The 72,073-nt window shown below is 40.2% G+C and overlaps 2 protein-coding genes across 5 annotated transcripts; both read left to right on the top strand.

Moving 5' to 3' along the window:
- Positions 1 to 22,213: 22,213 nt before the first annotated feature.
- Positions 22,214 to 48,391, top strand: fam49al (family with sequence similarity 49 member A, like). 4 transcript variants are annotated; one of them, XM_084424374.1, is made up of 12 exons: positions 22,214 to 22,530; positions 30,453 to 30,545; positions 35,335 to 35,415; positions 38,902 to 39,023; positions 40,969 to 41,074; positions 43,386 to 43,522; positions 44,891 to 44,968; positions 45,564 to 45,680; positions 46,327 to 46,406; positions 46,531 to 46,657; positions 48,028 to 48,098; positions 48,177 to 48,391. In XM_084424374.1, the coding sequence occupies exons 3-12, from the start codon at positions 35,346 to 35,348 to the stop codon at positions 48,238 to 48,240; spliced, it is 972 nt and encodes a 323-aa protein (XP_084280500.1). In that variant the 5' UTR covers positions 22,214 to 22,530; positions 30,453 to 30,545; positions 35,335 to 35,345; the 3' UTR covers positions 48,241 to 48,391. The 4 variants fall into 4 exon arrangements, with proteins under 4 accessions (XP_084280500.1, XP_084280499.1, XP_084280497.1 ...); XM_084424371.1 differs by lacking the exons at positions 22,214 to 22,530; positions 30,453 to 30,545 and adding exons at positions 31,452 to 31,669; positions 35,847 to 35,926; XM_084424373.1 differs by lacking the exons at positions 22,214 to 22,530; positions 30,453 to 30,545 and adding an exon at positions 31,426 to 31,669.
- A 16,844-nt stretch (positions 48,392 to 65,235) lies between these two features.
- Positions 65,236 to 67,363, top strand: LOC311299675 (serotonin N-acetyltransferase-like). Its single transcript, XM_084423421.1, has 3 exons — positions 65,236 to 65,531; positions 65,819 to 65,973; positions 66,117 to 67,363. The coding sequence occupies exons 1-3, from the start codon at positions 65,378 to 65,380 to the stop codon at positions 66,420 to 66,422; spliced, it is 615 nt and encodes a 204-aa protein (XP_084279547.1). The 5' UTR covers positions 65,236 to 65,377; the 3' UTR covers positions 66,423 to 67,363.
- Positions 67,364 to 72,073: the final 4,710 nt, after the last annotated feature.

Below are 72,073 nucleotides of genomic sequence, written 5' to 3'. Positions count from 1 at the left end.
ATGTTGGCAGGATTGATTAGAGAGAAAATTATAACCATGCAACCATCTTCTACAGCATTGCATCAGACTGTGCATTGTAGTGTCCCTGAGGAAAAATTCCATTCATTTATTGCTATAGGAGGGGAAGAACTGTCTAATCTCATTAAATCATCTAAACAACAACATGTATGTTAGACCCTATACTGAATAAGCTACTGAAAGAGATGATTCCAGAGGTCATAGTCATCTTCTTAATATCATTAATTGTGACCCTAGACCTCAAAACCAGTCACAAGTCGCACGGGTATATTTGTGGCAATAGCCAACAACACATTGTATGGGTCAAAATTATAGATTTTTCTTTTATGCCAAAAATCATTAGGATATTAAGTAAAGGTCATGTTTCATGAAGTTATTATGTAAATTTCCTACCGTAAATAAATTAAAATTTTATTGTTGTGAGTGGATGCAGCAAAAGCGCGAACATAAATGGACAACTTTAAAGGCGAATTTCTCAATGTTTAGATTTGTTTGCACCCTCAGATTCCAGATTTTCAAATAGTTGTATCTCGGCCAAATATTGTCATCCTAACAAACCATACATCAATGGAAAGCTTATTTATTAGCCTATGTATAAATCCCAATTACAAAAAAAATGACCCTTGTGACTGTTTTTGTGGTCACAATTCATCTTTGTCATTAGGATACGTACCGAAAACTTTCAAGTTTCAGCTAGTATGACCATATTAGCCCAGTTCTGTCAACACTGCATTGGCTCCCTATTAAACATCGTATACATTTTAAAATCTTGCTAATTACTTACAAAGCATTAAATGGTTTTGCTCCCCAGTACTTAAGCGAGCTCTTAACGCATTATAGTCCTTCTATTTTGATCTCAAAATTCTGGCCAGTTGATAATACCTAGAATATCAAAATCAACTGCTGGCGGTAGATCCCTATTTAGCACCTAAACTCCTAGCATTGTTTGGGAAGCAGACACACTCACACTCTCTAAATTTAGACTAAAACACATCTCTTTCACCTGGCATACACATAACACACTATCAATTTCTATAATTCAAATCATGTGAAATGATAGGCTGCATAAATTAGGTCAGCCGGAACTGGGAACACTTCCCATAACACCAGATGTATTTGTTATATCATAAGAAGAATGGCATCTACGCTAATATTAGTCTTATCCCGAGGTTTACCATAGTCAGCCGGACCTGGGCCGTATCCAGATCAGATGAAGGACCTGCGTATAGACACAACCACAACGCAGCCCTGTAGTGTCAGTAGAGAGGCCTCATCGACACAACAAACGTTTTTTTCACAAGAAAACATTTTTTCCTCTGTACAGATGAAAACGTTATCAAAATGATTCCTGTTGACAGGGTTCCGCAGAAATGACTAAAACGCTGTAATATGCATGCCAGACAAGTAATTGGCAATGTCGCTTTGTAAAGAAAGACATACGGGCCTGGGCACATACGCATTTAATCGTGCATGGCATGCATATAGGCTAAAAACGTAATACACGTGCATGCAGTCACCGTTTTCACAGATTCACGTTTTTGAAGTTTACACAGAGATGAGAACAGTATCACTTTTAATCACTTTGTTCTCAGGCCACCAAAACGCTGTAAGGGTAAGGGAAAATTGGACAAGCTATAATAAATTATCTGTGGGGTATTTTGAGCTGAAATTTGACAGACACATTCTGGGGACACCACAGACTTATATTACATCTTGTGAAAGGGTCATTATAGGTCCCCTTTAAAGTGTTTAGCCATGTTGGGGAGTGTATATACCCTTACAAAAATAAGTTCATTTTATTAAGTATACTTAAGTAACTTTGTAGTATATGTAGTATACTTATATCAATGCACTTGCAGTGTAAAGTGTACTTTTTCAATACTACTTGGGACTAAATTGGCCCACTTTTTAGTAAATAAAAGTATACTTTAAGTGTAACCGGTTTACAACTAGTGTAACGTTTATACTTGAAATACACCTTTAACTGTACTTTAACTCTTTCCCCATCAGCGTTTTTTGTTGCTAGGCCACGCCAGCATTTTTTATAATTTGCACAAGATTTTCATGGCCCCCAGAATAGTTTGTTGTATGCATACCTGAGCCACAGTATGTCAAAAGAAAGATCAGAGCAAAATTCTAGCTTAATTTCCCTTTCCTGAGTCGCCATTTCATTCAGTAATGTTAGGCAGTTTTAATTTATATGCTGTTAATGTTTAATGATCGTGTTAGATTACATGTGCATAAGCAATCCTTCTATCTCTAGTTGCTGTTTCTTCTTCACCTGTGTCTTTTGATCTGTGTGTAGATTATGTACTCTTTCAGAAGATGCGTAATAGCGCCCCCTATCATATAACAGTGAAAACATGGATTTCCTTAAATGGGGAAGTATTGTGTCATAAATGACAGAAAATTAAGTAAATGTTGTGGAAAGAGTCAAGCACATTTTAAGTAAATTCATATGTGTGTGCACTAGCAGTGGATTTTTTTCTTTCTAAATCAATATTTTCAAACAAATCTGGGTGCTATAACATGCAAGTTCATTTAGCCAGTATGTAAAACTATATAAGTTTGTGTAATGAAAGAGTAAACACTACTACAAGCCAAGTATACTTAGAATACTTAATTATACTTTTAAGTTTCGGTATATCTCGATCAAAAGACTGAGTACATATGCTATATATTATGTTGAAGATTATGATCGTCTATTATAAAAATGAATGTCTACGTAATGCAGGCTATACCCAATTTCTGTTTGTAAAATCCATTTAAAGTTTAATGATGTTCACTGAGATCAATTTGATAACCCAAGGAACAGGTTTGGAAACACAGCTTCTAAGATACTATCTCTATTCCAATGAAAACAGGCACTATGTACCAGTGGGCTGTAATATTCCTGGGAAGTCAAAAGTCAGTGCTGCTGGAAAAAATGGCCTGCGATTAAATCTACCTGCAAAAATAAATATAAATGTGCGGGGATGTATATAAATGAAAAGGGTCACTGTAACTTTGAATATGCTGAGAGACAGACAATGTGTCCATCTCCTGTCCCACACTTGATGGTTAAATCCCAAGACTGGCACCACTCCAAATGGGTGTAAAACAAGCATGGGAGGGCGTTGAAGCGTAGAGCCACACCTGTGTGTGTCATATTTACTGTGCTTTTGTGTGTGCTTATGTGTTAGATCAGCTCCGCATGAACCGTGCAGAATAATATTCTGCCAATGATGATTACATCATCATCATTATCATGCTTGGATATGATACACTGTGTCTGTCTTCTGAGTGATGGAGTGTCTGTCTCTCCACAAAACACTTTGGCCTCAGTGACTGAAGGTTGCCATAGCAACAGGATACTAGCTATGTGGCTTCATTAAGCATGACACAGAAGCCTGTGGGAAAACATGCAATACTCACACACACATTCTTATTGAGTTTATATTAACAATATGAAATAACATTCTAGCAGACAAATACATAATCACACAAACACAGCTTTATTCTGTCTCCGCTGCATGAGAATGCACTGGAAACATTACATTTTTATGCTTAATTTTGTTTTAGGTTTCAGTCACAATTACTTCGAAATGTATTGGCAAATTAGATCATTTGAAAAGACTGCCATCCAGTGGAACAAGCCAGTATAAATCACACATCATGTACCTCCTTAATATATACACTTTAAAGAGCATCATATGAAACTACTCAACATATGCATATTTGTGTGCGTTTGGTTCCCAGATATATTGGCACAAATGTATTTGTTGGCTCAAAAACGGGACCAGAGAAAGATGTCATATTTGGCGCTGAACACTAGAGAGAGCTAAAGATCAGTTTATGAATATATAAGGTACTTAGAATTAAATCAAGCATAACTTTTCTTGATCAAATGAACAGGATGTGCAAATAGACAATCAAATACTGGGAATCAAGTAAAGTGAGTAAATACATTAGATTATAAGAATCATTGTGAAATATTATTAGACATAGGATTGCTAAGTATTATATTCAGAATTGATGCAACATGATATTTGATACAATTACATGACACTGCGAATGGAATCTGCCATCACTGACATCAACTTGTGCCTTCATGCTGCAAGATTGAATATGTGCAAACACAAATTAGATTTGAGAGCTGCAGCACAGGGCAGAATTAATAGTAAAAATATCTTACATTTCTGTCCATTTGTTACACTAATATGCTGATTTTCTGCTCAGAATGTTAATTTTGCTTCTTATCATCAATGTTGATATAATATTTAATATTTAAACTTTAAATTCTTGTGGAAACCATACTTTTTTTTTTGCAGGATTATTTAACAGCATTTTATTTTTATTAACATCATAATTTAATGCATTTACCTCAGTTGCAACAGTTTTAAATATCTTTCAGTCTCAGTCTAAGTTCATTCTACCCTGAATTGGCATCACAAGGTCACAGTGTACTGACTCTGATGGCTCGAATCTGCAGCTGTGCTGAACTATGAGTGTATTATGAGAGCTAAAACTCACATGCTGATTGATTGTGGTGAGTACGAGTGTGGGCTCAGGGCGTGGGCCGAGAACAGAACAAACCAGCTCAATGAGGCTCGTGCACTACACCACAGTTGTTGCCTTGGTGATAACTCTATGTGACGTCTGTGTGGAAGAGAAAGGAAGAATACGTTTAGAGTGAATGCGCCACGTGGAGAAGCTCAGAATGAAAGAGAGCGAGGGATGGTGTCATGACTGATACCCGGTAGGAGGACGCTGGCCGTGGCAGAGAGGGCAGCTGTCTTACAACCCTCCCTCCCTAACTGGAGACACACAGACACACAGGTGGAGCGGTGCCAGGACGGCCGCCTGCTGGGCCTGCAGAATAAGTGTATTTGAACACTATCAGTGAAAAGCAGAATGTGGATTATTTGTTGTGTGTGTGTGTGTTTGGTCTAATTCCAGCCCTTCTCCATCTCAGAACAGACCTCTTTGCCCCAAAAATAACATGCCTCGAGGAGCTGCTCGCTACGACTCTGTGTGAATCACTGAGTGTGTCACTCTCTGGTCATCTGTGTCTTTCTTTTCCCTCCTCTCCATCGGGTCTGCATATGGAGCATTGTGTGTGGGGCTCAAGCTGCACCCCTTCATTTCACACACACACACACACACACACACACACACACACACACACACACACACACACACACACACACACACACACACACACACACACACACACACGCACACACGCACACATTCAAATTCACAGCCTCAGGGGTGTCAGATCACTGTTAGGGCACCACAGCAGATTATAATAGAATAATAAGCCTCTGAAGAGGGTTAAACGCAGATGCCTTCACGAGACACTGAGACATGCTAGCAGAGCGAAAACAACGCATGACAGCAGGGACAAAGACAGGAATTGTGAACAATGATTTTATATAATATTGCAAAACAGGCTCTCGCAAATTCAAATGTTTTTTTTTTTGCTTGAGAAATGTAAATAAATGGCATTTGTTATATATTCTAAAAAACACTGAATAAAATAAAATAAAATAAAAATATATAATTAATAAAATAAAAAAATTAGTACAATGTTCACACACAATTTGAAGTTTTTGGAGATATTGTACAGTAAACGCTATTTTAAATTAAAATAAAAAATATCAAGAATAAAGTGGGAAATTATCCAAAGTTAAACTGCTCTTTTTTTTATATAAAAGAAAAGAAATGGGTTCTAGTGATTCTAAAAAAAACTTGGGATATCGTCATTTGGGATATTAATACATTTTCACCTAAGTGTCTTAAAGGGACAGTTTACACAAAAATGAAAATTCTGTCATTAATTACCCTCGTGCCGTTCCAAATCCGTAAGACTTTCGTTCATCTTCGGCACACAAATTTCATCTTTTTGCTGAAATCTGATAACTTTCTGTCCTTCCTTTGACAGCTACTACCACTTTGATGCTTCAAATATTTCATAAAGAGATCGTAAACCTAATCCATATGAATTGAGCGGTTTAGTCCAAATTTTCTAAAGAGACTCGATCGCTTTATATGATGAATGAATTTCTCACTCTCTCTTCCTTGTCCCACACCTCTTTCCAGCAAGCCAATGACAGTTGTCCTGAGAAAAGAAAGACGACGACTGAGAGATTCTTAATGGACGAACACTAACAACAACCAGAGATTAAAGTCAGAGGTGACTAAAGAGAGTGATGAAACAGATAAGATAAACAAGTGAAAAGGGAACACAAACTGGTCAAACAAGAGTAGTGAGGTAAAGAAAAAACAGTATTGATCTGAACAAGCCATAAAGAGCTGCCTCTTATCCTCCTTTATTCACTGACAGACTGCTTCAGGGTCAGGAGGGCACATTACACTTGGCTTTTAAGCACTGACCTTTAAGAATTGTATCCTCCTCTTTCAGGTCAGACAGCGGTGTGTGTACGTGCATATCAGCTCTACATCTGTTTTATGCAGTCGGGCTTAATTAACTTGATGGATATTAATGATCATATTATTAGGACCCATTTATTAGAAGCTGAATTTAGTGCTGTGTGTGATATTAGTAGAGATAATTACAGTCAAGCTGTCCATGCAGATGAGAGAAAGAGGAAAAAACACTTATACTTTAATATCTCAATTGTGTCTCATTTTGCAGTAGAAATTGACCCTAGTAATCGCACATGTTCATCTAGAGTGTCAGAAGAGATCATAGCATTTCTCTCAGATCAGTATGTAAAATATTAAAATAATGACATTCGTGATTCTCAAACTGTCCCTATTCTGTCCTCACTGATAACAGTATTGGGGAAAGTAATTCTTTGTTAAAGAAATTACAAATATGAAATTCATTTTAATATGATTTTAAAAGTGCAAACTGGGATTATCCAGATTTAAATATTTATTGTAAATCCACTATAAAAAGGAAGGTAAAAAGTAGTCAAACTGAGATATATTTTAAAGAGCGAAAATGCTTTAAAAACTAGACAATGTTTTTTTTTATTATTTAAAAACGGGAACAGAGGATAAGTTCCTCTAATTGAAGAATTCCATTTTTATTTCCCCTTAGAATGGTTAGAAGAAACATCTGAGAGAAGCTCATATTTATAGTTAAAGTATGTTTCATTTGAGTTAAGTCTCCTGAGTTGTGAGCAATACAGTTTTCCTCTGAGGACTTCACAATGGCTTTAAACTTCAGTTTGAGTGTGTTTTAGCATGTTTGTGTGTTTTCTCATTGTGGTTGAACACGCTAAATGGAGAGGGACATAGAGGACAGAGAATGTGCAATCTTCCTAATATTATTTCTCAGTTCCCTAGTTTTATCCTCTGTGCTTTAATACCTCTCTGTACCCATCATTCCATCCTCAGATCTGAGAAAGAGATGCATCTAATGCGCTTCAAAGGAGTATGTTTTTGCAAAGCAACATCAAACACAAGATTCTCAAAGCTTGCAGCTGTATAAAAGACCTCCCACAGTCATCATGACTTGAGATTTTCATAGGCCGGGGCCGATTCCAGCACGGCAGGGGAGAGCTGTTTTTCCCCAGAGGGAAGTGAATGTGAAAAAAGAGGTTGTGGGTACTAAACACACAGCGCTTCACTCACACACGAGCTGCATCACGCAATTCCAGATAAAGTTATTTTCATAATGTCATATTCATGTAGACAGGATTGTAGATCAATTTATTAGACATAATCAAACATACAGTATACACCTATAATGTAGGCTTAATGTTAAATCCATGTACACTCACATGTAACACAGGACAAAAACATAGGACTTCAGTCAACACACAGTTTAATTCCTGAATGAATCAGTGTTTTTTAACAAATATATTGAGTGAATGATTCAATTATTCACTCAAAGAAAATCACTTGATTTGTTTTTTTTTTTTTGTAAATGAATCAGTGTTTTTGAACAAATCGGTTGAGATTTTGAGTCGGAATGAGTCAATGATCCATCCATACAGAAAGTGGCAAGTAATTGCTTCACGACTGAGTAAAAACTGTTCCATATAGAATAAAAGTTTGTAGGGTGAATGTACTCTGTACATACTATGTTCGTCATGCTGTCATGTGACCTACAGTATCAGTTGCGTCACACACACAGTTGCACTCGTGAATCTCGCTGGAAGCTTATCCATGTTATCCAACTGTTTCAGACTTCGGACAAAGTAGGGAAGTAAGCATATTCAGATGCATTCCGTCACTTGATTTGATCCTGATTAAATCAGTGTTTTGAACAAATCAGTTGAATGAATGTTTCAATGGCTACTCATAGATAGTCTCTCAATGCTACATACTGGCATAACAATTTATCTTGTAAAAAGATCCCACTACTAAAACAGATTATTGTTATTATTATTAAAGTAACATCCAAAATATTTGATTAGATGAGCAGATCACTGTTGACCCAGTGCTCCAGTTAACTGCAGTGTTCAGGTCAGGCCTGTCTCTAATCACAGCAGTGATGAAGTGGAGCACAAAACTGAGTTTGTTTCAATATGGGAGCAGCTGCTTTTCCTAAACTCACCACAGGCCTTTTCCAGTCAGTTAACTAACATATATTCACACACATGGGCACACACACAAATACACTCCAACAGTTACATTAATCCATTCCATGCACATATTCACTTATACAGATGTGTATGTATACAAACATAAACGCATCATGTGTGCTATTGAACCAAAAATCCTTTTACTCATCTTCCTTCAAACAGGGTTTTGCAGATGTTACCAATGAAGCACATACACACAAAATCGAACACACACACACAGTTTATTTCCCAGTGTGAATGTGTAGGCGGCACATTTCCATTGTTAGACTGTATTTTTACTCTCTCTAGAGAGAGAATGAGAGCATACACACAAATTATTTTACGCAGAGCAACGTCTCACGATTCAGAAAAAAATGTCCCTTATTATTTTCTCTGTCTTCGTTTTCCTTCATTTAACTTCATCTTCCCACCTCTCATTTTATGTTGTGTCAAGGTGCATATTTTATAACAGGAGCTCCAGTGATGATCAGAGGTTTACTCAGGCTTTCTGCATTCGAAACAGTTCAGTACGTGGGTGTCCAACCCCGTGGCAGCTATAGCTGGTATGATGTATGAAAGCACACTATGAGTCACTGTACAAATGTATGTCTCCCCCTCTTTCTCCACGCATGGGAATGAAAATGTGCCAGCTCCAACTGCGAACATCATGCCTTTCCGTCACATTTCTTCCATGACAGATATGTCCAATAAACATCTTGAATGATTGCTGATTCTAAGTAACTAAATTACTTGCTGTTGGTGGAAGATCTCTTATTAATCAATGGCACACACAGAGTACCATCTAAGAAGGAAGTATTATAGGTGTCAACTATAGGTAGGACCTACAGTTTTACACTTTCTGAAGATATGCATTGATATAGGTTGTTGCCAGGTTGTTGCTACAGTATGTGGTCTAATTGGATGTTACTGCATTGTTAGGTGGTTGGTATTCTGGGTGGTAGCTAGAATGTTGCTAGAGTAGGTGGCTACTAGGGCATTGCTAGGCAATTACGATGATGTTCTGCAGTGTTACTGTAGGTTGTTGGTATGGTTGCTATGTTCTCAATGGCTATTTGGTGTTTGGTAGGGTGGTAGGTCTGGGTGATATAAAGAATATTAAGAATGTTAAGTATGAGAAATACTGTAATAATAGTGATGTTTGCCTTAACAAGCATCACTAACTAAAGACCCCCATGACACTCTCCTCACACTTCTCAAGTACTGACAGTAATCCACACTTTCTTCATAAGAGTTTATGACTATGTCTCTTACAGGCAATTCCTGAAGGTAACTCAAGGCTTATCTCCAAATGCTCCATTATTCCAGCCCCCTGATATTTCTTCTCAAAGACTGGTCTCCCTAGAGGGTCTCGCTGAAATCCAGGACTCTTACTGGAGGCTCGAAGCAAGCCCAGAAAGATGTGGGTACATTTGGAGAGCCCACAGGTTAATAGAGATTAGTAGAGCAGATGTTTTGCCAAGATAAGGAACTCCCAGGTCTCCACACTCCCACCCCCCTCACACAAGGAGATAATACACATTAATAGAGTTAGCTGAGGTTTAACTCCCAGACCTCCTTTGGCTGGCTCCCTCATGGAACCTGTGACTAAACAGATTTGCATCAGTAGTGCATCATTATAGCTGAGACCCCCCAGAGCTCTAGTTCCCTTACCTCACCACAATAAAACCACCCAACACATTCTCACTCAGCTCAGTTCAGGATTACACACACACCAACTAACACAAACAAGCTTCCAAGGTCTCCATTTTACAACTACCCACAATCAAACACTTGGCAAGCAAGTAAAAACCAGCAAACACTGTCACACCCACAGCGACAATTCACGCTCGGCCTCACCCAAGTTCCTCATATTCTCCTCTCATCCATACGATAAAAAATAATGTAAAAATCTTGTTCTCCAACAGAGTTAATACTGTCTCAGACATCTATTCAAATAGTGCTTCAAAGTTCAAAATACTTCATTTGTCCATTTGCTGCCGCTATGTCTGTCACACAATGGAGCTCAAATTTTCCATCTGCCTGCACTAATTGGTGGGTCCACTAAAAAGATGGAAAGTGTCAATAAAAACAACAGAAGAGGAATGTGAAAGCAACAAAAATAGATATGTGAGGAGGTCAAAAGCTACTTGCATTTGAAAGAGTATAAAGATGATGCAACTCTGCAGGCCATTTCCCCTTCCAAATTTAAGGTTAAGGTTAAACCAACACAATCTCAGGGCAATTTGTAACTTATACATTTTGGCGAATTGGTGTGTAATTCGTATGAATTCGTCCAATCTCATTTGTACATTTTCTCATTATCTGCTTACGCTCCAGTGACCTTCATGCTTACTTTTTTATAATAATCGTACATTTTTGTATGACTGACATCATACAAAGTCATAAGAAATCATCACCTCATAACATAGTTACGCTTTTCTGTGAGATCAGGTTAGTACTAACTATACTAAGGTGGGTTAGTGCTGTACTAACCCCTGAACTTAACCCTGACCTATAGCTTTGGTAGCACATCCTGATATTATTTGTCACGATCGGATACACCCATGATATTTCTGAACTATAAACTGAATCCCTGTTTCTTGACAGGTGACTGCATGATTAAGTTGACAAATAAAATCTGATTCAGGGTTTTAAGTTTCCACAACTGATTTGGGGGATGGGGGGGTTGTTTCAGGACAGAAAACGGAGTCTATTCAGGAATATGTCAAACATGATACAAAAGGAGCTGTTTATCAAGAAAAAACGGGGGGTTCCACCACCCCTAACTCTGGCTTGTCAGTTACCACAGCCTTCTTATAGAGTAAGCAATTACTGAACTCTATTCTCAGACAGAGAGGATTAAGAATGTGTAAGCATGAGATAAACACATAAATACACTTTGCAACACTTTACAAGCCTTAACTGTAGACAGACTCTCACACAAAGACTCAGCAGCAGTCTTAGATGCTGTGGGGTGACTAGAGATGATATTGGTGCAGTAACATTAATCCCATCTGTATTCTCACAGGCCAGCTCCAGTAGTCAATACAATGAGGAAACTGAATACTACTAAACTGCTTACAGCAGAATCTATAACAGGAGAATCATTGAATACACTATTCAAAGGTCAGTCACAATAAGTGCTTACAAGAATTAACTGTGTGAAAAAGGACAACAAAAGCTTAAATTCTTTGGGTGACCATTTTATAAATCATAAAATCATTCAGACAGTGAAAAGATGATTCACATATCTTATCAAGTTTTCGCTGAAGAGGATTTACACATTCCATCAATCAAAACACAATCCTATCGGTGACCTAAACCGTTACCAAACACCAGCACTATAGGAGCATACACTCTGGCAATCTCTCTAAAACAATCCCGTCGTCACCGGCGCGCAATGAATTCTGGGGTAGGGTAGGCTGTTGTATCCTTCATTGCCCAGGAAACGAAGGATGCATTTCAAGGCCGCATTTGAAGGAGCCTTAGTCACGCCGGCAATTAGGGCAGCCCTTAGTCACACCGCTGTGACACAATCGGTCTTCGAATGCGGCCTTCGAAGGATTTAGCCTCTGAATTGGGACGTAGCTATCGTCTGACCTTATGTGTGTGTGTGCTCCAACAATTCTGTTTTACGAAAAATCAAAGCTAACAATACAAGTCTATCTCGTCTGCTGACGATCTCAAGTATCATCTCATGTTTATGCATTGTGTTCCTGCCATATCTGCAAGCAAACCTACCGGTTTGAGTTTTACCTCAGTTTTGGTCATTGCGTCCAAGCCTGATTAAGAGAACAATATCCACAAAACCTATGTCCATGTTTTTTTATAGAACACAATAAAAGATTTGAAGGATAATCACACTGCTCTATTTCAGACAATGAAAGTGGATATAGAGACCAGGAACTGTCACATTAATAAAAGGGCAAAATAAGACAAAAGACATGATAAAATCATCATAAACGTGCTCATAGAACCCTATGGTTCTCCTATGGCATCGCTACAAAAAACCCTTTTAGAACCTTTATTTTTAAGAGTGTATTTGCACTAATTTCCAAGTCATCTGAATTCATAAGATAGTTTTGTGTGCTCTGAAAATCTTGCTTTTTCATCTCTGACATTCTGCTATAAATAACTCCTTGAGTGTTTCACAGAAGAAAGAAAATTACACGAGGGTGAGTAAATGATGACAGAATTTTCATTTTTGGATGAACAATCCCTTCAAGAATTGAATGAGAATGTATTTGCATATAACAAAACACGGTGTCATACCCTGAACTCCATATTTGTGCTTTAAGTGAGGCTGAAATGTATGAATGATGAGGTCTGTCGTTTTTGATCAGTGAGCGTGTGGCATCTGAGAGAAGATTCTGTCAGCGCTCAGGTGTTACAATGAGGGCAGCCCTCATTATCCGCACTAATGTGTGTCTGATCTCAGCCGTGTTGCGTGGGAAGACGTAGCCAGTACAGTGAGGTCTAATTTGAGATGGTCAATCTGTCACAACAAAATGTGCTGGCACACAGGCATTCATCCACCTGTAAAAGCATGTGGCACACACAAAGACACACATATGCAAATACTGTTTTAAACATTTGCCTTGGAGCAGTCCAATAATAATTACATATTTGAAACAAGTGTGAGAATATGTATTATGAGTATACTGATTGCCTTGGGGGCAATTGGCAGCATGTCCTGATTTTGCAGAGTTAGATGGTTGCTATGGGTGTTCTTGGCAGTTGCTAAGGCAATTTTATGGTGTACTCGTGGTTACTTTGGTGTTGCTAAGCAGTTGCTATGGTTTTTGGTCATTATAGGGCATTTTTAAAGGGTTAGTTCACCCAAAAATGACTGTAATCACTGTCTTACAGTAACGGCCATACGTGAGTTGAGTTCTGGCAGAAGAGTGACCTCTGACCTGACGTATGACGTAGGATGTAGGAGTAGCGTAAGCTTAGGTGAGAGTAGTTGCCTCTCGCGGTTCAAACTAGGGCTGGGCAACAAACTCATGCTCCTCTGACATTTCTCTTTAAAAATTCTCGTTTTAGACTTTGAATTCTTGACCAGTGTTCTATCCTCTGCGCTTCCGCGTTCGTCAATGCGTCATACGTCGGGTCAGAGGTCACTCTTCCTGCTAGTTGCAAGTTACTCCCATATTAAAGCTTGGAAGAGCCAGGATATTTTTTAATATAACTCTGATTGTGTTTGGCTGAAAGAACAAAGTCATATACACCTAGGATGGCTTGAGGGTGAGTAAATAATGGGATAATTTTCATTTTTGGGTGAACTAACCCTTTAAGGCTATTCTAGACTGTTGCTCAGGTGTCCTGGGTGGCCTTAGTCAAGAGAGCCAACCTCAAAGTCTCTAGAGTCCGTCCTTCAAAGTATGTCTATCGGATTTTTTCCCTCTCATCTGATAACTTAATAGATTAGTGTCTATTCACTAAACCTAAGGCTTTCACTAACGTATGAACAATAGCTAAAGTGATGCTTGCCTTAGCAAAGCCAGCTACTAAAATTAACATAGAAACTGAGATAACATCGTAGAAACTGAGAAAAGTTCACAGTCATGGCTAATCGTTCAGCCACACTATTTGTGTCCTTCCTGTTTCACTTATTCAGACTAGAGCTCTGAGTCTGTACTAGATGTTCTCCTGCTCTCATAGGGAACATCAAGGCGCTGTCCTTTCAGAACCATTGATTCCCTCCCTACCTCTGCTCATTCTCTCTCTCATTCTTCACAGAGCGGCGGTCCCCCTGCCTGCCTCTGAGAGCTGGTACAGCCCCTTCTCCCGCTCTTTCTCAATGCATTTTGCCCTTATATGGAGAGAGTGAGAGTGGCGAGAGGGATGAGCAAGAGTGTAGCTGGACCGTACTATCTGCTCACATTTTAAGGGGGTGTTTAGAGGAGTAAGGGGAGGTGGAGGGGGCAAATGGATGGAGACAGTGTGAATAACGGCAGCTCTTTGAGTGGCCCTGAATAAAAGGACAAAAATAGGTTTAGGAGCAGGGTTGGGGGGGGGATGTGATTAATATGCCTATGGATTTCTCTGTGGGATGATAGCATGTTACAGCATGTTTGTGAGGGTTATTTTCAGATGACTGTGGCGTCAGTCCTGTACTGAGGATCATTCATTGAGTGGGATCATTTGAAGACTTTTCTTTGTGTTTCTCACCACCCCCACAAAAGCACAAACCAAATGTCATTGCAGGCGTCACAGATAAAATACATCACATGAAGACAGGTGCAGACTTAAATGTATCACAAAAGCCCTTGGCAAGGATAAAACCAGAAGAATCCAAGGTCACAAAACCCTGCATCAATCAAACATGCTGTCAGTTTTCAGGTATAGAGATCTGTTGATAATGCCGGTAGAATGGCAGCAATGATTTCACATGCATTTAAAGCCTTAAAGTGGGCTCTAGCATCTTACATGAGATTTTTTTCGGTTGGCTGGACATTTATGGACTACTTTATTTTTGTCCACAGCTCAAGGCAACTATATGGGATGACACAATCGACCCAAAAAATAATAGACCTGGTATGAATTATGGACGGCTAAGCTTTGAACTGCATGGAAATGTTGCTCAAATATAAATATTTCAGCAAATAGAGGTTGGGCTTTTCTGCTGAACTTGTGTTCCCCAAATTAATCTAAAAGCCATCCTCCCTCGATGACTAGACCTGGGATGGCTGACATGGGATGATGGTGTGCTGGTAGACTTTACCTGAAATATCTAAATTTACCTTTAATTTTGCTTTATCTAAATTTTGCTGGTGAACATCTTGTCAGTGCAGGTCCACCAGCACAATTTCTGCTGGGCTACGCTGTGTTATGCTGGTCTTCAGAAGGGCCCCTAAAAGATTTACTTAAAAGGCATATTTTCCCCCCAAAAATGATAATTCTGTCATCATTTACTCACCCTTATGTCGTTACAAACCCTAATTTTGTTCATCTTCAAAACACAATCGAAGTCTTCTGAAGAGACACGATCACTTTATATGACAAACAGATTTAATTTTGGCTTTTATTCACATATAAATATTGATCGATTCACATATAAGGAGCCCCTCAAATATCGTCAATGGAAGTCTTCATTTGTGATGAACCAAAGTTTGGAACAACACGAGGATGAGTTTTTAAATTTGGATGGATTTTTGGGTGAACTAATCCTGTTATTCAATAAAAAATAGCACTCCAAAAACTCAAAGTAGGATTTAAAATTTAAAAAGCCTTAAGTCGTGGCTTATAGAGATACAAAAAACCATATACTGTCGTGTTGCCAAAAAGCCTTCAAAGTTGTGTTATTGTTTTAGGATTTAATGGCATAAAGGGAAATCTGTATTACAATACTATCAAGAAATGTCAGTGTCGTGCTGCTTAGCACGACTGTCCACCTATACAGTTCCACCCATTAAAAACCCCACTGAACTTATGGTATTAAATACTTCAGAACTTCAAAATGAGTTTGCTTGATTTAAGTAGCACCCTACGCAGAACATTTCAGCAATTTTTTGCCATTGGATCTTGCAACTGGATCATTAGCTGTAAGAGTTCAAGGATAATAAAGGGATCAGTTTTGGCCTGATGGTGGCTGCTTGTACTGTTCAGTGTTGGAGTGGTGAATGCCAGAGCGCTATGATTTCCTGCAAAGGTCAAACTCGACTAAATGCTAATTAGCATGAGTCATCACATCCATTCATAGACCTGAATGCATTATGCTACGTATGTAAACGCTGCAGGTTGCACTTCCACATTCATTATACCATCAACAATCTCAAATTTCAAGCACAGAATTATTCTTGAACTGTCAGGCATTAGAAAAGGATCCCAAACTAATTTGTCTCAGTCAAATGCATCTTGTAATTGGTTCTCTCTTTAAATAGTGACATAGACATGCATACTGTCCCACACATACACACTGAATACATCTCAATGCATGTCTGTATCACATGCTGTACATTGTTTCACAGAGTGGTTGGAGTTTACGAATACAGCTGTTCCCTTGGATTCAACATGTCTGGAGATGTTCACCAAACCAACACTAACAGGCAGGCTGGCAAACAGCCGTCTTCACTAGAGCAGTTCCACCCTCCATTGGAAGATTTAGGTCACTGGGCTAATATTCGCATAATAAACAGAAGAGGAAGTGGAGTTTACTGAATGAGGGGGTGTTGGGGGGGGGGGTTAACGGTTGTTACTTCAGATATAAAGGCATGATGCAATAGTAAATAGTTGGATTGTAATGAGCTGTCGACCTCAGAAATACGGTATTATTCTGAAACTCTCGTAAGCATATTTATACTGTAGGAGATTTTCAGGTTTTGTGTTGTTTGTGTTATAATAGACTATTGATGTCAATAATCCAGCTGAAGAAACATGGAAAATACACCACTGTTCAAAATATTGGGGCAAGTAAGTTTCTTTTCTTTTTTTTTTAAGAAAGAGACTAATACTTTTATTCAGCAAGGACACATTAAATTGATCAATAGTGACGGTAAAGACATCTATGTTTCAAAAGATTTTTATTTCAAAGAAATAAAGAATATTTTACAAAAATATTAAGAAGCACAACTGTTTTCAACACACTGATAATAATAAGAAATGCTTTATGAACACCAAATCAGTATATTAATGATTTCTGAAGGATCATGTGACACTGGAGACTGGAGTAATGATGCTGAAAATTCATCTTTGTCATTATTAAACATTTTAACATTATTAAACATTATTTTTTAACATTATTAAAAGTAATTTGCATTTAATTACTGCATAAAATGCATTTAAAAAAGCATAAGAAACTTACCTAAAAAATCTTACCGACCCCCAAACTTTTGAAAGGTAGTGTGCCTTACCACAAATTTACAGTCAATAAAAGACTCTGGAAAACATAGATTTTGAAAATCGTGACATGACCTTATGTCAAATTAAATATAGCATAAATTCTAATAAAGTATATTTTAAAGTACATTATCTAAAAATTATAGAAAATAAAGTATAACCAATCTCCAACTTTGTCACTAATAAACACCCCAAAACAAGAAACTTGTGTGATTATTTGCTAAATATATATTAAATAAGTATATTATGTGAATATTTTGATTCTGTCTTGTCACGGCTTGTTTTTATAAAGCCCATTTCTCATTTCCTATCATTCACAGGCAGTTTTGTCCAAAGTTTGAATATGCCATAAGAAAACATAAAAGAGCGGAAATAAAGATATGAGAGTATGGTCGCTCTGTTCAGGAAATTGTCAGGTGAAATCTCACCACTCATTTTTTTATGTCACAATAACATTTCCCACACTGCACATCTCAGTCACCTGGCAATAAGCAGGTCTGCTTATGACATTAGCAGGAAGAGACTCTGCTGATTTGGTGCCACTGTGGCTGTCAGTCATACTAGTTAATACTTTTATTAGCAGTGCTAATAAAAGTGTTAGAATGCAAAAAAATCTCATGGACTTACATTGAAGAAGAAACCAGAATATCACAGAGCCTGCAGAACCTGATTTCATCGAGTGCAACATGTTCCAGGATCAACATCTTTGTTGATCCTGGAACAACATGCCAATCAACCAATCAGATTTGAGGCACAAGTTTACAGTTTATGTCAAGTTTAGGCTTACAACCAAGGTTAGGTACTTCTACATCAGTGTTATTCACCTACCATTTCCCACTGACTTTAGGGATAATTTATGGGTAGGGTTAGGTTTACAGGTAGGGATCGGGTTAGGACTCAATTTTCGAACAGGAATGTTGTTCCAGGATTAACCAAATATATTGACAGATGAACAACTCTAACTTTGCAAAAGCAGGACGTGCCACAGAGGCTATAGGCATAATAATAACAGCCTAGCAACCCCCCACAACCATATAGCAATGCTCTATGAACCACACAACAACCACGTACAATACCACAGCAACACCCTAGCAACCACCCAGAATACCCTAGAACAAAGACTATTGAATTACACAAGATGTGTCACTGGTATAAGTCCCGCCTTCTAAATAAGAGCCAATCGCCGATTGGTAAAGTCATCTCGTCATTGCAGCTGCTGTTAGAAGCTCAGGAGTCAGTCAGATGTGCGCTTCCACTGCGCATGCGGATTGTATTCGCTTGATCCAGGCTGAAAAATGTAGTTTTCTGGCATGATTTGGGCATTTAGAAAAAAATTTATGAGAAAGTTGTTGTCAGATTTCATTGGTGATTTCAAATATGAAATTTAATCGTAAGCTTGGCAAACAGTTTTGGAGAATTTGATGTTTCCCTTATTCAAAAAGATAGGAGCTTCACTTGCATGCCCGAGAGGCGCTTCAAAGATGGCCGACGAGTGAAATGACTTGTCTTATTAAAGGGACTATGCCTAAAATCAGGTGTCTTTTGCACATGCATCTAAAATAAATCATGAATACATTTTCAAAATTAACCATTGGTATCTAAGTTAGCTGTGAATGCATTCACAACCAGGACTTCAAATCAAAATCAAAAGAAACAGCTTAACAGACTGTGACAAGAGAATTGCACATTAACACAGAAAGAATATGTGAGCAAGTCTGAAAGTGAAACCTCACAACATCCTCTTATTGAGAAGTGCAGCCTGACAGGAAGGCTTATATCTATAATTAGATATACATTTGTCTGACTCTTTTTTAATGCACTACCATTACTGGTGGAGGCTCACACTAGGGGTAAGCATGTCTAAAAGCATTTTCACACTCGCACACAATGCACTCCTCCACACACTCTTGTTCTTCTCAATTTCGACAAAACATTTTGTTGTACTTTTCCACAAAGCATGAGTCACCCACTAACGTATCTGAACACTATGCCGTCCTGAATATTTTGATAAAATGAAAGTTAACCCTGTTAAACTGGAACCTTTTCATCAGAAAAAGAAAAACACCTGAGTTTTTAGAGCTTTTAGTCTGTTAGCCCAAGGGCCACGGCGTTTGAGAGGTAAGGCGGCCCAGCCATTCTCAGCCTGCATGGCGGCAGCAAAGCATATATCCCTGCACGGGCATATGGGTCCGGCGACTCACGGCTTGGCGGAGCGGGAATCCCTCACCGCTCCCCTCCTGGACCTGCGAGGATACCATGGTCTATCGAGGAGAGGCACGCACGCCATTTAACAGCGGCAGGGACGAGGCTCCATTCGATTCAGGTGTGCCTTATCACGCGCTGCCAGTCCTGGGCTGTGAAATTGCCCCCTACATCCTCAAATAGGGCGTTATTTGAAGGGACAGCCATTTGTAGTCGTGTCCGAAACCATAGTGGACGATATTGAGTGCACTCATTCAAACCCACAATGCTCATGTGTGATCACTACGACAAAAGTCATCATTACGACAGACCCCTTATGGCATTGGTCCTGCCTTTTGTTCACACAGTGCGACTTCCGGGACTGATCCCAACAATGTTACTAGGTCCCCATCCCCGCGATCAATCCTGGGATCAATCCCTGGGAGTGTTTGCGTTCACACGTAAGGTACTCTAGCAATTCCATGGCAATTTTCTGGGATCAACGCTATATGTGAAAGGGGCTCAAATGATGAACGCTCAATGGCTAGAGAATAGGGCTGTAGTCAAGACCACCTTTGTCGGGTCCAAGACAAGTCCAAGACCAGGACTAGTCGAGTCCAAGTCAAGACCGAGTCCAAAAAGGTTCGAGTCCGAGTCAAGACCGAGTCCAGGACAGTCTGCTAAAAAATAAAGCCTATAGAAATTAAATCATTATGTAATAATTAAATAATGAATGATTTTAATTGTATTTAATTTGTATTTGTATTTAACAACAAAAAAATGATTATATAGGCCTAAAGGAGCACACACATTCGTTTCGACTGTGATCAGCCTGTCAATCATACACGCAATGTCAACCAGTTAAACTGCATGTGGGAGGGCCGAGCCAACACACACACACACACACACACACTAGAGATGCGGATAAACCGCCGTTCGGGCGGATGACGTGACAAAAAAATATATTTTAATTAAATTCGGGTGGGTGGCGGTTGATAAGAAAAAGAAGGTAAGAAAAAAAGTCGGAAAACTTTGCCCATTAATTAGATGTGCAAGGCAAGCAGGTAAGTTTTCGGTTTGTTATGGACAATTAAAAATGTGAATATTCACGTTGCACTAGTGTTCGGACTTTAGGCGAGTTTATTTTAACATTTATTTTTTAAAGAGCCGTTTGCGAGTCAAAAGAGCCGGCTCTTTTCAGTGAGCGGAGTCAAACGAGCCGGCCTACGAAAAAGAGCCGAAATGCCCATCACTAGTTATTAGGTGGCCACTGGCCAGTGTTTCACTTCCCCTCCAATAATATTTTGTTTTAATATCGCGGCGACGTATGTGTGCTTACTGGGAACATTATAAAGACACCTGGACTCAGTCGAGACCTAAAGCCATATTTGGCAAGACCAGTGGCCGAAACCGAGACAAGTCCGAGTCCGAATGCCAGCGAGTCCGAGACAAGTCCGAGACCATAGAAAAACGGTCTCGAGTCCGGACTCGAGTCCTACAGCCCTACTAGAGAATACCCATAGTTCGAGTCGAATGAATTCCCGCGCATCGCGGGTCGAATGAATTCCCACGTCTCGCCAGAAGATGGCTAGCCTGACTACGTCAGACTTCCTACTTCCGCTAATTTCATTTCGCTCCTGTAGTCAGTCTGAGATAGCAGCCTATCTTTCAGTTTTCCACCGGCCTGAAAACAGCCGGCCAATCAACGAACAGAGGGCGGGCTGAGAGCCGTGACGTAGACGCTGATTGTACCGTGGATGCGTAGATTTACTTCACATAATCTGCAAAAGTCATTCACAGCCATGTTCACTCCGGTATTTCGCTCGATGGTTTAGTTTTTGCATCATACATGCGTTTACAGTGGAAGTTAGATGCGGCTGAGCATGCGCATAACACACGCCATAACCAAACGTTATGTGATTGGCTTACGGGTAACCAATGATTTTAAACTTCAGACAAGCGCCCCCCCCGCGAGAGAGAAAACACTTCTCTATTATGCTATTCCAGACTCTGTATACGAAGCAAAGTGAAGTAGCAGAGTCTGGTATTACCAGGCTAGAAGATGGCGCCCGCAGCTGAATCAACAACAAAAAAAACATACTCCAATAATCTTTGTTTTACCTACAACTACAGCAAAAAAAATTTTTTTTACAGAGTACTGTAAATCCAGTACTTTATCTTTACCGGCATCTTTATACCTTCCCTGATGCGCCAACATCAGTCCTGTGCTAGTCTACATGGCTGAATGTCTTTATGTAGCCTATACAACAGTGGTTTGAATCCACAAACGACCACAAACAATAGCTATTCTGGCCACTTAGACGTGCCTCATTTCACCTTCCCCATAAGCACAGCGACTCATCACCTTTTCAGAGGGGACACGTCCATGTCACCCACCAACACAAACACACACACCTGCTGTTGTAGCCTGAAGGAGAAGGGTTAATTCCCCCCACCCTTATATACACAAACAAACAACACTCTTGCAAACCATCCGCTTGCATTCTCGCACCCCCTGCCCACCCCCCCAGCAGTCAGTTGTTAGTTAGGGGGAGGGGGTGTGAAGGGGAGAGGCTAGCGGAGGTCTTTGAGAGAGAGAGAGAGAGAGAGAGAGAGAGAGAGAGAGGGGGGAACAGAGCGTTCTATTTCTCATAGATGAGCAGCTGCTAGGCAGGACTGTCTTGAAAGCAGAGAGACAGTGAGAGAGACCATTTGGTGCCTAAACGCGAGCGAGGGAGGGGGAGAGAGAGACGCACACACTCAGCGTGAGCTTGTGGTTTAAGCAGACACTAGCCGTGCGTTTAGGGAAACCCACAGTCTCAGCTCCCTGGGATACAGGAGTGTTGTTTCTGGTCCTGCTCTTTTCCCCTTTTCATTCTTTTATTTTACTCCCTCCATCCTTTCTCTTCTTCCTTTTGCCTACGGAAAGCGCTGGACCACTGTTTTCTCCCTGAAACACGCCGAGCCGGTAAGAGGGCACGCTAACTATTTCTGTTTCCAGCTTTTTGTGTGTGTCAGTATCTTTTTCTGCTTCATTCATCCTCATTGCTTGGGTAGAGAGAGAGATGCTGTTGATGTGCTAGCATGATACCTAGGTGATGCTGTACCGGCATCCATCGCAGCCGGCTTATACTGGGACTGGGTGCGGAAGAAGGAGGGATTGGAGGAGAGGGAAAGGAAGGGGGTGTTCTACTTTTTCAGCCCCACGATCGGTCAACTGGGGCTCGTCCTCTTTCACTGCAGCACATGGCAGAATGCACACACTGACACACAAACACACAACACTCCAGTTGTATTACACGTACGTGTCCTGCAAAACTAACCGTCTGCTTTAGTTAAGGCAAATTAACGCACCTATTAGTCTAATCAATACTCAACCTCTGATATTAACCAAAGCCAGTGGTGCATAAGGAGGTGTTATGGGTAAATAGTTATGGATGTTCTCGTTGATAAACCCTTTTGTGGACATAGAAGCGTTTTCCCTTCAGGCAGAGTGATCTTCATAGAAATGACATTTTATTCCCCAGTGACATTTGCAGAGGCATTTGTTGTAAACGATAAACCACACAGGGCTAATTAGGTTGCATGCGGTTGTACTGTATGTGTGCAGCTTGTGCATTGTTATAGCTAAAAACATGTAGCATGTGAACAGCTGGGAGAAATGAATGAAATCATGAATGGAGAGATGAACCACTCCTTTTTTCGATTAGTTCTTGTTCTCATGAGCGGAATATGGGAGAGGAAATTCACACCTGAGGGGGGGAAGAAAGAGGTAGATGTATGAATGAAGCCCTAGAATATGGAGTCTGGTCATACATGTCCGGAAATGAATGCTTTTGATTGTAAAAGACCCCTGACATGTCGGGGAAAAAAAATCAGGTTGGGTGGCTACAAGATCTGTCATTTACTGAATATTTATTTGCAAGGGTAAAGAACAGCTTTAGTTTTCAATCATTATACAAAATCATTGTTTTTGATCATTGTCATTCAAGTACAAAAAAAACACACACACACTCAGTGTCAAATGCACATAAATGCAGTTGACAGCAAAATATGTGCATATTGTAGGAATGTATTTTATGAATACTTGAAATGCTATTTAAACCAAAAAAGTTCTGAATTTTATCATTAAATTACTATATGCCTTATTAGTTTGTGTCAGTACCGTATACACATCAAGATGTCAGTTTAGCAAAAATATGTGCTCTACCCTTATATGAAATCAATCTGAGGCTGAAAATGTATTTACTTGTCTGTTGCTAGGACACTCCCTTTGAACATTTTATACGAGGCCTCTGATTGGCTGCAGCCAATGATGCAAGTTTCTCACCCCAAATCTTTCCCCTTCGCCCATGGAAACATGCCTGTCTGCATTTCTTCCTATCCTTCTCTCTGTATCTCCATGTCATAGATCGTCTGAACCTTGTCTCCATCCTGCATCTCTCTATCCCTTCTTTGTTTCAATCAGGCTAGATGGATAGAGGGATGCTACAGAGCTGACCCTTTTCTCTTTGTTGTATTCTTATTTCAGAAAACTGTATAAAAAGAAAAGCATTAAAGCTCAATACAGTAGCAGTTCATTCTCAGCGTTCTGCTCTCGGCTGATGTGTGATTTCTGCGCCTGTGCTGGTGGCAAAGACTCTGACCCCCACCTTCACATGAGCATTATATATGTGCTGTACTGTAAGTGGGTCAGTGTAGAATATGTGGCATGACATGTGTGTCTCATGCAAGTGGCCTGAAGCTGGACAGTCATAGAGCGTGGGAATCAAGAGAGAAGGGGGCTGAATTGTCTTTGCTAACCTTGCCACAAGGTTCCACCATCTACACTGCAGCTTGACCCATGCGTTCATTTGAATGCATATGTATCAAGCTCAGAGGCTGAATATTGTGCAGAATACCAATAACTTAATTTTGTCTAACACTCTTTTATATTAGACCTAAACTGAAACCTTTTGAATACTTTTTAAGACTGCAATTATTAAGTGTAGCTTCAACTATCTAGCTTCACTTACCAAACAGAATAGAAAAAATGACTGTTATCAAACAGGTTTTCCCTTCACACCAAGAACTTCCTTTTGTATTACTTGAGGGACAGTTCGTCCAAAAAATGTAAATTCTTGATACCATTTATATCATTTACACTCGTGTTGCTCCAAATCTGTATAACTTCCTTCAATCTTCAAAACACAAGATTTTTTGAAGAATGTTGGGGTTCAAGCAACAGTGGAATCCCATTGACTTCCATTGTATGGACAAAAAAACAGGCGTTCTGCATCTGTATATGTGGAGTCATGTATGATTTATAAGTAACACCTTGCTGAGCGATTTTTAGCGTAGTGCCATTTATCTCCATGAAGATGCTGACATATTTCGTGAGAGGCCTAATGGATTCACTTTGAAACCGCAATAAAACACAAGGCTAATTTTTAACAACCTGATAATACTGATGAATCAAATCGAACTAAATCCTTTGTGCTATCAAAATGCTGGATTAATGTCTAAACTTCAGTTCAAAAGACATTTTGAATAAAAAAGACGAGGGATTACAGAGCCATTCTGAAGTGTAAAGGCACACATACTATTTTTGTATGGGTTTTTTATCCCTGTCTGATCCCCTCTTAAAGTCCCACTATACTTTCACTTTAATGACTTTAATGACTTACAGGAATATCACAAATTTTGTCAATGGATCTTATGGCATATTAATGAAGTTTCAAAAGGAAGCTTAACAAATTTGTCTCGCTAAACGAGGTCAGGCTCTTTATCAAACTTTCTTTTAACGCTTATAATTAATTGAAAGAATTTGCAACTTCATTTACCCTCAATGTGTTCAACTGGAAGGAACGTAATTGTGATTGATTTTGCCATTTTCGAGATCAGTGTCTCGCCTCAAGTGCATGTTGGCACTAATCCTTCAAATAAAATGAAGCTCCATTTTCTTACGTACATATACAATATGTACATCACTCAGAACAGATGTCACAGGAAATGGTTACAGATACTAGGTCATGGTGACCTATGTCCACATTTTGATTTCCTACAGGCCTGAGGTAAGAGCAAAGGCTGAGACAGCACTATGTGAGATGGTATATCTATCTGCACCCATTGCTTGAGGCCAGACACTTTACACTGATGCAGACTCAGAAATCTGTTTCAGAAGGACAATAATGTATCTAGATGACAGAAGATAAGTTTCAGGACCTTTTTATGCTTTTGCATGCGTTTTATGATCAGTGCATCACCACCTTCGGGAATATGAGAGTTGCAGAGGAAAACTCAGTGTCCATTGTCCTAATGTCTAGCATGCTGTTATGGAAACAGCTTGTATAAATTTTAATTCTTAAATGATTAAGTGATTAAATTATCTAGCTTCACTTATCAAGCCGAATAGCAAAAAATGACTTTCCTTAAAGGCTGGTTCACACTATTGGGGCCGTGAGAACTAGACTGCTGTATAAGACGGAGACTTTTGTTTTTTTGTAGACAGGCTCTGAGGGGCAGAGGCAAAGTGAGCGATGGTAGAGCTGATACCAGGTTTCTCATCTCCTCTTATCTGTCTATCTGCCCTGCAAAATCCGAGCAGCGAGAAAATGGAAGTTGCTGCCAGACATCCCACCAAAAGCTTTAATGAGCAATCAGAAGCTTGAGGAGCAAGTTAACACAAACCCAAATATCCCCGCTCAAAGTTTTTAAACTGGGTCATATTGAAATTTCCATTAGTTATGGGCATCAGAAACCTCATTGTTGTCACGCTGTGCATACAAAATTTGCAATGGTTAATGTTATTTAATGGACCTGACCTAACATGAGCTAACAATGAAAAATGTACATATTAACGTTAAAACATTAACATTAATAAAATACTGTAACAAATCATTTAAGTATACAATATTTTTAATTTAAACTGATTTAAAATGAATACAAAGTAACAAAAAATAGTAATAAAAATAAAGGTTTGATTTTAAGAACCTTTTTTGTAACGTTTATACAAAAAACTGTGATGATCGCAACTTGTTCACCAGTATAAATCTGCATCTGCAAGTAAAGTCATCTGATAATCACTGCTTTATGATTCTCTCATATTTTGAATATTGCAAAGACATTTTGATCAGGTTAATTGTGGCTACCCTGCTAAAGATGTTTGTTTTGGATGCTGATCTTCAGGTTGCTAGCGTGCTGATGTCCCAGCAAGACTACTTCGGTCCACCAGCTAGAACGACCAGCATAAACCAGCTTGGACATTGGAAATTCATGTTGGTCTTTTCCAAATGGTTCTGAACTAAGACATCAGGCGTGATGGGCGCTTTATTCCAAGGAGATTGCAAGTGTTCTTACTATATTTAGCGCCTGGTTTTGCTCCCTGACCTTGAGCAGGTGTGTTCCACAAGGGCGGCAAGAGAAATGGGTAAAACAGACACAAACTGGCAGGTAGACGTTGTTTGCTTGATGAGCTGCCAGAATGGCTCAGTCACACCAACAGCAGTGACGATGTGTAAGGGTCTTTTGTTTAAACGTCACAAAGGGTGAAGACAGTGATATCACAATGCACTGGGCACGTGCCAGTGTTAAAATGTGTGGGTCATTCTCTTAATGATACTTTCCAGTGTTTTGCTATACTCTCAGGGGATGTTCTGTATCTTTCAAAAACAAGAGATAAAAATTAGCCTGAGGATAGAATTTGGTTACTATGGATCTGGATATTGCTACTGTATTTCTATTAAGAGGACAATGAAGCAAAACAGTGAAATCAAAAATCCTTTTATCCACTCCTGACTGTTCGTTTGATGTTAGCTCATTGTTTTGCATTGTGTTTGGCTAATAAGGCTCTAAAAATGCAATTCATTGGAAAATTCCAAAATCTAAAGATTCATTTTGCTCTATAATTAAATTCCAGTCATCAAAAGGAATGAGCAAAAAGATGAGAGATTCTCTACAATCAAGACTTTTGTCTCCTGTCAAGCCCTTGAGCAAAGGCACACAATGCTAATTTGCAATTGCCCTCCGTGCTATTCTCCGGTCTCAGCCTTTTTTCTTCCAGCGCCGTGGATGGAGAAAGTGTGGGGGAGGGGTGGCGGTGGAGAATTGTTCCCTTCTTTCTCTCTCCTCTTTCCAGTACTAGCATGTTTTGCTGCTCTCCAATATTGGCGTAGGTGACAAGGGGCTGATGATGGCCGAGCATCCTCAACCCTGTCAGCTGTAGCATTGGATTTCCATTCATTCGCTTCATTCGGCCCTGCCGCTGACATCTCCCATCAAGCCCAGAGGCGAGCCCACTGTCAATACCGATTTCTCTTTGAGGACCCGTCCTGCTAGGCTAATGCTATCTCCACACACTATGTAAGAGCTATAATGATGCCCATTAAAAAGTTGGACATGTCATAGACAGGAAGTGAGAGGGATAGGCAGAGTGAAAAAGGAGAAATCATCACTACCATTATTTCCTGACTTCCCTTGTGAAAAAGAAGTACACTTTAGCATACTTTTGAAAAAAAAAATACTTATTGCGGAAGTAATACACTTTCTAAGTATATACTTGAGTGCGAACTGAATTCAGTGTTTTCGAACACTTAATTGCATGTTAACTGTAATTAGCTGGAACATTTTTGACCCACTTGTTGTAGGACTTTACATGTCCATCTTTACATGTAATTTCATTATTCTTCTATTGTCTTTGAATTATGGTTAAAGTGGACAGCTGAATCGGGTGAATTTAGATAAATTGCGCCGTTTTCACATTCCTGTCAAAAAGTAGTACAATTTTACAGAATTTAACGAAACCTAACAATAAAAATGAAAGATCTTTTTGCCATTTGTTAATTTCTTTTCATTACCCACACACTTTCATTATTCTTTTAAAGTGCTTCTGTGTTTTAAGTATATTAATGAGTCATTTTTGATAATGGCAGGTAGAATACTGTGGACTAGTTTCTCCCATACCCATATAGTATAATAACTTTATGAATTTAAATCATAAATAAATTATGCCCCCCTCTAAAAGGCACATTCCGATCAAACGGATGACTCATTCAAGGTTGATAATGTGTATTGGAGGCTTTTACTCTAGTTTGACTCTAATTTGCAAACATTTCACATATTTAACATCAAGCCTGAATGTTCGTTGCGACAATATTCTGAATAGAAAAATTGGTTTCTACCTATTCACACATTTACGTGTATTCATTTGGTTGACGCTTTTATCCAAAGTGACTTACAAATGAAGAACATCACACTCAATTTACCATAAGAGCTTAAAATATTTGCAGAACACAATGCCAGACTAACGTGTTTTTTATGTACAGATGTGCAAATTGAACCTTTAGGGTTTACACAGCTTATCACTGGGGCAGTACCCTAAAAGGGACAACTTTGTACCTTATTTACCCCTAAAAGTTTCATAGTAGGGTACATACTTCCTCTAAAAGGTACTGATATGAGCATTTAAGAAGCAGATAAGGTACTGCCCCAATGAAAAGCTGCAGTATACCAGAAGGTACATTTTTTGTGACAATGTAGAGCAGACTGTTTGAAATCTGAACAACCAATGAGATTTCCAGTCCGTTGAGTCTAAAGCTTCTGCTTCAAAAACTGAAAATAAAGGTGACATTAGTGCAAATGGAACTATAAATGGGCTAAAATAACTTTAAGAGCCTTGTGTAAAGACTGAATGCAGAAGAGAACATCTGTTCCAGTTTCCTCAGAGAGCTCTTTATTGTAATGCAAGTCCTTTAGATTAAGTCCTTTTGAAGTTACTTTGACCTGACACGGCATTGTTAGGATGTCGCAGGCAAAGGTCAGAGTTCATTAAGAAATTCTTGACCTTGTGTTTTGTTCACTGTGACATGTATATCAGTCAAGACCTACATAGTACAAATCATTACAACTTTATCCTCTTACATTTAAACACTCTTTTTCTTCTGGGGGTGGACAGGTTTGATCTATGCACTAGGTATGGCCTCAAAGACATTTCTTGGTCCCAGGTGACCCTGGATGACCCTGTCCTCAGCACGGTCATTAAGTCTTAAGTCCCCCAATGCTGAAGTGAATTTAATTGCAGGTCATATACCACTGGACTATACTGAAATTCCACAGCATGCATCCAACACGGTTATAAAGATTACTAGCTACTTTATAAAAAACAAATGATTATACGCTAGCCTACCATTTACATTTTTGAACAGTTGAACTGTATTGCATATGGTTTCATAATCAGTGTGTTGTTGTTTTTTAACAGGTAAAGCATAATTTCACTGCTTGAGTCAATGACACAAGACTCAATGTTTCCACTTTCTGGGAAAATTAGTCTACAAACTGCCTACTTATAACTGTCTCTGCATATTAAGTATTTTAACAACTTTAAATTTCACACTTCACCTTTAAATGGTAGAATGGATTCTGAGTCAGCCTGCATCATGTTGGTGTGGTAAATGATCCCCACATGTTATTGTAGAAGTATCAGATCAGTCATAAAGCCACTGCAGTGAGCAGATAGCTTTGTGTGCTGCGTGATGCACAATGTGCAGCACACTGCCTCAGATTTATGAGAGACATTGCCGCATAATGCATTGAGCTAACCATTTACGTGGCTCCTTATTTGGAGGGTTATACTGGGGTGGGCGAGTGTGTTTGCTAGATGTAATGATAGATTGGTGGCCGGCCGTGCCACTCAAGAAATGAATCAGATTGTGACCTGTCAAATATATATAATATATCCCTCCCCAGAGGTTTATCACTTTATTGTCTGCCAGAGTGACTGCTTTAAAACAAGCCTCTGTATGTAAGCACAGCCATAACCTCAGACCCACATATGACCCTGCCATATTGTTCACATTCTGAGCCTTTTCTCTGAATTCAACTAATCTGTCTTTCATTTTTTGTTGTTTCTCTCAGGTAGTGGAGGCTGATGCTGTGATACTGCAGGAGAAACATACAGGCTCTCATTTGATGCAGTGAAGTGCTCTGTGAGGAAAATCGCAAGCAAAGGTATAAATGCGGCCACATTCGCCAAGCCATATGTGTGATGTGTGATAGAAGGCAAAAAAAGCCTCAGAAGTGTCTGAAAGCAACTGTATTCCGTCTGCCCACTTTGTGATGGTGCAGATTTTCTTATCGGTTTCAGCACAAACAGTAAAGTCACAACTCCAATCAAAAATAGCCTATGAACAGATGCCATGCAGAAACATTTATAGGCATTCGTTTCGTCCGTTCATCTCTTTATACGCAGTAATAAAATCATGAACAGATATTTGAGACAAAAGCTTTACTGTTAAAGTTATGCAACATCCTGGATGTGATATTACAATAAATATGCATTTCCCTGACCAGGTCTGGACTAGTCTGAACAGACCAGAAAGAGACGGTGTGATATTGCTGTAAGCACAAGATTTTCAGTTTAGTTTCTACCTCAGTCAGTTACAATCGTTTTTTTTGTTTTTGTTTTTTTTTGGTCAGCCCAACAAGCCTCCACCAGGGTCACTTCCTAATAACTAAGTACACTGGGGCTCTGTTCTCAATATTTAGTTCTACAAAGTCAGCTTTAATGAATTTCCTTTCTTTTTTTAATTTAAATATACCGGTCATTTCAAACCAGAAAATAGCAAAAAGACTGGGTATTTTCTCTTATTGCAGAGCCCAAAACAACAGTGCTTTTTTTAAACTCAGTAGAGGAGATGTTTTGTACACAGGAAACTACAGCTAGAGAGTTCAAGGCATCGTTAAACCCATGCACTAGTACAAGCCACCTTTTCTCTAACCCTATCAAAACCAAGCGTACACACACAGTGGCACCACAGAGAAACGGTTTAACCAGGCTCTTTTAAATGAAGCCCTGCCTTTAAATAGCAGTCAGAAAAAGAGAAGTGTGAAAAGAGCAGAGCGATGTTGAACGCAGAGCTGCAGAGGGGACCGTTGGTAAGGCTGAGAGAGTTCCTGTGGGGCTGTACGGCACCGACCGCATTAAGACGGACTCTTCACAGCTGGGCTCAGGGACAGCTCTGGAGGAGGAGTACTGGGAGGAAGAGACTGAGATAGGAGTGGGAAACGGAGAAGACTAGCACAGTGAGGCTTTAAGGGAAGTTGGAAGAGGGAAGGCAAACATTTGTTGGCTGGTAAGTAATCGACAGTCATATGTCAAGCTGTGTGATTTTTTTGTTGACATGACAGCAGCTGCAGAAGATTAATTGCAGGTTGACACTTTCCTGAGTGAGAGCTTTGGTTAGACACGATTGATGGAACTGAGGTTTACTTCACAGTAAGATAGATAGATAGATAGATAGATAGATAGATAGATAGATAGATAGATAGATAGATAGATAGATAGATAGATAGATAGATAGATAGATAGATAGATAGATAGATAGATAGATAGATAGATAGATAGATAGATAGATAGATACATAGATAGATAGATAGATAGATAGATAGATAGATAGATAGATAGACAGACAGACAGATTGTTTGAGGTCTTCTAATAGACTGTTGTATACTTTAGACTTGGATTTGGCTGGTAGCTTATGAAAGCCTCAGATAGACGGCAGAGGCAATGTGGTCCAGCCATGGAAACAGGGCTCTACTGGTGGTTGCCAGGAGACAGGCAGAAGGGGGGGATACTGCCTCTTAAGTGATAAACAGGCTGAGAGGAGCCATCTTTGCCTTGTGTGCTATACGCAAAGGATAGGGCTTGATATGGAAGATTTAGAAGGCGAAATATGAAACAGTCAGATTCTTATTTCTATTCTTATTTCAAACACTGCCCATTTGCACATTTGTGTCTCTTGGGAAATGATAGGTTTGTGCTATTATCAATGCCATGACAATTCAGCTATTTTATGACTTGAATGTTTCTAGATAGCATTGTGTCCAGAATTATTCCTCTCATGCAAGCTATTACCAAGATAAGCTGCAACATTTGGTGTCCATTACCAGCTGGAATTGATATTTAGCATATGCAGATTGAACAAACTGAACAAACAGAACAGTTATGTTGATAGTACAACAATGTTCTAACCAAATGCAATATAATAAAGCAATAAGCACCAAAAGCATGTTTTTGTCCAAACCAGCAGTGAATGTGACAAGCAACAAGACGTTTTGTCACGCTGGGTAGTCCCCACCCACAGTGAAATCTCATTGGGACAAAATCCTGCTCAACATAACTGATTTTCTATTATTGTATCATATCACATAGCAATTTCGCTTAAAGATGGATGAAGATCGCTACTCCTGTCTTGTGTGCTTCATTACTTAATAACTCCTGACAGACACCACAAATTGGCGACGAGGCTTAGGCTTTTTTCCCTTGGTCGTGTTGGTCACGAAGATGGTTGTTGCTAATGTGCCTTTCCTGAGTTTATTCCTGCCTTACCCCAGTGAGCCAGTACATGGCTTCGGATTTTTGAAAATGATCTCTATGGGTTATTGATGACACAAGGTATGCCTGGCCGGACAAAAGACGAAGGACTGTACTGCTTCAATGCCTCGGTACAGAGGGACAATGGATTTTCTACTCTTTGCCTAACACATGTACGATGTATGGATGCATTGAATGCCTATTTTGTGACTTTGTTACTTCCGTAAACACTGTCAGGTACTTCATGAGACATTACAGTACATTGTTGCTTTGCGAGAGCTTGTTGTTTCATGTGAGTTCAGTGCCAGTACTGAAGGAATGATACGCAATCAGTTAGTAGAGAATGTGCTTTGCCCACGAATACGTGAGAGACTTTTACTAGAAACTGATCTTACACTGGACAGAGCTGTTATAGCAAGCCAGTTTGGTGGTTGACAGTGGATCTTCCGTATCTATCCTGCCCTACAGCACTTACATACCATTTCAGTAACTGAAACCCAGTCAGGTTTGTGACGCATTCAAAAGCCCAAATTCCAGTGGTTAGGTATTTGTCAGCGAATGTCTCCGTACATGACCACCCAGTACCTGATACATTTTTCATTTTGGACAAAGGGACACCACTCATGGGGAGGGACCTAATGTCTGCATTGCATGTGCGGAAAACAATCAAGTCCTGCATCCTAACGCCCTTCCTGTGATTGCTTCTCCTGTGCCAGTCTTTCAGCACACTGTCGATGAGTCAACTGAGTTTGGATGCGCTAAAAACTTTACACACTGCATACAGATGGATGAAACCGTCACACCTGTGCACCAAAAACTAGCCGTCTGCTACTCTCTGTGGGGCCGCCATTTCACTCTACGTACAGTCTACATGCTCCGCACTCACCAACTGACATGACTGTTTCGCCGAAGAGTTACACGGCTGTGACACAAAATGAAAAAGTACACTGATGCTAAGTGGGGTGCTCGTCCTCATTGTTTCCAGGATGGGGATAAAGTGAGGGTACGGAACCCCTTGCATGTTCTTAAGGGACACAGAAAGTTCACTGATCCTTTCACGGTTGCCAAAAGACTTAGTGATGGAAAGACATGGAATGCTTCCCATCTCACTGCATTTCCATACACACCAACAACTCCAGCTGAAAACACTGCTCATACACACACTCATACCACTAGACCTAAACGGGATGTTCGAAAGTCTATCTGGTTAAATGACTACAGATTATCTTATCAGATTTTCTTGTGATGTGAAGCGTGTTAAGAGTGAGGAATCTGCTCGGAAGAACGTCGGAGCCAACCCGATCTCATGGCAATTCGTACATATTTTACGAGTTGGCCAATTCGTATGAATTCATACGAATGACCTACACCTGACCCCGCCCCTAAACCTACCCATCACATGGGTTTAGACAAATCGTACGAATTTGTAACATGTTGGATATTTATGATCAGAAATCCTGTTGTGTGGGGGGAACCCAGAGAACAAACGCTCATGCACTCTGTAGATTGTCACGTGGAACAAAACTATACCAAATCAGAAAGCAAGCAGATGGAAGCATAACGATTTCATCCAAACCTTTTCATTTTCCCACTCTTGAATTTTCTGTAAAAAGCCGTCCGAACACTATTATCGCAGACATTTCTTCTTGCCCGTCGTCCGCTATGTTTGTTTACTTTAAAGTTACGTTCGACCCCGAGAGAATTTGCGAGATTGCTCACAGTTGGGAATCTGGCTGTTTGTGAATTGAATCTGTTAGTATCTGGCGTGCTGTCTTCGTCACATCGCAGCACTCCACACATTATAGGATTAAAATGGTTAGTGTGGGCCAGCCTTTAGATCTGATGTGCTGTTCTAGATCTGCGTGGATGTGTTTACATTGTTGGTGCAACTCTGATGTTCTATTCTGTTCTTTAAAAAAATGGGAAAATGGGTCGTGAAGTCTGAACTGTTGAACTGTTGTGTAATGACGTAATGTGTGGAGAACGGAAGAGTAAACAAGATGGATGAAGTTCGCTACTCCTGTCTTGTGTGCTTTATTATTTAAAAACTCCTGACAGATGCCACAAACATCTTTGAAAGCATGCATACAATTTTTGACAGCCAAGAAAAACTAGGAAAATTCAACAACTTATTCTTGTTCACGCACCAAATATTAAACCAAAGTTATATCACTCAATGTTTTGTCAAAAAGTTTATTTTGCTGATGCTGACACAGTCTTTTCGTTACATACCGCATGAGAAAACTAGCATCATTTGTTTCTTTTCCAGCATTTCACAATACACATTCTGGCCTCTTACTACAGCATATGAAATCATCCAGTGCTTTTACAGTGAAACACACACTGACAGTCTAGAATTCTTGCTAATGAATATAATCTAGGTTGTATTTCTTTGTACTGTATGTATTTGTCTTCCTTGCCCAGGTTTGCCGGCCATGGGGAACCTCATTAAAGTCCTTGGCAAGGATTTAGAGAACTGTCCTCATTTTTTCCTGGATTTTGAAAGTAAGTGTTTCGCTGGTGTACAGTGTGTGTACGTGTGCTCAGATGTATATGTGTGTGATTGGAGATGGAGGTATCAGGGTTGGAGCAGATATAAATGCATCCCCTAGGTAGATTAAGACAGGTTTTTGTATTTGGAAACTATTTCTTTTTTCTCTCTTAATGTAGAAGCCAACCAGAAGTTCATTCATTTCCCTTCATGTATAGTAAGGGAGCAGAAAGAAAGAGTTTCAGTGTGATCCAAGTGACCATATTAACATCACCCGAGAATCTCTGGTGTCCGGAGCGACATCGAAAGTCCATCCCAAACCCTATACGCCCGACCCCATCATCCCCAGACACCACGCACATTCACACGAACACACACCCAACACCAGAGACACGTCTGCCACACCTCCCATGACCCACATGCTTCTCCCTTCTCTCTGTTCCAGGGGGATCATGGGAAATCTCCTGAAACTGCTGGCTTGCACCGAACTTGAGCATGGCCCAATAGTTTTCCTTGACTTTGAACGTGAGACCATGAGCTTTTAATGTTTTGAGTTTGCTTTTCTTTCCCTTCTCATCACGGTTCCTCCTCATTCGCTGTCCTCTACATTTTCACTTCCTTTTCTCCGCCATCCCTCTGTTTGTGCATCAATGCTTGGCATTCAAGGGTTTTTCGGTGACCTCAATTTGTGACGTGCCTTTTTTTTTGCGCTTATCTCCAGGTCGACTACGATCCGCTGAACTAAAGGTCGTTGTACGAATGCCACGCTTTTTTCAGCAGTTAGAGTGGGATGGAAATAATCACATAACACTTAACTTATCTCCTCTTTTTCGCCCAAAACTTTGCAGACTTGTAAAGTGTGTTGGCGCCATGATCTGTTCCAGTATGTCCTTGTACATCTGGATGTGTGTGTGTGAATGCATTATTAACCAGTTTGAGGATTTAAGGAAGTGGAAATAGAAGCTGCTTTTTGAAAGGGGAGCCTCAATTTCCTTTCTCTGATGTCGTGTTCCCTTTTAACCCTTACCTCTCTCTCCTGAGTAATTCTTCCTTTTATGACACCTCTAACAGCTACATGCCTAACATCTTCTATTTTTATGGAGGAAATAAAACACCTGTCCTTCAAGTGTGAGAACCCGGAAGACTTAGAGCGGTTGTTGTCCAGTCTATACCATGAAATGAAGGCTGTCCTTCCTCTAAAGAATATTTAAATTGGCAGGAGATGTTCTTAAAGTGACACAAGCCATACAGTTTAATGCCTTTGCTTGTGATTCACTATAGAGTCAATGACACATGTTCATTTTCTTCCCAATGTATTGATTAATTGACTATGATGGACATTTGTTCAATTTCTACATTAAAATTCATTTTGATATTTATTTGTGGGGCTTAAAGTAAAAAATGTCTCAGTGGTGTAAATGACCTAAGATCATAAGATTTTTTTTTTTGGGCATAATCTTTAATCATTTCTTAAAAAGCAGTGAAGCTATTTTAATTAAAAATATTTTATGTTATTAACATTAACATTATTAACATAATTAAATATGATTAAATGTTAAAATTGGTGTAAACAACATGCAGGAAGCCATGAGCATAAACTAATTATGATCACATCAATGACCCCTAACTTTGGGGCAAGTTTCTTAAAAATATCAGATGATTTGACGTTTTAAAGACATAGCAAGGTTGGTTCAGGTCAAGTGTGCCGCACACGTCCTGCAAAGTGAAGGCAAAACATTTCGATCACCAAAAGTCAAAAGTCAAACTGAAAATCAACAAGAACACAAATATTTCATTTCATGGCACATGTGTTTTAAACTAAATCTTGACAATTCTTACTTGTCATTGACCCTATAGCAGAATCCATGAAATATAAAGAAGTAATATCAAAACGTTACACAAGCAAAACATTTGGACAACAGCCGCTCACCTGATTTTGACTTTTTGAATTTGTGACAGTAAAACAATGATCACCTCTGTTACACAGCACTGGTTTACATTTCCTTAGCTCTAAAATGGGGTTACTGTGCCACTAATGGCATTCATCAAATTATTATATCTCAAATTCAAGACACAAAAACAAGGCTTTTGTGGAAATAGGCTTTGAGCTCAAGATCAGATCAGTTTTACTGAATTGCTGATACAAGTGATGAACCAAAAGGTGTGCAAAAGGGAAAGCAAACATTACAGTACCACTGTAGCACTGATGTTAGTCTTCACACACTCTGTTCTTTGAAGATCACAGGCAGGCTGAGCAAGCAGACCCGGAGGTGACATGATTGGGAGGAGCCACTGGCAATTACACTGAACTGTAGAGTGTGTGTGTGTGTGTGTGTGTGTGTGTGTGTGTGTGTTTGCTCAGCTGATAGCACAAACATCTATATACATTACAGCCCCTCTGTTTGGATGCGGTATAAGGCACTTATAAATTAGGCAGAGAGACCCCTGCTCCACAAGGATCACTTATCGTACAGAGGCTTGGGGAGACTTAGAAATCTGATCTAGGAAAGACTTTTAATGACAGCATTACACAAGATGCCCCTCGCTGCAGTTTTTACACTGCTTACACTCTTAAAAATAAAGTTCTTTATTAGTGTACATGAAGTACCTTCAATATCCATAGAACCTTTCCCATGCACTGAAGGTTTGTTAAAGTGGAAAATGGTTATTTAGATTATTAAAATGATCTTTCCACTATATAAAAAAAAATAAAATTAAGAAATGTACACTGAAAGGCTCATTGGGGAAACAAATGGAATCGCTGTGAAAACCCCCTTTTTGAAAGCTTTATTTTTAAGAGTGTATCCTGTGGTTGAAAACTAAAAGCTAAATGGAGAGGTCCACCACCGAAATTGACGTCCACCAGGGGGCGATATTCTGTAAGGGTATTCGTTTGCCTTTGCTTTCCTGCCTCCTATCATCGGCTTATTAATCAAATGTCTGTTACGCTCGCTGTGTTGGAACCTGACACGACTCTTTAAACCCATCCTAGCCTCGCCAGCAACTCCACATGGAGCCGCTTCACTGGCCGTGGCCTTTCGTCGACACTTCCCACTAGAGCTGTTGATATCAAGCCCAGCAAATCCTAACATACACCGACACAACCTAAATCCTCCTCATGTACTTCTGACTCACAATTACACCATCATCATTACCAGATTAATCCACATGGATTTATGGTTCCTAACTTTCAAAGCCCGTTGGAAAGAGCTTCCCCCTCCGGGTGCCAAAGAAAGATAGTAATTCAATGTTAGCGCCATATTAACTCACACCATGAAGCTTTATTTCAATTAATTTTCCAGTTTTTAGATGCAACTAGACTGGTTGAACACAGTCTAGTTGATCCAAAACATAACCTTTACCCAATAGGACAATAGTATGACAGTGTGACAGAGGTGATATATCAAACTCAGGTAGGCCGAGCGAGGAATTGAAAAGGTGTATCTTTTTGGCATTTGACCATCAGATTTTGACTGACTCAAACTGATTTCTGCCCACAGATGCTCAGCCCACAGAGGCCGAGACAGCCGTGTATAACCAGGTTAGTGCTGTGCTGGAAGAGGCCCATGGGATACTGGCAGAATTACAGTCTTACAATGGAGCAGGACAAGAAATAAGAGAGGTAGGCCTAGGACTCTACATTCTTACATTTTCTGAAGAAAATGTGTGGTGTTTACCTGTGCAAAACTAGGATGCTAGGGTGTTCTGAGTGGTTGCTCACTCATTCAAGTTAAACAAGCCGAATTCCGTTGAATTCCCATTCTGGAATCAAGTATGAATTTGATTTCATCACCCTCCAGGCTATTATTGTAAGCATACATCTTCTCAACAATCTGCGTGATTTGAATTATTGTCCAGTACAATTGTATGAATTGTTTTAAACTGGAAAATCCTTTTGCAAATCACTTATGGAAAATTTGACAAAGGTATCCATTTTATTTACTACATAATCTATACACTACCGTTGGAAAGTTTGGGGGCAGTAAAATTTGTATTGTTTTTGAAAGAAGTCTCTTATGCTAGTCAAGGCTATATTTATTATTATCAAAAAAATAATTTAACTATTATAACAATTTCAAATAACTGTCTTCCATTTTAATATATTTTAAATTGTAATTTACTCCTATGATGGCAAAACTGAATTTTCAGCAGCCATTACTCCAGTTGTCAGTGTAACATGATCCTTCAGAAATCATGATTTGCTGCTCAAGAATCATTTCTTATTATTATCAATGTTGCTTAATATTTTTGTCGAAACCATGATACATCTTTTTTTCAGGATTCAAAAATATTTGAACTAGAAATAGTTTGTGACAAATGTTTTTACTGTCACTTTTGATCATTTAATGCATCTTTGCTGATTAAAGCATACATTTCGGCAACACTTTAATTTAAAGGAGAACTCCGGTCAATTTTAACATTGAGCTCATTTTTTTGTACATTTGGAGTGCTGTCAGTACAGAGAACAACGACAAAAATCGGTGTTGCCTACACCGAGTTATCCTCTTTTTAAAATTTGCACCCTGTTGACTTCAATGGGGCAAGTTTTAAACCTGCTTTTAGCCTCTTAACATCCTTGATGTGTCATTACAAGTGCACAGGTCATGTGAGTGATTCGAAGTCCACAGTAGTCGATTGTCGAGTTCACGCGCGTGATAATAGGTACTAAACCTATGCGCGTGAACTCGACAATCGATTACTGTGGACTTCGACCGAAAACAGGATGTAAATACAGGTATGTGCGCTGGCTGAATAAACATCATTTTTTATATATTTCTTTCACATCTACTGCAGTCAGATTCACCCGCGTTCACTCAGAAGGAATCACTCACATGACCTGTGCACTTGTAATGACACATCAAGGATGTTAAGAGGCTAAAAGCAGGTTTAAAACTTGCCCCATTGAAGTCAACAGGGTGCAAATTTTAAAACGAGGATAACACGGTGTAGGCAACACCGATTTTTGTCTCTGTACTGACAGCACTCCAAATGTACAAAAAAATTAGCTCAATGTTAAAATTGACCGGAGTTCTCCTTTAAGGAGATGTAGTTACACGTTACTACATGTACTTACCATAATAATAACAACAGTAAATTATGCATAATTACAAGTAACTAACCCTAAGCCAAACCCTAACTCTATAGTAAGTACATGTAGTTAATTAATATTACTCAGTACTTATCTGAATAAGTACAATGTAACAGCATCACTTTAAAATATAGTGTAACCTAATTTCTTTTTTTTTTTACTTTTCAATTTAGTGACATTAGTGGTGTTGCTTTATTAGAAAAAAGAAATGCTAAGCATTATTCATCCCAAGCCTATTATAAAGCACATAGGCATTATAAGGCATTCGTTTAAGCAGGTTTGTTGGTTTGAATCATTCTGGTTCATAAACAGCAGATGTGCAGGAGTTATTCGGCTGTGAATGTTTCACATGGCTGAAGAAGCCCTACAGCATACAGTGTAAATTCATTTAAAAGTGTACAAATGACCTTGAGTTTAGTCAATGTAAATGAATAATTTTGTTTGACTGTCGGTCTTCCTGCTCGTCCTTTCTCTCCAGGCGATTCAGAACCCCAATGACCTCCAGTTGCAGGAGAAAGCCTGGAATGCAGTCTGCCCTCTTGTGGCCAAGCTCAAGAGATTTTATGAATTTTCTCTCAGGCTAGGTAAGTGGGTGGCCATTTTTTTTTCCAGTTGTCTTTTTTTATAGTCATATAATGGGCCTTGCATGCACGAGTCAACCAACGCGCTGACCGTGCGTACAACGAGTGGTGCAAGCATCCGTTTCTGTCCTCCTCTGCAGCTGACCTCACAAAGAGTTGGCATGGCAACCGTGGCAGCAGAACCTAGAGGAGGCTGACAATTCAGTAAACTCAGTTTGCAATAGTCGATCGCCTGCCTCTTTTTTCACAGCAGTGCTGACTAGTGAGAGACGCAGATCTTTGGCCTGACAGATAACATGCAGATAAGCTTTCCCTGTCGAACTATGGCATCGCAGTGACTCATGAGAAAAAGAGGCTCCACCCTATTCAACACATCCTGCCATCCGCAATATCTGGTCCCCGGCTAATAGAGTCAGGTTTCTCGGTAGGTCTCCAGATAAAACATATCAGCTCCTTATTTATAGTAGGGCTGCTGCATATTTCATGAGAGGAAAGGATAGCTCCTCTGGAGACATGCTTAGGCATACTATATGACATTCAGAGATGGCTTAGCTCTGATGGTGTAGCTGTACGTCTTTTAGTCACCAAACAGGAAACATACGCTAAAGGTGATGCTACACAGGGCAACTTTTTGAGCAATGTTGCTGGGCAATCTTGCAGAGCGATTGTTGCTTTGGCACTTTCCCACTGAAAATGGGCAATACATTTCTATCTGGATAATTTAGATTGGTGTCTAATCTGGTTTCCCGTTGACGGCAACATTGCTCAAAAAGTTGCCCTGTGTATCATCACCTTAAGAGCTTTACACCAGTAAGATGTACAGCACAGATCTACAGCATAAATTCACTCTCATTAGATAACATGCAGTGATAATACTGATGATACTGGAATACTTGTCTCTCTGGAATATTTGCTTCTGGTAGATCAATAATGCCACAGAGTGGTCATATATATTACCATTCAAAAGTTTAGGACCAGTAAGACCCTTTTTAAAAATGTTTTTAAAAGAAGTCAAACGAAGATCACTTATAATTTTCCACAAAAGTCAAAAGTCTACACATTCCTTTTGCCATAAACATTCCTTTTGCCGAGATTTTTGTATGCACAAGGAGTCTGACAACAGCCGGTGTGCTCCACATGAAGATCTGATCTGACTATCATTGAGTCCATCTGGGATTACATGAAGAAACAGAAAGAAACTAAATTCAGAAGAACTGCGGCAACATCTACAAGATGCTTGAGGAAACCTACTTGCAAAGCTACAGTCCTGTGAAAAATTTTAGGCATGAGTGTAAAAATGCTGTAAAGTGTTGATGCTTTCAAAAAATAATGTCATATATAGATTTTATTTATCAATTAACTTCTATTAACTATATCAAATCAATGTTTGGTGTGACCCCCTTTGCGTTTGAAACAGCTTTTGTCCTCTGTGCACTTGCACATTGTTTTTCAGGTAGATTTTCTTCTGGATTTAGTCTGTCAGTTTTTTCTGTTTCTTCATGTAATCATACCAGCTGTTGTCAGACTCCTTGTGCACACAAAAATCTCACTGGATTATTACAATAATGGCAAAAGGAATGTTTGGAAATGTAAACTGATATTTCCTACTGACACACTAAAGCGAAATATATAAATAACTGGCTTAAAACCATTTTTTGGTGAAAAAACGAATGTGCCTAAGACTTTTGCAGAGTACTGTATATGTATATATATATACACACACATTTACAAACTTTTATGTTAGACGCAATTAATCACGATTAATCGATTTGACAGCACTAATTTAAACTTAAATTCATCAATATTTCGCATCCATGCATGATACATTTGTCATGTCAGTCACTCATTTTATCATTTATTAATACAATAGAGGTTTTAAAATGAACTGGAGTTTTAAAAGCAACCAGCATTTGTGATCATGGTCATATACTGCAGTTTGGAGTCATTAATGCTTGCATCAGCTGCGGATTCCAACGGTCTTCAGTATCTAGGCAACACTGATGGGATTACAGGTTCTTGTGATAAACTGCAGCAATTACAAAAATACAAAAGAGAGGCGTTAGAGGTAACAATGATAACTGTTGTGCTGGTAACCATGGAGATTAAATACATTGCAGTGCTGCGCTATTGGTACATTATGCTGCGTGGATTACAAATTCGGTTAAAGGTTAGATGTGGGAGAGAGTGAACAGATGATAAAAAGCTTAGGAAAACTTGAGGGACGACAACAGTATTCAATGTGAATGAATTTGAAAAAACGAATTGCTACAAAAAAAATGACTGTAAAAATCTGTAATCAATTATCTCTTTGCAGAAAACGCCCTGCGCAGTCTATTGGAGGCCCTAACTAGCCCACCCTACGCTCCCATGCAGCATCTGGAGAGAGAGCAGGCCCTCGCCAAACAGTTCGCAGAAATCCTGCACTTCACTCTCAGCTTTGATGAGCTTAAAGTGAGTGTTTCTCACGCGTTACTCTGTTTGATTTCATGTGGCATGAGTTCTGCTTAAATATTTAGCCCTGCACTCAGTCAAGCCTCTTCACACTGATGTTCTCTGAGAGTCACGTCAAGCAAAATGTCTAAATGACAACACTATTAGCTGCTCTGTCTCTAAAATGCACCCTTGAGAATGGACATTTAAGAAATAATTCTCCAAATTATCCCTAGTACATTCTAGGGCTTTTCATTCTGCGCTTAAACCCAGGTTCTAAACCACACATAAAGGAACATTTCACAGTAGCGGGTTAGCACTGCTTTTTACCTGGGGTTATAAAACCCTGCTCTGGAGTTGCCAAACCCGCATTACGGTGCCAAACGTGTACAGTGTGGAACGAATACGGTGTTAGAATGTTAGATGCATGCTTAGCAACCGAAATCTAATTGCATGCCTTATATTTACGTCAAAACCCATAGGAAAATCTTGAGGGAACCACTGAGGAATTAGTCTTCTGAGTTTTAATGTCATCCCTGAACCACTCCGGCTGTGTCCGAAATCGCCCTCCTATACCCTTAAATAGGGCACTATTTGAGGGGGAAATCATTAGTAATGGTGTCCGAAACCATAGTAGACATCATCGAGTGCACTTATTCAATCCCACAATGCACTGCAATAACCAATGTACTCTCAACGGCTAGAGAATACCCATAATGCACTGTGACAGACGCGCCAAATTAATTCCCACCTCTCGCCAGAAGATGACGCCCGCAGCTGAATCATCCATCCATCCATTGTCCAAACTTGTCCAATGTGGGTACAGTGTAATATCAAACAGGTATAAATTCCTTTTGAATTGATTATTGTTTAATTAAGATTTATACATGCTAGTTTCCATGATAAATCTTTTCATTACTACTGAAGTAGCCCGTATGCTAAGTTTCAAACGATTATTAAACAGCTCTCAATGTCCGAATTCGCTCACTCGTGTTCATTCACTCTTTCAAGTGCACTATATTAGTGGAGTGATGTAGGGAAGAGTGAATGAGGGTATAGGGGGTGATTTCGAACACAACTTCGACTCTACAGCAGGTCAAGTGCTGCATTCGTAGAATCAATGACACTGACACCGCAAATATGCAGATAAGAACGTTAACCCAATTTAGGAATATAATGTTATAATAATAGCTAAATAACCAGGATTAATTGTTAACCCATAAAGTATGAGCAGTGTGAAATGTGAAGCAAGATAACTCAGGACTCCGTTTACCCAGGGTTTAGAATGACCCAGGGTTAACTATTTCAAGTGTGAAAAGCCCTTCTCTTTGTCTGAGAAATAATATGCACTGAAGACTGCTTTGATCTAAATCCTGTCTTTACTATTAGATGACAAATCCAGCCATACAGAATGACTTCAGCTACTATAGGAGGACCATCAGCAGGAATCGTCTGAACAACCAGCAGGTAAGATCAACGATCTGCTGAAATCGACATTACTATAGAAGTGTTCACTCTACCACTGAGTTAGACACGTTCCTGGGTCAACATATTTTGTTGATCCTGGAACAACATTCCTGTCCAAAATGTAGTCCTAATCATAACTACCCCTGAGCCTACCCATAAGTGATCCCTAAAATGAGAGGGAAATTATGGGTGAATAACACTGATGTAGAAGCACCTTCTGTAACCTTGGTTGAGAGCCTAAACTTGAAATAAACTGTAAACTTGTCCCTCAAATCTGAATGGATGAAAGGAATGTTGTTCCAGGATCAACAAAGATGTATCCAGGAACATGTTGCACTTGGTGAAATCAGGTTCTGCAGAGGAGCACAAAGCACATCCGGTTTCAATGAAAACGACAAATCAAAATGAAAAATAGTGCAGAACACCAACTAGCAACCTACAGTTGAACAACCCCAAAAATAACCATTTGAGAATTTTATAAATGTCTGAGCAGAGATTACATTTGCATGTGGAGGTTAGTGAATGTGTTACTTAAAAAAGAAGCCTTTATATGCAACCAAAACATCTGAAGTAACACTTTCCATTTGCATTACAGTTAGAAGCTGAGAATGAAGTAAATAATGAAATGGCCAATCGAATGTCGCTCTTCTACGCTGAAGCCACACCCATGCTCAAAACCCTGAGCAATGCCACGACTAAGTTTGTGTCGGAGGTAAGTAAGGTTTTCACAGAGGCTGTGTCTGAAATCACCCCCTTTACCCTTAAATAGGGCGTTATTTGAGGGAACAGCCATTTGTAGTGGTGTCCGAAACCATGGTGGACATTATCAAGAGCACTCATTCACTCCCACATTGCATCACAATAACGTGTGTAAAGTCGATGTATGCTCAGCGGTAAGAGAATACACATAATGCACTGGAAGACGGCAGAAGATGGCACCCGCAGCTGAATCATCCATCCATCCATTTTCCAAACCGCTAGTCCAATGTGGGTGCAGTGTAATATCATACAGGTATAAATTCCTTTTTAATTGATTATTGTTTAATTAAGATTTATACATGCTAGTTTCCATGACAGAGTTCAAGATAAATCTTTTCATTACTACTGGAGTGGCCAGTTTGCTAAGCACAACTATGCAAAAGTGGCAGCCCTTCTGGCTCACTCAGTGTCCAAATTCACTCACTCGTTTTTATTCACTCCTACTAGTGGACTATATTAGAGGCGTAATGTAGGGTATAGTGAATGAGGGTATAGGGGAAGATTTCGAACACAGCCTAAATCTTCTGTAAATGTAGAAAACAGAAATGTTGTCGCCCTCTAGAGGCTCTTACTGGTCTTGATTCACATGCATGTTGCAGAATAAGACTTTGCCAATCGAGGACACAACAGATTGCCTGAGCACTATGGCCTGTGTGTGCCGTGTCATGCTGGAGACTCCGTAAGTTCATCTGATTCAACGTCTTCCCAATAAAAGAAAGCAATTATTTGAGTTTTTATTTATGTCAGTTTTCCAGAATAGGTTAAGTTTTGTTTAAAATGATCGCTATATGTCCTGTCCCAAGGGAGTACCGGTGCCGTTTCACTAACACAGACACCATGCTGTTCTGCATGCGTGTGATGGTGGGCGTCATCATCCTTTATGACCACGTTCATCCAGTGGGTGCCTTTGCCAAGACCTCCAAGATTGATGTAAGACCAACTTATTTATTTAAGATACAGTGAACCTTAAAAATATATGAATGTCATTGCATTATATGGTATATTAAAATATCAAAGTAAAAAGACACTTTCCAAAAAAACATTACTGTTAAAAAAGTATGGACACTTTCTGGATGTCAACTTTTAGTAGATCATATCCACAGTTAATGTGAACTATATCTTGAGGAGACTTGATGTAAAAATATAGCTATGGAAAAGCATAATTGGTTTGCAGATTGTATTTTGTTTGTTTAATGCAAGGAAACTCATACATTTAAGTGTGGCTAGAGTGTCTTCAGGCAGATTCAACTGCTGCATATTTTGAGAATATTATATTAATGAACTGCTCTCATACAGTAGTTCACCCATCTACTCACTCTCATGTCATTTCAAACCTGTATTTTTTTTTCTTCTTCTGCAGAACATAAAAAGATGATGTTAGGCAGAATATTCACTCTTTTTCATAAAATGAAAGTGAACGGGAACTGCTTAAAACCGGTTCAAATTGTGCACAATTTTGTTGAAGCATAGCCGTATTTTAGCTTTGTGTGATATAGTAAAAATGAAATTATTTACTGAAAATCTTAACCCTCTGCTGCAGGTCTGAAATATCATGTGCATCAATTACACATCTTTGCATGTCATATTTAAACATACACTACCGTTCAAAAGGTGGAAAAATTAAGATTTTTAAAAAGTCCAACACCAAGGCTGCATTTATTTGACCAAAAACACAGGTAAAAATAATAGTTTTCCATTTTAATATATTTTGAAATGTAATTTATTCTTATGATGGCAATGCTGAATTATATTCGAAAAATTGTAAGAGCGTTTCACAATATTACTGTTTTGTATGTTTGATCAAATTATTGCAGCTGGCGAGAAAGAAAAACTTCTTTCAAAAACGTTCCAAAATATATTTATTCCAACCTTTTTACTGGTAGTGTTTTTGAATGCAGGTGACATTTGAGATCTGAAGGGATTTTCAGTAAATAACGACTTAAATGTTTCTCAGTTCCTCACATAAATGCTATTGTATGACTTTAGAAGACTTGCAATATAGTGCTCAGGTGGACTACATTTAAGGTGCTTATTTGGCATTTTGGGAGCTTGACATCATCAGTCCCGGCTTTCAGTTTATGGAAATGAGCAAGCTGGATGATTCTAATATCTCCACATATTGTGGTGCTCCTTAATCTACCTGGAACAGCACTATAGGGGTTTGTGATTGTTCACATATATATATATATATATATATTTTTTTTTTATGTGGGGCTGTCCATGATCGCAGTCAGGGGTGAGGGACAAAAAGGGGTGACCTTTCTTTTAAAGCTGTATTTTCGTGTGTGTGTGTTTTGCAGATGAAGGGCTGCATCAAGGTGTTGAAAGAGCAGCCTTCAAACAGCGTGGAGGGACTGTTGAATGCACTGAGGTGAGTGTGGAGTAAATCACTTCACACAAAGAATGTGCAGCACATGTATGACCTGAAAATGTACTTTCTTTCATCCAGGTATACAACAAGACATTTAAATGATGACAGCACCTCTAAACAAATCAGGGCTCTGCTTCAATGAGAGCAGGAGGAGAGGGAGGAACCACAGAGAGAGAGACTGTCAGAGAACAAGCGATGGTGGCTGGCAATCCTCTTAAACCTGTTTGTTTACAAGAGCAACTTGATCTCAAATTAAATAAGATATTCTAGAAAAGAAAAAGGAATACGAAAATAAATATATATATAGAGAGAGATTGTTGATGGTTCATCACCGTGTGTCATTTTATAAAAGCAGGAAAAATAGAGATATATATGTATATTAAAATTCATTACTTAAACAAAACTACCCGGTGTGGATATAAAGGTCTTTCAAAAACATATTAAATATTTAAGAATTGAATTAAAAAGCGGTAGTTAAAACCACCAACAAAACTGGTTCATATTCCAAGTTACGTCTGAGAGTATTTTTGCACACTTGAAAAGGAATCCCACCTCACAGGAAATACTTTAACATGGCTTGAAACTGTATAGTTCAGATCCTTTTTCATGCGTTTGATTTGAGTTGCAATGCCTTTGCCTCGTTATCCTCGATATGCTTCATCCAATGCATTCTGGGAATTGTGGGTTTCCCGATTAAAACTGCAGTCCTTGGCATTTCATCTACGGCACAAAGTCTGTTAAAGGATAAATGTAAAGATCACATACTTGAGACACATCTTTGCTGACATCGCCAGAAATCAAACTATAATCCTCTAGCTGTATATACTCGGAAAGCACAGGATAGTTTTGTAAAGAAATGAAGCGTTTTGTTAGACTTCTTCACTAGTGCTGTACAGCAATACTCTACCACCAAGGTGACAACTGCAAACACGTTCATTTGAAATGCCTTCATACCAATGTATGAGACGCCAGATAATGCTAACAGCTCATCTGTGGAGTGTAAAGGCCAGTTGTACATATCATTAGACGAACAATCCTTTAAAAAGCTTGATTTTTTGTTTGTTTTTGCTCTTGTAAAGTTGACGCTAAAACGGAGCGAGTAAGCCATGAAACTGTAATTCAGACGCAAACACACATTCTGCCCTGTGCCATAGCTGCTTCTTGTACCACTGCGTCACATTCAGTCCAGACGGAGTGACGACATAAACACCATTAGTAGAAAGTTAACAAACAAAAACCAAAACACACCATTGTGAACAACACAGCGATGTGGATTTGCTGTCCTCTGTATCCAAAAGCAAATCATTGCCAAATGAGACTGCAACTTTGCCTTTTAGATAAATAGAAGTGATGCGCTGTGTGACGTTCGAGTGATTCGTTTTGTCATGAACACAATCTCCTGAAATGGGAAAACTAAAAAAAACAACAGGCTTGAAGGTGCAAAAACACTTGACTTGGTGTAAATAAGAGGATTTTTCTTGTTGAGGACTAAAATGTTCCATCGAGATTCTTTGTTAGAATTACAGAATAAAAAATAAAAAAAGACGTGGGTTGAAAAACAAATGAATCAAAAAGATTATACCGCGACAAACGCAGTGCTGTACTTTGAGTGTCTCTCGCCATTAGTCGAACTTGATTTGATCTTCTAATATGTTTTCTATATGGGGTTCTGTTGAAAAACAAAAGCTCTGTATGAATATATAGATGGCATGCTGTAAAAGTTCAGACAAGACTGTAAATATGGTGTTTTTATTCATTTTTAATTGTTCGGTGAATCTGAATTGGGTATGTGTTGTCTCTAAGAAAACCATGCGTTTTGGCTTGGACCATCGGACTTGCCGTAGACATGTTCCAGATCTCCAACTTCATATCAGCGGGGAAATTCAAACAGGGCAGGGAGGAGGGTGGGGGGGACGGGCTGTCCATTTGCTTGTTATTTTGTACATTTTGTGCAAGAAATAAACTTGTCATTTACTACATTCAACATGGCATTTTGTCATTGACCTTTGTTGTCTGACTTTTTTCCTCATAAAAGGTTATTCCATCTTCAGAATCAAATAAAGCACAGAAGTATATTTCTAAGGTTGAATGATGTCAGATATATAATGATGCTTTGAATCACACTGACTCAATTAAAGTGCTGTGTGCTGCTGTCCATGGTGCTGTTTTCTGAACTCAATTAATGCCAATCACTGCAAAGGACAGCCTATCTATTCATTATCTACACAGTTCAGAGAATTAATATGGGCCAAAAATATTAATAGGCTACAATGGGTGTCATGGATTTATAACTAAACGAATGTGTATCAGAGAGTAGGATTATCTGCAATATCTTAGAATGGTCAGATACAGTAAATACACTCACCTAAAGGATTATTAGGAACACCTGTTCAATTTCTCATTAATGCAATTATCTAATCAACCAATCACATGGCAGTTGCTTCAATGCATTTAGGGGTGTGGTCCTGGTCAAGACAATCTCCTGAACTCCAAACTGAATGTCAGAATGGGAAAGAAAGGTGATTTAAGCTATTTTGAGCGTGGCATGGTTGTTGGTGCCAGACGGGCCGGTCTGAGTATTTCACAATCTGCTCAGTTACTGGGATTTTCACGCACAACCATTTCTAGGGTTTACAAAGAATGGTGTGAAAAGGGAAAAACATCCAGTATGCGGCAGTCCTGTGGGCGAAAATGCCTTGTTGATGCTAGAGGTCAGAGGAGAATGGGCCGACTGAGCCGACTGATTCAAGCTGATAGAAGAGCAGCTTTGACTGAAATAACCACTCGTTACAACCGAGGTATGCAGCAAAGCATTTGTGAAGCCACAACACGCACAACCTTGAGGCGGATGGGCTACAACAGCAGAAGACCCGAGCTCACCAAAATTGGACAGTTGAAGACTGGAAAAATGTTGCCTGGTCTGATGAGTCTCGATTTCTGTTGAGACATTCAGATGGTAGAGTCAGAATTTGGCGTAAACAGAATGAGAACATGGATCCATCATGCCTTGTTACCACTGTGCAGGCTGGTGGTGGTGGTGTAATGGTGTGGGGGATGTTTTCTTGGCACACTTTAGTCCCCTTAGTGCCAATTGGGCATCGTTTAAATGCCACGGCCTACCTGAGCATTGTTTCTGACCATGTCCATCCCTTTATGACCACCATGTACCCATCCTCTGATGGCTTGTGTTTCAGCACCTTGTTGAATCAATGCCACGTAGAATTAAGGCAGTTCTGAAGGCGAAAGGGGGTCAAACACAGTATTAGTATGGTGTTCCTAATAATCCTTTAGGTGAGTGTACATTTATAATGTTATTAAAGATTTCGGTTTAAAAAAAAATCTGTTCTTTCTTTTCAAAGAATCCAGAAAAAAAATGTATCACAGTTTCCAGAAAAAAATATTAAGCAGTCCAACTGTTTTCAACATTGATAATAATAAGAAAATAAATCTTGAGGATCAAATTAGCAAAGAAAAATGTGAAGGCCGGAGTAAAAAAAAAAAAAAAAAACTTTTTAAAACAATCCTAAACTCATTAACAGTAGTGAAGTTTCAAAATGCATTCAAAATATATTTTCACTCAGAAAATCTGAGATTCAATAAACTAAATATATTATTAAATATTTTAGGTTCTGGATGCTGGCTAGCATGAACAAGTTGCACACAGACTTGTGAAATTCAAATCTAACAAATGAGAAAATATGATTTTTATTTATTTAAAGGGATAGTTCACCCAAAAATGAAAATGCTGTCCTCATTTACTCACCCTCATGTTGTTCCAAACCTGTATGACTTTCTTTCTTCTGCTGAACACAAAAGAAGATATTTTGAAGAAAGTCGGTATAACCAAACGACTGATGGACCCCATTGACTTCCATAGTAGGAAAAAAAAAATAATACTATGGAAGTCAATGGGGACCAGCAACTGTTTAATTAACAACCTTCTTTAAAATATCTTCTGTGTTCAGCAGAAGAAAGGAAATCATACAGGTTTGAAACATCATGAGGGTGAGTAAATGAGGACAGCAATTTCATTTTTGGGTGAACTATCCTTTTAACTTAAGTCAAATCATTTTGCAAGCAATATTAATAACCGTAGTTATGCTCAAAAGTCGACATACCCCTTGAAGAATCTGCAGGTTTTTAGCGCAATTTTCCACCGGACAAAATTGCGATTGTTAACTCATGATTTCTGTTCTGTCTGTGCGCACCAATCTTGCACTTCTATCTACTCCTCAACCAGACCACCTAGAGACTTCGGGTTTTCGGCATTATGTTAAGGAAGGTCTAATCTCGGGAACGCACAAAAAAAAAATACAGGAAAAGATTTTGGATTTCCTGGAAATTCCAGAAAAAAATCTGTTTTTTGCAAATTTCTCGGCAACCATATAGCTATCGAGCTGAAACAAATTGCAATCGATAGCTTCTAAAATTTACAATAATATTAGGAAAAAAAAATTGATCAAAAATCTTTCCTTTATGCTTCAAAAATTAATTAAAACTTTATATGAAGGGAAATAAGAAAAATATTGCCTTTTCACCTATAAAACTATTGTTCCACAGAAATACGTAAGGAAGGTATTCACAAGAGTCATGAGCACAATTAATTCCACTGAATTACGGCAAGAAATCAATGAAGGTATTGATCAAGATTTGGAGAAGGAGCAAGAATATATGAGAAAACGACAAGAGGTTGTTGCAAAATAAATGGAAGAACGTTCAGCAAAGCGACAAAAGATGGCGACATCCACACCAACGGCTTCCTCATCAGGCGTATCTGATTTCTACGATGACTCGTGGCTTTCAGAGGATGTTTTGGCAAATATCTCGAAAGCAGAAGAAGAGTTTACAAAGTCACAAGCCAATAGTCAAGCAGAAAAGAAGGAAGAATCTGAAGAGGACAAAGCAGAAAAGGAAGCTAATACAGAGAAAATCGAGGATATTGAGTGAACAGAAGATGTAAAAAATAATGAGCTAATAAAAAAAATGAGGTTCAACTAGTCAAGTGATAATTGTGCCTTTTTTATTATCCATTGCTGATTTGATTTCAGAAAGTTCATTTGAATTTCAAGAGAAAGTTATATTCTCGAGCAACTTATTTTCTCTTTCATTTTATCTCTTAGTGTTGTGATCCCATGACGTGAGAAAATTGCATTTATTAATCTTTATTAATGTTAATTTCACCATTTACTAGTAGCTTAGATTATTTAAATCAAAAGTTGTAGGATATTTGTTAACACCAGTTAGCCTAATGCACTGTGTGAAGTAACAATAAAAATACAGATGCTCATTGTTTGTTCAACTAAGATTAACAAAGATTAATAAATACAGTAACAAATGTATTGCTCGTGGTTCATGTTAGTTAGCCTAATACATTAACTAATGTAAACAAATCAAACCACATTTAACACCTCTTAAAATGAGGATGTAAGTGTGCTTACCCCATTTTTTCAGTAAGAGTGGTTAGCAAGATTTAACCTTAATAAACTACTGTATTTACAGGTTATCTATATGACAATGTGTAGAACAATTACCAAATTACTAAAATCTTTTAGTTTAGACTGTTCAGGGTAAATGCAGTTGGGTTGTCGAGGTCAAAACTCTAAATAAGCTGTGAATCAAATAAACTTACTATAAATAATGTTGTGTAATTTTTTTTTACTCTTACACTGAATGTTTGGATTTTGTGAAGGTGTGAATCATTTTTTATTAATATTAATATAATAAAGTTCTGTTTAATGAATTATTAACGAAGGTTTAATAATTAACCCCCCCCCACACACACACACACTTCGCCCCGCCACCACCACCACCACGAATTGCTTTCGAATCTGTGGGAAACACTGTATTCCCTTAAATTCTATTGAATTAATAGGAAATCATCTGACTTTAATGAGAAAACATGGCCTAACGAGTCAGCATTTTGATACTTGAATACTATACATTCTTACAATGCAAACATCCTAAACATTTCTGAGTATTATCAATGTTGAAAACAGTTGTGCTGATTAATCTTTTTGTGTAAACCAACGTAAGAGTTTAATCCATTGTCTTTTTTCTCTCTCCAGGATTCATTGTTAAATAGACCCAACATATATAAAAAGTAGTTTACACTACTGTTCAAAAGTTTGGGTTCAATAGAGTAAAAACAAAAACATAAAAAAATCATATTTTATTCAGCAAGGATGCATTAAATTGACCAGAAGAGAGAGTAAAGATTTCTGTTTCAAATAAATGCTGCTTTTTTTTCCTTTCATTCATCAAATAACCCTGAAAAACAGCAGCACAACTGTTTTCAACACTGATAATAATCATAAATGTTTCATCTATGGTTTTAGTTTTACTTATGCACTTATTCATATTGCTCATCCAGTGTCACTTACTTTTGGATGTCAAAACTTTCTTAAAATAAATTAAACAAATAAATGTAAATGCAAATATGATAATTTAAAAAATAAGAAAATAACAGATGCATGGTGATATACAGTAGGTGCCAAAATATTGTGAGAAAATGGATATTAAGTTATTTAATGAGCTTCCTCACTTCACCTGTTTCCAACTTCTCTGGCAGCAGCTTTCTTCAGAAATATTGAAGTCGTGGAGCTTCCCCTCTGTTGTAGAAGGATTATTTTGTTGCTGCTGAAATCACAGAACTATTTTTATCAATTTGTGTTAAACATTGAGTTAGTCTCAGCCAATTTTCACACTCCAAGTTACGTTTATGTTAAATAAATACGTTTGTTAAATAAATGAGCTCACTTACAAACTAACTTATTTTTTTACAAAACTATCAAAACCTCTCATCTACCCATAATATGTGATTAAAAGCCTAAACGTTCATATCAAAAGCTCAAGCTATGAAGTTAGCATAACGTTAACGTTACCTCTTCTGAAAACGGTTGAGATGCTAACGGACTTTTCCCGAAGACACTAAACCATTCATATAAAGCAAATATTCAACAGAAGCGTGTCAATTACAAGTAAGAGAAGTGTCAAGAACAGCTGTGTGTATTATCTGTGTGGTTTTAGAGACTAAACTCACCTGAAAACAGTGAAAACAACAGCGAGAGAGGGAGTTCAGTTGCAATCAGTGGGGCGGTCGGTCGGTGACGCGCCGTTCAGTTTCCATGGCAACTCATCTCTGCTCCAGTGTTTGAGGGCGACTCGAAGGTTCACGCGCACGCCCATTAAAACGTCAAAGCCACGCAACATTTACAAACATAAACATCTGTAATTATAACCTTAATTACTTGAATAAAATGAACGTCTTTCAAAAGTACGGAATACTAAACAAACAATTGAAACAAATAAACTATTTTATAGAAATGCAGTCTGATAAGATGGTAATGAAATTACGGTCCCGTGACGTTGCAGTTACGTTGCCAGTAAGTAATGAAATTACCAAGTTATTACGAATAGAGTACGTATCTGGAACGTTGTTGGTTATCTTATAACCTTAGGAGGATGTACTGACGACGTTGTGGGTTGGTAATATGATAGTAATGAAATTACGGGCCCGTGACGTTGTAGTTACGTTGCCAGTAAGTCATGAAATTACCAAGTTATTACGAATAGAGTACGTATCTGGGACGTTGTTGGTTATCGTATAACCTTAGGAGGACGTACTGACGACGTTGTGGGTTGGTAATAGGATGGTAATGAAATTCCGAGCATGCGACGTTGTAGTTACGTTGTCAGTTAGTAAAGTCATGACGTGACCAAAAAGTACGAATAAATTACGTAACTGTTACGTCGTGTGTTAGCTGGGAGCAAGCAGACCTAGAGCAGGCATTCTAGCGTGCTCATAGGCTGCTCTGCGGCAACTGCAGCAGCCTATCGCTGAGCCCTTGGCGTGACGTCACGCCCAATGAGCGCGAGCAGCGCGCCTACGCGTCACGGCCCGTCAGAAGGGGCGTGGCAGAGTGTATAAATATGGGCTGAGAGGCTGCTTTCACTGGTTTTTGTCGCAGAAGCGAGTGAGCTCGTGGCACGAGCACGGCGGGTTACGCAATACTCGTTCCCTCTCTAGAGAGAACAGAGGTTACGTTAGGTAACCGAGTACGTTCTCTTACGAGAGGTTCTCTCGTATTGCGTAAGTTTAGCTTACGCTACGGGAACTCCCTTGTCAACGCCGTGCGCGCCCGGCATCCACTGAATGAGTCCCAGGGAAAGCCCGGGAAACACAAGAGTGTGAGCCAGGCGGCCAAAGGTATGGCTAGCGCAAGTACATAAGCACATAGTAGGGGGAACAGAGCGGCGCAGCCGGTCTGACTAACCAACCCTTATATTGTACAGCTCAACCAGGAGAGCTAAATCAAACAGCAGTAGCCCGCGCACAGAAGTGGGCCGGCCTACGCGAGATTTAGACTGATAAAAGTTTAGCCTGCAGGGCGGGAACTTCTAGATTGTAAAATCTAACAAATGTAGACGGGGAGGCCCAGCCCGCCGCAGTACAAATGTCATGAATAGAAATTCCGCTAGACCAAGCCCATGACGAGGCCATGCCTCTAGTAGAGTGGGCTCTGATGCCCAAAGGGCACTGCAGGTCTTTAGATGCGTAAGCAGCTGCAATAGCGTCCACTATCCATCTGGACAGACTGTGTTTCGAGGCGGCGAGACCCTTGGTGCGCCCACCAAACGAAACGAAAAGCTGCTCCGAGCGCCTCACGGCGGCGGAGCGCGTAATGTAATTTCTCAGCGCTCTGACAGGGCAAAGGAGATTACTGTCAACCTCGCTGCCGGTTGCCGGCAAAGCTGAGAGAGAAATGACCTGTGCTCTGAAGGGTGTGCCCAACACTTTGGGGACATAGCCATGTCTCGGTTTGAGAATGACTTTAGAGTCATTAGGTCCGAACTCGAGACATGCAGCGTTAACTGATAACGCGTGCAGGTCACCCACACGTTTGACTGAAGACAGGGCTATCAGTATTTCATATCCACAGTTTCCATGGGTTCGAAGGGATGCGCTTTCATGGCCTCTAAGACCAGGGAAATATCCCAAATAGGAACCGAAGGGGGTCGCGGGGGGTTCATCCTCCTAGCTCCTCTAAGGAAGCGGATAATGAACTCATTCCTCCCTAATGCGCGGCCCAGCGCCGAGTCGGCAAAAGCTGAGATGGCCGCAACATAAACTTTGAGCGTGGAGGGAGACCTGCCCATGTCCAACAGCTCTTGGAGGAAACAAAGCACACGCGACACCCCACATGTTTGTGGATCCAGCCCTTGGGCGGTGCACCATTTATTAAACACAGACCATTTAGATGTGTAGAGCCGTCTCGTCGAGGGAGCTCTAGACTGTGTGATCGTGTTCACAACCCCTATTGGCAAGTCAACGGGTATCCGTTGATTATCCATGCATGCAGAGACCAGCGCTCTGGATGAGGATGCCAGATCGAGCCACGGGCTTGAGAGAGAAGGTCTCTTCTCACCGGTATCGGCCAGGGGGGTGTGTCCGCCAGCCGTATTAGATCTGGGAACCATGTCTGATTCTCCCAATACGGGGCTATGAGGAGCACCGTGTGGCGCGCTTCCCTGATTCTCCCGATGACTTGTGGCAACAGAGAGACCGGGGGAAAAGCGTAAAGCGGGCCGCTGGGCCAGGTTTGGGCCAGCGCGTCCTCGCTCTTGGAAAAGAACCGTGGGCAGTGCGCGTTGTCTTTTGACGCAAAGAGGTCGACTTTCGCTCTGCCGAAACGGCGCCACAGTGACTGGACTGTTTGGGGATGCAAAGACCACTCCCCCAGGGGAACATTGTCCCTGGACAGTCTGTCTGGACCCTCGTTCAGGAGACCCGGCACATGCGCGGCTCTCAATAGCGCAGTGAGTGCTGAGCCCTCACAAGGAGGCGTTCCGCCAGGGCGCAGAGCGTTTTGGATCTGACACCGCCCTGACGGTTCACATAGGCCACCACTGACATATTGTCCGTGCGGACTAGTACGTGGTGGCCCTGTAGGTATGGGAGGAAGTGCTTGAGCGCTTTCTCGACCGCCAGCATCTCTAGACAGTTTTTATGATGGTGACTCTCCTGGTCTGACCAAAGGCCATAGACCGGTCTGCCCTCTAATAGCGCTCCCCAACCTAGGTTGGACGCGTCTGTCGAGACAACCTTCCGGTGCGAGACAACTCCCATCGTCACTCCCGTGCGATACCATTCGGCTGCCAGCCAGGGCTGCAGGGCTGAAACACAGCCATGATCCACCCTGACTCGTAAGCCGCCGGCCGTCCAGGCTCGGTGAGGCACTCGCGCTTTCAGCCAGCGATGAAGCGGGCGCATGCGCAGTAAGCCCAGCTGGAGCACTGCTGCAGCTGAGGCCATATGCCCCAGGACTCGCTGGAATGTCCTCAGCGGAACCTGACTGCCCGTCTTGAAAGACGCGGCAAGATGTCGAATGCGTTGCGCGCGCTGCTCTGACAATCTGGCCGTCATAGCCACCGAGTCCAGTTCTATTCCGAGAAAGGAAGTTGACTGGCGGGGCAGTAATGAGCTCTTGGTCCAGTTGACCGAGAGACCCAAGCATTCCAGATGGCTGAGAAGCGCTGTTCTGTGAGACAAAAGCTCTGCCTCTGACTGCGCGAGAACTAGCCAGTCGTCCAGATAGTTCAGTATCCGCATCCCCTGTCTTCTCAGGGGAGAGAGAGCCGCGTCCATGCACTTCGTAAATGTACGGGGTGCTAAAGATAGACCGAACGGCAGGACGGTGTACTGATATACCCGACCGTCGAAGGCGAATCTCAAGAATGGCCTGTGACGGGGTATTATCTGGATCTGGAAATATGCGTCCTTCAGATCGAGAGAGATGAACCAGTCTCCCGGGCGAATTTGCGCGAGGATTTGTCTGGTTGTGATCATTTTGAACGGCCGTCTCATGAGAGCTTTGTTCAAATGTCTCAGATCTAAAATAGGTCTTAGCGCTCCGTCCTTCTTGGGTACGAGGAAATAACGGCTGTAAAAGCCCGACTCGCTCAGAGAAGGATGCACCTGTTCTATAGCCCCCTTGTGCAGCAGCTTTGCTATTTCTGCCTGAAGCAGATGTGCTACTTCTGTATCCACTCTCGTCTCGGTCCGTGCTAGAAAGCGCGGGGGACGGCGAGCGAATTGAAGCGAATAGCCGTGCATTATAGTATTCAGCACCCATTCTGACACGCCCGGGATAGCTTGCCATGCTTTCGCACACATAGCTAGGGGTCGAATGATCTCTGGGTTCGGATCGCCGCGCTGGGCGGGATGGGGAACCTCTATCAGAGAGGACGGGGCGGCGCGCGCGCTGCCGGTGCTCGAATACGGGGGCTCGCAGACAATGGTGGCTGGCTGTACAGCACATAGCGGCATGGTCACTGGGGACGGAGCACATTTTGATGCTAGAAACCCGTGGCGCGAGAGCGGCATGGGGTTTAACGTGTTTGTTAGTAAGTGCGCGCGCTCGTGAGCGGGCACAGGGCTTACATATGCAACACGGCCAGTGTAAGGGAGCTTTAGAGGATCTGCATCCCGGGATAACTGTGTGACAGAGCGGGCAGTGGGTAGGTGTGGGCACGGAAAGGTGGGCACATTCTCTACCTTCAGCACTCGAGCGGCGCGTGCCCGCTTTATGAGAGTGCGCTCTGTGAGCGTTACCGGGGAGATCGTGTTTGTGTGTAGTGGTGAGCACTGGGGTGTGGGCACATATTCTACACTCATGACACCTTCGGCGTGAGCCGGAAAACCCGAAACCATACTCTATGTGATTTCTCTGGGTCGCCGTGAAAACGGCGTTTGTGTGCAGGCGAGCGAGTTGTATTACTGGCTCGTTGGCTGCGATGTAAGCCGCTGCAGTAGCCTTTTCTAAGGGGACTGACAGAGCTGGGCGCTTTGATGACGGTCCGGCCGCGGCAGGACTCAACCATCTTCTCCTCCTTGCAGCCGCTAGGAGGACTTCGCGGGCTCAGGCTTGAGCGTCACCTTGGGCCGGGGTCCCCGGGGGGGAGGTGGTCTGTGACGGCTGGTTGAGCGCGATCTAGGGCGGCCGCCCTGTCGTCGCTGCGAAGACGGAGGCTGGGCAGAGCGCTGAGACGAGCTTCGTGCAGGAGGCTGATTCTGAGAGTGGCCTGCAGAAGAGCTCGAGCGGCGGGGCAGGAAGAGATTCATAGCCTGTGACGCCTTTTGCACCTCCGAGAAGCGATCGACAATCCCGGCGACCGCTGGGCCAAATAGGCCGGTGGGAGAGAGCGGTGCGTTGAGAAATACGGAACGCTCGGATTCGCTCATATCCGCCAGCGTCAGCCAAAGGTGCCTTTCGGTGACGGTGAGCGAGGCCATAGATCTCCCGATGGCTTGTGCAGCGGACTTTGTGGCGCGAAGCGAGAGGTCCGTCGCGCTGCGCAGGTCCGTCAGAACAGCGTGATCCGGGCCTTTCTCGTCCAGCTCGCGGAGGAGATCGGCTTGGAGGATCTGGAGCACAGCCATGGAATGCAGGGCGGAAGCAGCCTGGCCGGCGGCGGTAAAGGCGCGGCCGACGAGTGCTGATGTGGCCTTGCAGGCCTTGGACGGCAGGGCAGACTTTGAGCGCCATCTAGCGGATGGCGGGCAAAGGTGCGTTGCCACAGCATCTTCAACCGGGGGAATTAGAGTGTATCCCTTCTCGACGGCCCCGTCCACTTGGGAGAGGGTCGAGGAGACCGGTGAGCGGAGTCTAGCGGAGAATGGGGCGTTCCACGACTTTGAGAGCTCAGCGTGGAGCTCAGGCAGGAAGGGTGCTGACCTAGAGGCAGGCGCTGGTGCGGCGGCTAGGCAGAAAACACCCGTCGAGTCGGTTAGGCGCGGGCGCCCTCGGTGGGGACCAGTCAAGTCCCAATTGGTCAACCGCTTTGCTGAGGAGGCGGAGAAGTTCCGCGTCGACACTGGCGCGGGACCGGCTAGACTCCTGTGCAGAGGAGGTGGAGCGGAGAGATCCAGACCACTCCTCGCTGTCCGAGGCCAAGCGAGAGCAGCTGTCCGTTATAGCAGCGTCGTCCGCTTCATCCCCCGAGGCGACGGCAGTGCGGGCGAAGGCCGGCCGCTGCGCGTCGGGAAGGGGGGGAGGGGATGGAGATAGCGAGGCTCGCGGGAGGGGCTCCGGCGAGCGCTCAGCTGTTGCTGCGAGTTCCGGTGGCCTCTGAGAGCGGCGCTTCTTCTTGCGCGGCCCGGTGGAGGCAGACAGAGAGACAGCTGGAGCGTCGAACAAGGCGAGTCGAGCCCGCAGGGTCGACATAGGGAGTTCTTCGCACAGTTCACAGCCGCCCGACGCGAGAGCGAGGGCGGCGTGGTCCGGACCCAGGCAGAGAGTGCAAATCACATGGCGGTCTCTGTCGCTGAGCGGAGCTTTACAGGAAATGCAATTCATAATGAACAGACAATGAAAGGATATAATCGCCGGATAGCGAAGCAGGCAAGGATGGCTGAAGGCGGCGAAGGCGGCCGGCTTCCTCAGGCAGAATCCTCGGCTTGCAAGGCGCTGGATTCAACGGCGGCTTCCTCAGAGATCAGCGATGCATAGAGCTTCGCTGAAGAGACAAAAATCAGTGAAAGCAGCCTCTCAGCCCATATTTATACACTCTGCCACGCCCCTTCTGACGGGCCGTGACGCGTAGGCGCGCTGCTCGCGCTCATTGGGCATGACGTCACGCCAAGGGCTCAGCGATAGGCTGCTGCAGTTGCCGCAGAGCAGCCTATGAGCACGCTAGAATGCCTGCTCTAGGTCTGCTTGCTGCCGCACTGCGTTGACAAGATATAAAAATTAAGGATAATTTTTGGCTTCATATCTCGAGAAAAGATGACTTTACCCATAGCGTAAGCTAAACTTACGCAATACGAGAGAACCTCTCGTAAGAGAACTCAATCCAGCGATACTATTTATAAACAACAGGTGTGTTCGAAGAACCCAATTAGCCGGATCATGATTAGCACGATGATATCATCTTGGATTCTTCGTACGTTGCTTATTACATCCGAGATCAAATGACACATCCAAGATGATATCATCGTGCGAATCATGATCTGGCTAACTCGGTTCTTCGAACACACTTGTCGGATATGATTAGTATCGCTGGATTGAGTTATCTGAGATAATTGCGCGTTCATGTGCTGGTTAAAAGGGGATATGTATTGATAATAGAAACATTGATCAGCAACGCTGCTATTGGCTGCTCAGCGTGGCCAAAGAGCGCGCTCAGTTTTTCTCCTCAGCAGAGCAAGAACTAATAGTCGAAGTTTATTCGGAATTTTAATGTTTAATCAAAACGCCAGGGAACACCTCAAAGTCTGCAAAAGCCAGGAGAGCGGGCTGGCAAAAAGTAGCAGACAATTTAAATCCGTTAGAAGTGGCCATGTTAGATGTTTTTATCACTTATTAGCCTATATATTTGTATTTTAATAATTGCATAATTACTTTGTGCATTGTAATGTCAGTCACCATACTAGAACATGGGAACAAATAAAAGTGAAGTACAAAAATATTCTACATAATGGTAATTTTTTGTTATATTATAGTCTCTTTTATAAAAGGCACTGCTAAATAAATGGTTGTCTGTTTATAAAAGCAACCAAGAAAAAGGCTGAGAAAAAAAATGAAAAGATCTTAGTAGCCTACACTGTAAAATAGTTTTTGCTGCATTAAATTAAGGCTGTATAGTCATTTCAACTGTTAAATCTTGAGTAATGATGAATTGCTTTGACTTGTGAAAGTGAAAACTGATAAACTTATGTTAATGTAAAAATATTTTGCCATGAGTTATTGATCACATTTTTCCCCAGTGTAGTTCATTGTAATGACATTGTGTTTTCCTCTTTTGTGCACTTTTACATAATACACCAACACTTGTATCTGTTCCCAAGAAAGTGGTGGCTGAAATATGTGCAGTAAGTGGACATTTTCTAACTTTCCAAAGGAAAGAAAGTATAAGACTTTGTAATGTCCATTTGTTTCCATTGCACTGGACAGTGAATAAACCCTCTCAGATAACTGTCATATGGTGGAACTAGCCTGCAAGTGCATTAATAACTTTACTTAATTTATACTTGTATGCTTTATGGCTGCAATATAAGTTGCAGGATTCCACATCTACAGAAAGGCCTACAGAAGAGTCTGCACAGACAGAGGAGACATAGGCCTACAGGTGGGCAGTGGATAGCCAACTTTTCCTTTTTATTTGTTGCATGAGGCATGTGTCTAATATCACTTGTTGCAGGCACTTGACCACTGGGTTTTCTTTACAAAGAACAATTGAAATAAAACTCAAGGAACTAAGCATATGTGTCTTTTATTAAACATTTAATGAAAAGTGTTTTTTTTGGGGGGGGGGGCAATGTTGTGTAATATTAGCCTAGAAATCTAGACGCACCCTAGCGGCAGCAAAATTATTTTGCTGCCATGGTGGGTCTAGCAACTCTCAATAGACCTTTTTGCTGCAAAAACCTAAATTGGGTCAGGCCAATCACGTCGTGTATAGAGTAGGCGGGGGCGGGCTTCACATATGACGACAGAGTTGCGACGGCTCCCTGCCACTTGAAAACAAAGAATGGCTGCTGCGGATGGAGAACAACGGTCTTTCGAATCGGCTTTGGCCGCAACTCTGGAGGAGTTGTTGGAGTTAAGTTTTTCTTTGAGAAAAGAACAAAGAACGGCACTTAAGTCATTCTTAAAAAAAGGAAGATGTGTTCGTAGTTTTGTCGGCCAGATTTAAAAGTTGAATCTATCAACTAAGCTCCGCTGTTGGGAAAACGCTCTGGTTGGTTGAAGCGCTGTCCTATTGTGTGCAGAGGGAATTTGAAAGACAGCCGTTTATCCCGCCCATCAGATTGACCGTGTCTATGGTGAGTTGCCAGACTAAACATCTTGATGTACGTCTGGCTTGCCAGGCTAGTGTAATATGGCACATGCAACAATGTCACAGGCCCTGTCAGGTGTGCAACCCCTCAGACTTTTCAGACACTGAAATCTTCCCTTTAGTTAGCCAAAGTTCATTTCATTGTGTGCCCTTGTATGTCCTGGCTAGCTGCATTGTAACTGGTTTGGGTCAGGGAATGGGGTCATAAAACACCTGTCTGCAGGCAGGAACATGTCATAATCACCTATGAAAAAATGCAGTTCTGTTAGGATCAGCATAAGTGTATGTAATACAGTGAGCTTGATATTTAATTGTGGAACTTTTCTTACCACTTTCAAATAATGTGCATAAATGTGATCTGAAAATTCTAAAGTCATGCACAGATCCTGGCCATTTTGCTTTCACATTTGTGATATGGAAGATTTTAGTCAACTGCCTTTTTTTTTATTTGATATAATATTACTAATCTGGAATATTAAGAATCACAATAGTAACTGGGCTGCACATTTACATTGTGAACCCCCTTTCTGTTCACATAATCCCCTTCATTGATGCCTTGATGGCAGTCTATGGTAGCCTCTATGGTACCAATCACGTTAGTGAAGCCTGAGTGACATATCTGTAATCGGCATGGTCATGATTGTATGATCTTCATAAAAAAATCATGATAGAATCAAAAAAAAACTGCTTTAGCCTACAACATTGGGTCTTAAGTGGCTTGGAAATGCCAAAAAAAAAAACTAAAACTGTTTTTTAAACATAAAAGCGACAAAAAACGACAATCTCACGAATCACGAGAAAAAATATATATCGAAAGAAAGTGCACTATCGCGCTGCGCTGGACTTCCCGTATCATGAAGCCGGGATCTAATCCTGTTAACATGAAATAAGCCTGCTCCCGAGCAGGTTTAAGTTTGCGCACATGTTGCTATGACAGCAAGTCCAGGATGAGCGTTGAAGAACCAAACAATCCAAGATCATGCCAAATCGCCAACAATCAAATCGAGCTAAGTTAAGTGAGTTAGCGACGTACGAAGAACGGACCCCTGGTCCATCAGCCCGAGTGAAGGTGATTTGTGTACAGGTAGGCGTACTGCTTTAATCCAGACTTTCCAATCAGATGTCAGATATAGTTTGCCACTTTCGTTTAATAGGTGGGGGAAAATGTTTCTAACCATCTCCAATGAGTTTAACAATATCTGACTATTTACCATTACCAAGCACTCACGCGGTTTCAGTAAACGTGATTAATGGCGAAAAGGGGGCTGGTTTAAGGCTTAGGGTGACTAATGGATCTTAAACAGATGGATTGGTATAAATGCTCATGGTACGCCTCTATGATTCACTTTTGACACAGCTCCTGGAAATCGAACACCTGTAAACGGCATTTGAATATTATTTATTTATTTAAAAGGCAAAAGAGATTTTTAAAAGCAACAGAAATGTCAGTTGTGAGCGCACTGCCTTTCTTGAAGTCTGTCTTCATGAGAGCTCCGATCTCCCCTGGCCGCCAGCGCAGGCACACGCTCCCCGCCAGCGAGTTCCGCTCGCTCAACACTGAGGACGCCATCAGTGTGTTCGAAATAGAGAGAGAGGGTAACGTTAAGACAAAACGAACACTCCTATTATAACAATCAAAGTGTGTTATTCATTAATTTGGGGGACAGTGCTTTTCGTTACTTTTCTCATTTGTTATTTTTTTTTGCCATTCCGTTAAGTTTATATTGTCTATAACCATAATTACTTTTGTATCGAGTTAAATATGACATTTTATAAAATGCGTTTTGATGTAGGCTAATTAAATACTATATCCTACATTTGGTTACTACATGATTGAGGTGTATTTATATATTTTAAAGTTATTTTCTCGTTTTATCCCTCAGCTTTTATATCGGTGTCTGGGGAATGTCCTCTTTATCTGGATGAGGTCCAGCACTTCCTCACCCTCTGTCCTGAGCTTTCTTTGGGCTGGTTTGAACAGGGCAGGCTTGTTGCTTTTATCATTGGATCACTCTGGGACCAGGACCGCCTTACCAATGTAATCTAACCTTTAAATCATGCATTCATTATGGTCAGAAATGAATGATTTTAAAAAGTGTATTATTATTATTTAATCTTAACATGTAGTTATGTTTCTTGTAATTGGTGCACATGATTTATTTTAGTTGTCTCTCTTAATAGGATGCATTGACCCTTCATAAGCCTCATGGGACTTCTGTCCACATCCATGTGCTGGCAGTCCACCGGACCTTCCGCCAACAGGGAAAAGGATCAATCCTGCTGTGGCGTTACTTGCAGTATCTGTGCTGTCTACCATATGTCCGCCGTGCCGTGCTCATGTGTGAGGACTTCCTGGTGCCCTTCTACCAGAAGTCTGGCTTTAAAGGGCAGGGTCCTTCTGAAATCACTGTAGGGCCGCTTACCTTCATCGAGATGCATTATCCTATACGGGGACATGCATTCATGCGGCGTAACAGTGGATGTTAAGGGATCACTAGTCATGTAGCTTTTTGGTTCTCCAAAAGGCTAAAGTAGTGAAGCAGTGGGTATGTTGAAGCAGCTTTTGGTTTGGTCTAGTGCTATTTGTGTCAACTTTTGTAAGACTCTGTGTGAGTATAGCAAAAATGGTTAGAAATATAAAAAAAAATTATAATAATAAAGAAAGAAAAAATAGAAAAAGGAAACATTATTGCAAACTGCATCCCACCCTTTTACCTAACAGTGATGGCTGAAATGTATTATTATTATTTGAATTCATCAAGTCAAACTTGGATTTTTTTTTCTCTCTCAAAGTCGGGGTTATCTAATAGACTAGGTTTATATTATTGTTTATTTTGTATGGTATTTGTTATTATGCGTTTCCTTAGATTTTATTTTCTTAATTACTTATGCACATTTTTAAATTCATGACAGATTTGTCTGTTGTGTTGTGAGATCGGAGGTCAAGGCTACTTTTTGTGTTCAGTGTCTTGTGGCTGCTTTAGATGTGTGTCTGTTCAATGGAAGCATTAAAATAGCATCAACTGAACACTTTTCCACTGTGATCGCTTATGAAAAAAGCCACAAGAGAGCATACGTGTTGGCTGGTATTTCTGAGTGCCAATGTGACAAACGTTTAATATACAATCTCATAAACGTGAAAAACTATTGGTTAGGCACCAGAACTATTTGATTTATTGATTAGAATTACTTGTTTACTCGCTTCAAAGCAAAGGATTGAAGAGTTAATGTTCCATGTACAGAGGTGTTGCAAAACAGAAATCATCACCTAAATGTGTGTCGGACAATTTGAGATGTTTAAGACTGGTTTCCATTGCCTTTCCCTGTAGAAATCCACCACATATGCCTCCACAGTCTTGAATCAAGACATCTATGATTTTGTATACATTTTGTAAGTAAAAATAAATAAAATTATATATTTTTCAGAACGTTTGCTCTTTTCCCTTTTTAGATTAGTCCAAGTCATTGTGTAAATTTCTGTAGTGTTCACAGGATGACGATTCTGGTTTTAACATTGCTTTTATTTATTAAATAAGGCACAGAGAATGTCACATTTAAGCACTTTTTTTCTCTCAAATTGTGAAAGACAAAAAGATAAACATATTTGTTTCACAGGAAATCACATTCTCAAATTTATTTGTATTATTTGAAGCATTAGTTATTTGGTCCACCTCTAATCATGTGTACAAATACCTTCAACATAAAAAAATATTCCAGACTGTAAGATTGTCACTTCTGTTTTCTTTTAAGGCACTAGTGCAGCCCTCAGTAAAGAATGATGCACTGAATATCAAAAAGAACAACAGATGAATTTAACTTTGAAATTACAATAAATGGAGACAAAAGACCAAAACAATACATTCTGTTCCAAGGGAATGCACACATGATTTAATGCATGCAGTGCATCAATTAACATGAATAGCTGGTTGTCAACAGCTCCCCTTAATGTTAAAACTGCTACTGAACATATGCTTGCAATCCAGGAACACAAGTACAGGAGTTCTCAACATTCAAACCCCTAGTCTGTTCATAAATATGAAACTAGACGTTACTAGCCTAGACAGAGGTTTTCAGTTGTCTATAAAGGCACAAAAACCAAATGAAGAAAGTATTCTTTTGAATGTCACTAAGATTTCATCATAAAACATTATTATTCATAGCTAGTTCAGGGAAATGACTCTGGCTTTTATTTAATTGCTCTGCAGTTCTTTCTGCAAACACAAACAGCCAAAGTAACAGGAAATTAACCTTTATGTGAATGGTATTTTATATTACAGTTATTGTTAGTGTTAAGTTAACAGCTGCATTTTTTTTTTTTTTTTTTTTTTTTTTTTTTGCGCAATTTTCCACCGGACAAAATTGCGATATTGTTAACTCATGATTTCTGTTCTGTCTGTGCGCACCAATCTTGCACTTCTATCTACTCCTCAACCAGACCACCTAGAGACTTCGGGTTTTCGGCATTATGTTAAGGAAGGTCTAATCTCGGGAACGCACAAAAAAAATCCAGGAAAAGATTTTGGATTTCCTGGAAATTCCAGAAAAAATTCCGTTTTTTGCTAATTTCTCGGCAACCATATAGCTATCGAGTTGAAACAAATTGCAATCGATAGCTTCTAAAATTTACAATAATATTAGAAAAAAAGAATTGATCAAAAATCTTTCCTTTATGCTTCAAAAATTAATTAAAACTTTATATGAAGGGAAATAAGAAAAATATTGCCTTTTCACCTATAAAACTATTGTTCCACAGAAATACGTAAGGAAGGTATTCACAAGAGTCATGAGCACAATTAATTCCACTGAATTACGGCAAGAAATCAATGAAGGTATCGATCAAGATTTGGAGAAGGAGCAAGAATATATGAGAAAACGACAAGAGGTTGTTGCAAAATAAATGGAAGAACGTTCAGCAAAGCGACAAAAGATGGCGACATCCACACCAACGGCTTCCTCATCAGGCGTATCTGATTTCTACGATGACTCGTGGCTTTCAGAGGATGTTTTGGCAAATATCTCGAAAGCAGAAGAAGAGTTTACAAAGTCACAAGCCAATAGTCAAGCAGAAAAGAAGGAAGAATCTGAAGAGGACAAAGCAGAAAAGGAAGCTGATACAGAGAAAATCGAGGATATTGAGTGAACAGAAGATGTAAAAAATAATGAGCTAATAATAAAAATGATGTTCAACTAGTCAAGTGATTGTGCCTTTTTTATTATCCATTGCTGATTTGATTTCAGAAAGTTCATTTGAATTTCAAGAGAAAGTTATATTCTCGAGCAACTTATTTTCTCTTTCATTTAGGCTACTATCTTAGTGTTGCGATCCCATGACGTGAGAAAATTGCGCTAAAACACTCACTGAGTTTTTATTACTTGTTTTTCTTAAATTGCATGTCATTTCTTATTTAGCACTGTCCTAAATAAGGTAATTCAAATAATAGATGTTTAGTCCATAAGACGAAATAACTTAATTTATAAAAATGACCCTATTCAAAAGTTTACATACCCTTTATTTTTAATTGTTACCTGGATGATCAATGACTTTTTGTTGTTGTTTTGTGATAGCCGTTCATGAACCCCTTGTTTGTCCTGAGCAGTTAAACTGCCCACTGTTCTTCAGAAAAAATCCTCCCGGTCCTGCACATTTTGTTGGTTTTCCAGCATCTTCTGCATATTTGAACCCTTTCCCAAAAGTGACTGTATGATTTTGAGACCCATCGGCTCTTAATGCATCATGTTTCCTTCTTGAGCATCAGTGAATGTTTTCACCTTTTGTAATTGCCATAGACTGTAAAAAATAGGTAATTGCTGAATCACTCAATTATCCTAAGTGTGTGTAAAGGACCACTTTGGAGTTTAATATATGTTGTTGATTAAATGAAATATGGGTTGGGTTATTGGTAAAATATTTGTGTAAATGTTTGTACCTTATTCAAATAATTCTATATTTTGTATGCGCTTTAATGTTATCTGTATGTGATTGACCGGAAATCCTATGCACCTGTGATGTTGAAATTTGTCCCTTTGGTGGCACCGTAGTTTGCACAACAGAAGATGAGCTTTTAAAAGGTAGCTGGCGGGTGTGAATGGTACGCAACTGTGTTTGAGCCTACATGGATTTTATTTGAATTGTTTGTTCGTGAACTTAAATAATTCGACGCCCGTTTCATGACGGAAGAAAGGACTATCGTATATTGTTTGCATTCCTTGGTGAGCGCAGCGAGGTACGATATGTTTTATTCATATATAAATCTGAAAATTGTTTGCACATAGGCCTATGTATGGTTTATTTTGCTGTGTAATTAATGTTTGTCACCCTAAATGTTTGTTTACGTAATGACGTTTGTAGCTGTGAAAACAAGTGTGTGAAATGTTTGTTGTATGTAAGTTTTTTAATACAGTTTTCGCGGTGCTAAGGTGATGATGGATTGAAAGTTGAACGTCACGCTGGTTTGGCGAACTAAATAAAGAAACACCTTATGCATCAGTCGAGACTCTCTCTTTTGGATCCAAGGGCTGCTACAGTGAAAACTCGATGCTACATCTGAGTCATAGATGTCATCATAGTCATACAGCTGTGTCGTCTTCATTCCGGAGGTCGCCATTGTTTGTTCCACGCATCCAGGCAAGGTCGTAAATTGGTAGCAGGTTTAACAGAGACTAGATGCGGTGAGAGACTTTGGTTATCAAAAAAAAAAAAAAAAGAAAACGAACAAACTGAACTGTTTACTTACATGGCCATATCCTGATTGATCCAAGTTGTAAGGCTAAATAACAGACTCTGGTGTTTATGAGTGAATTGTGAAATATTTGAAAAGGTCACACATATTATGAAATGTTTAATGGTTTATTTTCACTCTTAAATTTTAAAACTTGTGAAATGTGAAACTGTATAGTAAAGAGATGTACATCTCGAAAATTAACTTTAGCCATTCTAATTTTTATTAAGCTGTCTTGAATATTTAAAGTGTTTTTTTGGTATTTAATTGACATTTTGGGGTAGGTTTATCTTAATATTTGAAGTGAGTAGTGTTAGGTTACACCACCATCTTATAACCACAGCTCCCTGAATCACTTAAATCTAGAAATACATCAATTAGTGATACAAATATGTCAGAAGAGGAATCTAGAGGCTCAGAAGAAACAGTCTCTCGTGAACGAAAGCTTACAGAAAAAGGCAAACAAATGCGTGAAGAGGAAGCTAAAAGGCACGTAAAGGCATTTTTGAAAGCTAATGAATCTTGGAAGCAGATAGCACGAGAAGCTAGAACTAGGCTTAAGAAATTCTGTTTTAAGGAGGATCTTGATAAAATAAACCGACACATTCAGAGTGGATATGACCGTGTAAATAAAAATTATGAGCCACTTCAACGAAATTCTCTTAGCACACCAGAGATTGTGCTGAAATTGGATGCTTGTAACACACTGACAACAGAAATATGTGACCTTGTGAGTAGACGGCTTGATGTAGGTCTAGTTCAAGAGACCTTTAAAGAGGAAGCTGAAAAAGAAAGAGTGCGAATGATTTTAAGTCGTGAAGAATATAAATCTGTCTTTGGTGAGACAAGCACCGAAAGTGTTATTTCAGAAGAATCCATAAAATTAGATAACCTGTCAATCACAAGCTCTAAGGCTTCTAGCAAGCGAGCAGATGCGGAAGCAGATCTCGCAGCCAAATTAGAACAGGCAAAGTCTATTGAAGAGATACAAGCTCAACAGGCCAAACTTATTAAGCTGGAAAGTGAATGGAAACTCCATGAGTCACAAATGTTGATAGAAATGAAGCAGAAACAAGTAGAAGTGGAACTGAAGTTAGAAGAGGAGAAAACAAGGCTAAAAATGTTGCAAGCATGGATGTGAAAGTGGCTGCAGCTCGAGTTAGAACATACAATAAACTGGAAGGTGATGTGGAGAACATGGTGGGAGAACCAAATACAGCTTCTGTTGTCAGAACCACTCTGGCTACATATTCAAACAGACAACTAGATACAGGAGTCTCCCTGTTCCAATCGCAACCATCATCTCAGAGTGTAACAGCCAACTTAGCTGAAGCAATTGCAAGCTCATTAAGTCTAAATCGTCTGCCTGTTCCTGAACCAACCATGTTTGCTGGTGATCCTTTGAAATTTGTTGACTTT

This window comes from Rutilus rutilus (assembly GCF_951802725.1).
Source record: "Rutilus rutilus genome assembly, chromosome: 11".
Classification (NCBI taxonomy): Eukaryota; Metazoa; Chordata; class Actinopteri; order Cypriniformes; family Leuciscidae; genus Rutilus; species Rutilus rutilus.
Note: the sequence above shows the minus strand (reverse complement) of the source record. Positions and strands in the feature narration are given on the sequence as shown.

Bases quoted from the DNA above. Each gene is read 5' to 3' on its own strand.
- fam49al (XM_084424371.1), top strand. From the start codon at position 35,854: ATGGGAAATCTCCTGAAACTGCTGGCTTGCACCGAACTTGAGCATGGC. The intron at 45,681-46,326 runs GTAAGTAAGGTT...TGCATGTTGCAG, and splicing joins CGACTAAGTTTGTGTCGGAG to AATAAGACTTTGCCAATCGA. The intron at 46,658-48,027 runs GTAAGACCAACT...TGTGTTTTGCAG, and splicing joins CCAAGACCTCCAAGATTGAT to ATGAAGGGCTGCATCAAGGT.
- LOC311299675 (XM_084423421.1), top strand. From the start codon at position 65,378: ATGTCAGTTGTGAGCGCACTGCCTTTCTTGAAGTCTGTCTTCATGAGA. The intron at 65,532-65,818 runs GTAACGTTAAGA...TTTATCCCTCAG, and splicing joins GTTCGAAATAGAGAGAGAGG to CTTTTATATCGGTGTCTGGG. The intron at 65,974-66,116 runs GTAATCTAACCT...CTCTCTTAATAG, and splicing joins ACCAGGACCGCCTTACCAAT to GATGCATTGACCCTTCATAA.